A 72,089-nucleotide genomic window follows, 5' to 3' on the forward strand; every position below is an offset into this window, starting at 1 on the left:
GTGAGTTGCTAAAATCTATGATGGATACAGTTACTGAGATTGGGAGAGAGTCTAAGAATTTGATTGGTAAGAGGAGTAAAAGACTGTGCTCTAAGCAAAATCAATAGCATATTTTAAGATGTGGAAACAAGGAGAAATGATGTTTGCCCCGGGGAATTGCCAGCAGTCACTGGGATTTCTACAGAAAGTTTGCAGGAAGTGTTAAGAGATGAGGCAGGTCTGGTCAGGGCAGGCTGAGAAAGACCAATGCATGTTTACCAGGTTCACTTTGAAGGCAGTGAAGAGACTGAAAAGACTTTGAAGACTTTTAAAGGACAGAGAAATGATCAGATGTACTTGGAGAAACACACACACACACACACACACACACACACACACCTCTAAGAAGAACAACGAAAAGCTAAAGGTAGGTCTCTTGTCCAGCAGTAGATGACTAACAAGAAACAAATTCAATGGTATTTTTGTAGAGTTTTTGTCTCATATTGATTTGTTTCGGTATTTTGTATCTTACTCGTCTTTTGTGGTATATTATGGTTTCTGGTTTGTGTTTTTATAGGTTTTGTTCTTCTTTGTGTGTGTGTGTGTGTCTTTCTGTGTTTTTTGGTTTTTTTTCTTTTAAAATTCTGGATTCGTGGGGCCTAGAGAGATGGCTTAGCTGTTAAGAGCACTAGTTGCACTTTTAAAGAACTCAGGCTCGTTTCCCAGCGCCTACATGGCAGCTCACAACTGTCTGTAACTTCAGTTCCAGGGGATCTGACACTCTCATAGAGACATACATGCTGGCAAAACACCTATATACATAAAATAAACATAAATTACTAAAAATTCTGGATTTTATTGTTATTTTATCTTTAGTTGCCTGTTAGTTTTCTAAAAAGACAGAAAGAAAGCATGGAGTTAGATGGATGGGTGTGTAGAGGATCTAGGAGGAGATGAAGGAGACAAAACCATGATCAGAATATATTTTATTAAAAATTTCAATGAAAACATACTGAAATGTTTTAGGTTTTTGTCTGTTTGCTTTTTTTTTAAGGTTGAAAATATAATGAGAATGGATCCCAAGGGGACTTTTTCATTCATAGGGGAAGTAGATACAAGAGAGGAGCAGGCGCTTTAGCCAAGGAATTTGGAGGAAATCAGAGACAACAGCTGAAGGCTGGGAGAATGGAGATAGGACTGTTCAAAGCCATGCCAGCGAGTTGAATCAGGGGTAAAGGTACTTGTTGTCAAGGCTGATGACCTGAGTTCAATCCTCAGGATCCACTTGGTGGAAAAGATAGAACTGTCTCTCAAAAGCTGTTCTCTGACCTTGACTCGAGTGCCATGCTCACACCCCCTTCCCTAATAAATAAATAAAGGTAATAAAAGCATGAAAAAATAGTGCCCAACACAATGGAACATTCAAAAAAAGACCAACACAGAAGTATACACATTGGGTGGGCAACTAAGAAATTCACAGTGACAAAAATTTCTATAAAGATGGGGAAGTGAAAATGAGCAAGAGGAGATAGCAAATGCCACTTTTTCTAAACTACTGCTGTGGGGACTTGGGAGATAGCTCAGCCAATTACGTGCTTATGTTGCAAGCATGAGGACCTGAGTTCAATCCTGGAACCCATATGAAATATACCTGGAGTGCTGCTGAGTGCTTGTAGCCCCAACACCAGTGAGATGAACACAGGAGGATGCCTGGGGTTCACTGCCAGCCCAATGTGCAAGTTCCAGGCCGAGAAGTAATTCTGCATAATAAAACAAGGTGGCGCACACTCGAAGAATGGGACCTGAGGTTATACTCTCGCCTCCACACATGGGCACCACACACATTCACATGCAAACACATGTAACACACGCTGTCTCTGAACAAATGAAGATACCTCTTTAAAGACAAGTGGGCATCTTGGGGTGTATGTGGTTTTGGTTTGTAAAGGTAGGAGAAGTCTGAGGACATTTCTTTGTAAGTAGAGGATACAGTGAAAAAATAAAGGTCATGAAAGGATCAACTTCCTAGAGACAGGGGGAAGGATAGAATATTTGCCAGGGTTCCCTAGAGTAACAGAACTTATAGAATGAATCTCTCCCTCCTCCCTCTCTTTATGTGTGTGTGTGGGGAGGGATTTATTAGAATAATTTACATACTGTGGTCTATTGCCAATCCAACAATGGCTGCCTGAGTACAGAAGGTCCAAGAATCCAGTAATTGTTCAGTCCATAAGGCTGGATGTCTCAGCTGGTCTTCAGTCAGAATCCCAAAACAGGCTCAAACGTCAGTGAAGACATTTTTGCTACCATGTGTGTCATTTATGGAAATTGATGGCCACGGTCATGGCACAAGTCTTAAAGTTTCAATTTTGATCATTCTTCCTTTTAGAATTCTTTAAGACTTAAAGAAATATGAGATCCCAGCCATCCTGTGCAGACATGGCTCACTCTGTCCAGTGACCACACGAACGAATGGCCATTCCCCTTGAGAGTTGTGGACCACATCCACCATCTCTTTTGCTATCTCCCCAGGGAAGTAGAGCAGATCCTACGGTCTGTGGGAGTTGGTGGGCTGGGCTGAGCACCCTCAGTCCCAAAGGCAGTCATGGTCCCTCCTTCCAACTGAGGGCAGGTTAGAGAGTGGAGCCTTGTGCTCGCTCTTCGTAGTGACTGGATTCTACCATCTAGGCCAGCATTCTTTTTATTTTCAAACTGTCTTGTTACATGCCACACTACTTTCCCCAGAGTCACTGTCGAGGCCTCGATTTCTGCCTACTGACGCGTTTGGTTCTGATGATAAGATACAGTGCTCAGTCCCTTCAGACTCCTCAACGAAGACACAACCTTGTCACTGCCCCTGCTGCCACATTCAACCAGGCTGTAGCAAGATGCAAGTGTTTGCTTTGGGTGATGTGAGGGATGACACAGAATCATACATTCGAAACCCCAAACATCACATACCCAGGTCACTTTTCCCAATAACAGAGTCTTCAGATCGTTCGTGGGTACGTGAGTGTGTGTGTGTGTGTGTGTGTGTGTGTGTGTGTGTGTGTAAGCAGTTTAGGAGGAGAGGGAGGTGGCTCAGTAGGTAAAGCACTTACTGTGGAAGCGTGAGGATCTGAGTTTAGACCCCAGCACCTACCAACATAAAAGCCAATGTGACATCACACTCCTGTGAGGGGGACTCACCAGCCAGCCATTTAGCTGAAAGAGTGAGCTATTGGTTCACTGAGAGACCCTTTTTCAAACACTCATACAGGATGACACCCCACCTTGACCTCCAGTTTTCATGTGCGCGTGTGCAGGTGACCCCCTCCTGAACATGCCTGTGTACATGCATATGCGTACACCTCACACAAACAGCGTATGAGTTTTTAAAATTAGTTTAACTTATGGCTTCATTTAAATTAAACCCAGATCATGGGGTTTCTCATTCTGACAGCTACAGACCCCACTTTCTTTTTTATTTTAATTTTTAAAAATCTTTATTAATTATACTTTATTCACTTTGTATCCTCCCTGTGGTTCCCTCCCTCCTGCTCCCAATTCCTCCCTCCCTCCCTCCCTCTTTTGCACGCATGCCCCTCCCCAAGGTCACTGATAGGGGAGGTCTTCTTTTCCTTCCTTCTGAACCTAGTCAATTAGGTTTCATCAGGAGTGGCTGCATTGTCTTCTTCTGTGGCCTGGTAAGGCTGCTCCCCCCTCAGGGGGATGTGATCAAAGAGCAGGCCAATCAGATTATGTCAGACCCCACTTTCCATGTGAGATATTCAGCCATCTAAAGCAGGGGCTATTAACAATCACACGAGACAAAAAACAAAACAAAACAAAACAAAACAAAAAACAAACAAACAAACAAAAAAAAACCCACACACTGGAATTCTCATCGAAGAAGCAAGGTGACTATACAGTGACTCAAATAGATATTGTTTTCAAGACTGTAAAGAACGTGAGAGCTGTAAAAAGAAAAAGAATTCTGAGGGATTGTCCTTCCTTTACTGTCGGACACAGCTTCTCCTAAAAGATCTGTGGCTAAGGGTAACAATTCACAGCCACTGTGGGAATCTACTTTGATTTTTGAAGGTTATTAATACGCACGCTCGCCTTCTGCACGCATTGGTCCAGGTGCGTTCGAAGACTTACTGATGCAGCAGCTGTCAACGCACAACATTTATTTCTCGCTAATGTGAAGAATTCCAGGGCTTTTTTTTTTTTTTAAAGCCAACTCTTTTTTCAGTCAGATCATTTTGACCTGATGGGGTCCTTTGAGCATTGATGTCATTCCCAGAGTTGTTCCCAGTGGAGGAAAAGATCTGGCTGAAAAGACAGTTGCACAAGAATGTATGCAGTCCTTGCATTGCAAGCCAGCAGCGCACACAGCATGTGATCACGAACATTGTGCATGCATGTGTGTGTGTGTGTGTGTGTGTGTGTGTGTGTGTGAGAGAGACAGAACCTAAAACACATTAGGATCTACCTTAAAAACCTTTAGTTTGCTGTCACCTTCCAGAAACAACTGATTATTCTTAAATATTTTTTAGTCAGTGCTGGGGCTATAGTTCAGAGGCAAAACACTCGCCTTGCACGTGCAAGGACCTGGGTTCGATGTTCAGTCCTTTGCCTGAAAACAATTTAGGCACTAGCTGAAAAGGAAAATGAAACGAAGTCTTCAATAATCTTTTAGCCAAGGTCTCTGGCTTATCTTGACTAAACACTGGAAATAAAGGAAATTTCCGATTTTGCAATTCTGACGTACTCCTTCCAAATGCATTTTGGAAAGAAAGTAGTTAGCAGGCATTCAAAAGCCGTGATACCAGGAATGTGGAAGTTGCTTTATGCCGGGGTACTTGACAAGAAGAATATACTTGCTCTATAGTAGTCCTTGATTCCTGCTTGGCTGATCTGGGTTACACAGGTCCAAGACAGGCCATAAAAGTTTCCAGAAGATGCAGCCCCCCTTCGTCCAGAAGACAGAGACCTCTTGCATTCAAGTTCCCCTGAAGCTGAAGCAGAGGGCTACTCTCTGTCTTTGCCTTAAGTCATACCTGTCCCTCCCATCTGAGGAGATTCCTTCCCCACAGCAAGCACTACTCACAGCTCACGGATCTTTCAGTACAGTGGTTTGAACAAGGCACTACAGAGAGGTGTGCTTCAGAGCTCTTCACAGTAAAGTGTTCTTCTGAGCAGGTGAAGCAAGCACAGGGCACTCTTTTATTTTCTCTGCAATGACTGAAAGACAGGACCATTAAAGGTGAGCAAACAATGCAAGCTACCCCAAGAAGAATGACCCTGAGGATTGGGGCGAGGATTGGGGAGCGTGTGACACTGTCTTTAATCCAGATGTAGATAAAGGTGGACATATTAACCCTGGAGTTGCCAGCTGCCATCTTGTAGCCGGAAAAAAAAAATCACAAAATAAGCCAATTTCATACATAATAAAGCAGAGAGACAGAAGAAATGTATTAAATGTTTTTTAATGAAATGTATTAAAAAATTGTCTTATTATTTGGGAGGTGAGTCTGGATAAACCACAGCATCTATGGAGGTCCAAGGACAACTTGTGAGTCACTTCTCCCCTTCCACCTTGTGTGTTTTGGGCTCCAACTCTGGTCATTAGGCTTAACAACGACACCTTTACGCACTGAGCTATCCTGTCCATCTTGGCATCTCACTTTAACTCAGACCTACAACTAGAACTTTTGGTTATATTGGGTCATTAAATTCCTCTAGTGTGTAGGCTGAGCTGTGTTGGAGTTTCTCACATGAGCAAAGATTACTCATTTTGATTAATGAATGTATGATCAGGGCCAGGGGACACACACAGCAGCTAATTGATACATAATGCACTATTATAATTCTCTTTGAAAGACATTCAGTATGTAAGACATACCCTTACCTTGGCCTCTTAATTATGAAATATAATAAGTATGCATGAAATTATTAGAAATTAGCATGCAAATGGCGTTCGGCCGCATAAATGACAAGGTTTGCAGAGTGGTGGGACCAATGAAGTACGGTCGTGCTTCGTGGAGGAGGTGAGATTTAGATAAGAACACCTAGGAGGCAGTGGACAGAAGTGAGAAAAGTAAGGGGAGCTTCTTGAGGCAAGAGGCTCTGGTACCCAGGTATCTTTAAGATGTTGTGCTCCTCAGAGCCACAAGCCCTTCCTATGGGACTCTGCAATGTCTAGCATTGGATGATAATAAGCCAAGCTGGGCTTCATTGTTAAGAGAGCCCATCTCAGCCCCCTTCGCCTGCTGCACCCCTCCTCTGTGTGCAAAGACTACTGCAGTTCAGCTGGCTAATCTCGCTTCACTCGAGGTTCCCTGCATAATTTCTGCCTCTGAGTTACAGGAAATTTCTGAAAAGCCATTTCGAGACAGATTGTAATATAATGCTCTTCAACATTCCACTCTAACAATCGATAAAGGCAGCACTCACTGCAGAAATAATCAAGCACAGGATGGAATCTAATATGCACAAAGCTGATATTTTAACTGAGCCGGAGAAGCCCAACGAGTCTTTGCTTGAAGCTGTAGCCCAGTTCGCTTTCCTGTCTTTGTCTTACATTTTTACAGACTTTTAAGGCCGGGTTTTTTGAAGTAGCTTATAGTGACTTCATTCTATTTTAGTTGTTCAAGGCTGGAACTAAGGTCAAGCCTGCATCAAAATAAGCACTGTGCCAACCAGCCAAGAATACATTATTCCAGGGAGAAATAAAATGGCCATTGTGACCCCAAAGCAGATGCCACACCCTCTCCACGGTCTCATTTTAGTTCCTTAAGGAAGAGAGCTGAATGTTCATGAGCAGCCTGGGACAGGCCAACCAGCACTGCCTCCTTGAATGAAAAGCTTTTTAGTGATGAGATGCCCCTCGCCCTACGGAACTGCCATATTCCCATGCGGGAGGGGGATGAGGCATTGACTCCATCCCATCTTCTGGATTAGGAGTAAAATGAAAATAGTGCATTTCCTTTCTCTTCTCTTCCTGGAATTCTTCTCTGTGGCTATGGGCCACAGATAACATTTCCAAAGTCTGCTTATGAGCTATCCTTCTGGGGAGTCTTGCTGCTGCTTACTAGCACCCTCTGCATGAAAACTGCTCTCGGAATCTGGATCCTGCTTGGGGTGTGTGAGTTGAGGTGTGTGCAAAGTTTCACAAGATGAGGTGAGGGCCAGATGGGGGATCCCAGACCGGGCCCTTCCCTTGGATGATGGCGGCTGGGTGGGCAGTGAGGAAGGCCAAGAAGAGGGTAGCGGAGGCAGTGAGGGTGTTGCAGAGGGTGTGTGTAGCCCTGACATCAGGGAGAGTTTTCCAAAGGCCCTGGCCATCTACCCTCCCTGTAGCCGACACAAGATTATCCTGTAAGATAAGGGCAAGACGTATGGCCGGAATGAGCTCATTGCCCTGCACATCAGGTTAAGGACAGGGAAGATGAGACCTGGCAAGCAGGCCTCTAGTCACTTTCAGGTTTCGGCTCAAAGGAAATCGAGAGAAATTCAGTCCAAGCTGAAGGACCAAGTCTCCAAGGACAAGGCGTTCCAGAAGACGGCTACCATGTCTTCAGCACAGCTCATCTCTGCACGGTCTCTACAGGCCAAGCTAGGTCCTTCTGGCTCTCAGGCCACTGAGCTTTTCCAGTTCTGCCCAGGAAGCTCTGGGCCACAACGGAAGGTTCCAGACGTGAAGCCAATCTCACAGACACCGTTCTCCATGTCACTGACGCTGCGATCCACTGACCTACCAGGGTAGGAGCCGCCCACCCTCTCGCCCCTGCCCCCACCTGCTCTGCCTCCTCCATCCTGGCAGACTCAGGCCCTGGGCACTGCACGCCTGCAGCTGGTAGAGTTCTCAGCATCTGTGGAACCGCCTGATGCAGTTGGCTGGTTCCAGGCGCACCGGTCTGTCCACAACAGTCAGCAGTGTCCCAGTCCCGGAGCGCCGCCACTAGGGAGCGTGGACGGGTGTAGATCTACAACGAATTCCCTGAGAAAAAGGGCAGCCGCCGGGACCTGCATGATGGAGAGCCGCCGCCCTGTGCCTCCTTTCTGGAAGCAAGGGTGGAGAAAGTGGGGACAGAGCAGGCCCAGCTGGAGGATGGGCGCTCTGTGTACCGCCACCACCTGGTGGCCTGGTGCGCTCCCCCTTGAGTGTACTTGGCTGACTTCCTGCAGAAGCTGCGGTATCTGCCTGAAGGCTACACGACCAACAGTGTCTTGGAGAACTTCACCATCCTCCAGGTGGGGACAAACAGGGACATGCAGGAACTGCTGTGGTGTACTGCCTACGTCTTTCAAGCCTCCACCAGTGAACGCGGAGGGATACCACCAGAGAAGCCCAACACCACATCTACTGCCTGGTCGGGGACTGATGGGGCCCCATTGCTGTTTTTTGTTTGTTTGTTTTTGCTTTTGTTTTTTTGTTTGTTTGTTTGTTTGTTTTTTTGCTTTGGCTTTCTTGTTTTCAGAACACTCCCTTCCCAGGAAGGACGGTTTGGCTCTCCTTGTAAGCCTCGTTTGGAGAAGGGGCCATGATTTAAACAACAACAAACACCTGGTCTCAGAAGCATGAACAATGGGGTCTAGCTTCTGTTGGACGGGAACTCCAAAACTCGGTTTTTGAGCTGAGTTTGAGGTTGGATCCCCAATATGAGGGCCGCACAGGGAGCATTTGACAGGGTACATTACTCCTGCGTGTCAGGGATCGGGGACAGGACTGCACGCCCACAAGTACAGCCCTGGCCCCTCAGTTCTACCACGGCCCTCCTTGCTCTTCTGGAAAAGGGAGCTGGGCTGTGTTGGGGATATTGCTCATTGCCTTGCACTCTTTCTCTTGTCCTGTCGGCCCACGTGCCTACCTCTCCCCACACCCTTTCTGTGGGTTCTGTGATGTCACAAATTGAGGATAATGGTTTCCCAGCCGAGGGCAGAGTGAAGTGGGACCTGAAAAAATTTTTTTAACATAAGGAGATATGTATACACAATGCTAAGGATATAATCCTATCTCAGCCAGGCAGGCAGTAGTTTAATCTCATTCCTATTTTACGTGAGCCTCAGGCCACCCTGCCACCTTCCTTTCCACAAGAGTGATGGCTTATGTTTGTAGGAGAATAAAGCTTTATTTTTCTTTTCTTTTCTTTTCTTTTCTTTTCTTTTCTTTTCTTTTCTTTTCTTTTCTTTTCTTTTCTTTTCTTTTCTTTCTTTCTCTTTCTCTTTCTCTCTCTTTCTTCTTTCTTTCTTTCTTTCTTTCTTTCTTTCTTTCTTTCTTTCTTTCTTTCTTTCTTTCTTTCTTTCTTTCCAAAACCAAGCAACCAAACAAAAACTGCTCTCTCCAGCACAGTGAGTCCAACCTCCAGCAAACTTGAAGGAGATTGTATGATGGTAGCTAAAGCAGTAGAATTCTCCAACTCTTCCAGAGCTCCAGCTACCAGTCACAAGACTGGCAGGTCCGAGTGTTGGGAGCTGCCTTTTATAGAAAATTGCTGTCACTATGACTGATGAGATGGACCTTCTTCTTCTCCTGCCCCAGCCTGTGTTCACCAGGACCAACACCAGTACTACCTGAATACTCATGGAACGAAAGAGCTGGAAGATGCCGACGTCAGACCTCCATGTCTCAGGACTGGGTTAAGGAAGCATAGAGTGTAGAGGTGTACATCTTGGGATTTGCTCCGGAGCTACTGAAAGGGCAGTGTCTCAGCAGAAATATTGACCGCGTTAAAGCCCCCAAAGCGAGCGGTCCATTTAGGAGACCCCTTATAAGTCCTTACCAGAGCAAATCAAGAATTTATGTTCATTCTCTCCTTCTTAAAAAACAAAAACAAAGTCTTTCTTAAGTCTTAGGATTCTTTCTCAGTTGTTAAGTGAGTTTTCATGTAAAAGTTTTCCAACCCTTAGTTTTCAAATAATACATGTAGCCATGGGGAAACAAAAGGGTGTATGAACATTTGACTGGTATTCTCCAATAAAGTATGACATGGAGAAAAAGAGAGAAACAGGTTTAAGGTACATAAAAACCAAAGGAAGTGAGAGGTGCTTCACAGGACTCATGCTCAATCAAATCGATGGTGGATTGAGGGAAGTCTGCAAAGATGATCTCAGGAGAGATGGAACAGCTGGGTCAAAACTTGCCAATTGTTGGATCTGGGTGATGGCAGAGGGACCTCAGTAAACGACCCTGTTATTGGAGCTTTTCCAAATTTAAAATAATTAAAATATTTTATTACACTATTATATTTATCATCTTATAAAGGGGAACATGTACAATACTAATCAGTTCAATGTTTTACAATCAAAGATGAAAGAGGAGGGCAGATGGGATGGCTAAGCGGATAGACATGCTTGCTGTCATGCCCAACAACCTAAATTCAATCTCTGGGAACCACATGGTACAGCGACAGATGCAGTCCCCACAGGCTGTCCAGTGGCCTCTACATTTGCACTCCTGCATGTGTGCACACACATCTTCAGAGAGGAGTAAACAAAACAAGTAAAAAGTGACATAAAATAAAAAGAGGGAAATGTATGTAAGATGGTGGATATTTTAATTTGCTTGTTTCTTTCATTGCTTGACTGATTTTCATTTGTTTGAGACAGATCTCATGTGTCCCAGACTGGCCTAGAATTCCTAATGCCTTCACATTCTCTTCAGGGGTGCTGTGGTTATAGCTTTGTACCCCACCATCCTACAACTTGCTTGATTTAATTAGTCTGTAAGGCATACACACACACACACACACACACACACACATATCAAAACATCACATCAATGCCTGTACAGTTTTTATTTTTCAATCAAGCCGTAACAAAGTTGGGAAATTTTCCTAAATTATTTCAATTTGAATGTTGGAAAGAAGGAACTGGATGTAGTGTCCACACATATAATCCTAGCACTGGGGAGGCTGAAACAGGGGGATTTCTGTAAGTTACAGACCAGTATAAGACCCTCATTTGGTAGAGTGTTTACCATGCATGAAAGAAGCCCTGGGTTCAGACCCCAGAATCTCATAAAGCTGAGCATGTTGCTACATGCCTTTAACTCCAACAGAAGGCAGAAAGATCAGAAGTCTAAGGTCATTTTTGGTTTCGTAGGGGTTCCTGGACAGCTTGGGGTACATGAGAGCCTATCAAAAGAAGGAGAAGGAGCGAGAAATAAGTCCCAGTAAGCATGGAAAAAGAAAGGAGTAATGATTATGAGGAAGAGAGGGAATGGCCGTGGGGAAGGTAAGGATGTGCTTGAAAATGTCTCAGCTCTACTTCTGGAACTGACCTAGCCTGGCCCAATGACCTGGGAAGGCCTGTCCTTCCATATGTACAACTGCTTTCCTTGACTCTCTTTTCTGCAGTCCGCCACTGATGGGTGAGGCCATTCAAGGGTCCCCAGTCTTCAGGAACTATGGTGCTATTTTGTTCTACCCTAAAACAAAACAAAGCAACAAACTAAAACTGCTTATTTAGTGTGGAGGGGAGACAGAAGTGGGAGCATGCCGTGAGACATATGTGGAGATCTGAGGATGGCTTTTGGAAGTTGCTTATCTGCTTCCACCATGTGGACCCCAGGGATTGAACTCAGGTCGCCAGGCTTGACTTGTCACAAGCCTCTACCCACTGAGCCATCTCGGTAGGCCAGGAACCACAGTCTTCCCTTGTCACTGGGGAGGTTTACTGGAAGCCACTTAGTTTCAGGACAATGCAGTCTTCCCTGATGCTTTTGACATTACAGGTCTCTCTCTCTCTCTGTTCCAGGTCTATATGTCTTGTGGTTCTTCTCCCTATAGCACCAAGATGAGAATCAGGAGACAAGAGAAAGTGAGATGACCCCAAGCCGGCTTGTCCTCTGCACTTATGGGGCAAACTGTGACTTTTCTTAAGACCCACAAATTATAGGGAAGGATTGGGTGGAAATTTTCTGAAAAAAAAATTATACCACCTATAAAAACATGCCAGATGGGAAGAAAGATGCCTATAATTCTAGTGGTTTCCAATTATATTTATTTAGTTCAGCCATTTATGAAACAAACTCTAGACCTTCCAGGTATCTTTTACAAACAAAAGCAGCTCTAATGTTTGCTTTTTGCCCAAAGTAGAGCTTGGTTAAAACTTAAGTATTGAAAGTGGGCTCAGAGGAAAGGTCTCTGTAGGTCTGACACCAAATCTAGAGTACAGTGACTAGAAAACATTCAGAAAATGCTTGTCCTACTTTGGTCAAGGCAGACTCCTCCACAACATGAATGTCAGACAGACACATGGACTAAAAGATAACTCTTCAAGTTATGACACCACCAATACTTTCTACCCATCCTGAGTACCCCAAAGAACCTCTAACTATCTGCATTTCACAATGTTATCAGTTGTCCACAGACTTTGCCTTCCTTGAAAGTGCTTCCAATTGTTTCAGTGGCAAAAGCAACCTAAATCAACACTGGATATAGCAAAGAAAACAAACCACTTATAAACATTCTCATACCTGCCAAAACTGGAAAGCTATAAATAGAGGTAGAAAAAAAAAACCCACTGTTCCAAAGTATTTCTCAAGGAGAAAACAGGCGGAAAAGGGTGAATAATTTTCAAATAAGTAAAGGGTTTAAAAAAAAAAACAGTTCATTTGCAACTTGGAATTTCTGGGGTCATAAAGAAGTGAGGAAGCATAAGTCAGGCACGATAATATGATTCCTATGCTCCTAAAAGAGCTGAAATGTGGTCAGGTGACTGCTGGGTATAGTGGTCCATGCCTGTAATTCTAGTCTTTGGGAGCCTGAGGTAAAAAGATTATGGGTTCAAGGTCAACTTGTGATGCATAATGAGACACTGTCTTGGACGAAAGAAAGAAAGAAAGAAAGAAAGAAAGAAAGAAAGAAAGAAAGAAAGAAAGGAAGGAAGGAAGGAAGGAAGGAAGGAAGGAAGGAAGGAAGAAAGAAAGAAAGAAAGAAAGACTCAGAAGGCCAGGGTCAGCGGGTTCTCACAAATTTGAGGCCAATCTGATCTGCGTAAGGAGTTCTAGACTACTCAGGGCTGCATAATGAGACCCTGTCTCAAAAGGGAAAGAACATTAGGTAATACATAGTCTGGGTTTTATTTGATATCTTTAACTCCCTGTGCCTTCTAGAAGGTTAGCTCTTTCCTTGGTTTATCAGGGTTATTCAACAGCCCAATCACACTGTTATTTCTGCTATCAGATTTCATATCTATCATTTTAATGAAGCATGTGGTTGATTTTTAAACAGTTAAGCCTACAGTTGATGTCCATTGTTCTGAGGAACAGAAGTCTTTGCAGCTGTGTAACCTTGACCAGAATCTTGTCTCTGCCATTATGCACTGTGTAACCCAGAGCCAATTCTTTCTAATTACCGCCTTTATTTTTTGAGATTATAATGACATCATTTCCCACTTTCCTTTCCTCCCTTCAAACCTCCCACAGACCCCTCCTTGCTCTCTTTCACATTCATGGCCTTTTTCTCCATCAATTTTTGTTACGGTGTCTCCTAGGAGCTACAGCTATAAAGTCTCACCAACATGCCTGCATACACATGAGCTGAATAAGGACAAGAGCAACAGACACACTTCAGTAAATAGGAAAAGCCCAGGAAGCTGCAACCCTACACAGAGAACTACAGGCAACTACGGAATGCCAAAACCTCCCCCAGGGAAGAGCACATGGGAGCCAATTCCTTAGCCTTCCATCCTTAGTTTAGGTGAGATGTGTTCATGTGCGCTGCTTCTTAGAATCGCATCACTAGCTGATCAGGCAATGGATTCAGTGATTTAAAAAAAATCTGAACATATAAACTCATTGTGTGTACAGAATTTTATCCCATGACATGATTTTGTCTTTTGTAATATAAAAATTAAATGACGTAAACATGGTTAATATGATGTTTAGCAACAGCAATGATTCTATAAAGGTGGCATTCTAAAAAATAACAACAAACTATCTGATTAGAAGAATTGGTCACTCGTTTCCTGGAATAAAAAAAATTCATTTACAAAAATGACAGCAATTGGGAAGTGGGGCTTAAGCAGAGGTGACAGAGCTGACTCAGGGCTGCGCCCTCTTGTGTGGATCAATCTCATCATCACAAGAATGCGTTGGTTATTGAGAGAAGGGGTTGATTATAAAGCAGGCACCTTCTTGCTCCTGGTTGTGCGCTCTTTCCCTTCTGCCTCCTGCCGCAGGACAATGCAGTGGGGGCTGGACAGACGCCAAGCAGACGCCACTTTTATACCTATGGACCTCCCAGTCTTCAGAATGGTGGGGAATAGGTTTCTTCCCGTTATTAATTACTGGGTCTAAGGTACTCTGTTATGAGGTGGAATGAAAGCCATGACAACATGTCCTTCTGATTGCAACGTGATAATCCCACAGGTATTATCACCACAAAGTCATGAGTATGATGAGCTGGGATTAAATGCTGAGGGAGTCCTCCTCTTCCTTCCCTCTTCCATCCCTTCTCCCTTCCCTTCTCTTTTCTCCCCTCATACAAGCAAAGCCTGGGCCTTGCTGAAGCTGCTGAACAATCTTTTTCATAAGGTACTTTTCAAACTGAAAAGAAATTCAGCAGGATCAAGGTCTAATGACCTGTGCTTTAGAGGTGGTTAAATTCTTTCATTACTCTAGAGGATTGTTTTTAGTAACATTTTATTTAATGTATGCAAAAAGTATATCACATGTGGCCCACTGATACCCATATATGCTGGATACACGCAGCTTCAAATGTTTCCATCCTTTCTTGTCTCAATGTCAGTAACTCTAAAGAAGCAAGGCCAGAAGGCTTCTCTAGTACTAAACCCCACTGCTGTTCCAGAGGACATCACTTTGAAAATATATCACTCTGGCCTCTAAGGAGCTAGTGTTAACAAGCAGAGATTGGGGTAGGGGAAAAGCATGCTGGGTGAGCTGCCAGCCAGCAACGTAAGCCCCACCTTGGGCAAAGAGAGAGGAAAGAAGATAAGGCGAAAGGGCCCAGGTAGCTAGTTCTACAGTCTGAAAAGTTTCACCCAGACCAAGAAATCATCCTCAAATGTGAATTGGCTATCAAAAAGTCCCCATGCCATGTGGCAGCAGGTTCACACCATCCCTGATGTATAGTCACTAGCTGCAAACAGCTTGTCACACTGTGAGTTTGGTCCAAACAAACCTTCGATTCCTGGCAGCTATGGTTCGTTTTGTTCCCGGACGATGGATGCCTGTGCGATGCTTCCTCAAGACTGCTTCAGGATCTCCTTGGAAACCTCTACGAGCTGCCTGTGGAAGCGAGGGAAGCTGCTGCAGAGTAGCCCCACCCTGCCCCACATCCAGTACTTTAGAGTATAGGAAACAGATATGCACACACCCCTCATGGACACATACACACATATGCACATGTTCACTCGCTGTGAGCAGACATATGGGTGTGATTCATACTGTCAGCACACACACTTGCATTCACACTGTGAGTGCATGCAAATTCACACCTCAGGGCATGTGTGAATTCACACCTCATGCCTGTGCGTACTTACTCACGTACGTGCTTTCATGTTTACACCCAAGCATGCACTCCTACTGTACGCACGCATACATGTGTGCACGTATACATGTATGCATTCACATCTGTTCGTGCATGAGCATGTGTATTCCTGCTGTGGACACATGCACACATACGTGCATTCTCACTTTGGACACATTGCGCGAGTTTTTGTACAATTCTGGAGAGCACAGACATTATTGAGAAGAGCAGTGTGCATCGGAGAAAGGCCACACACCAATCTTTGAATGCTCGGAGTGAGACTGCGTCATCATGATGACCTGGTCCCTCACAGCCAGCTCTGCAGCAGGGAGGTTGGATTTTCAGTTCCACTGGAACAAGAAAATATTTGGTTGGGAGATGCAGCAAGAAAGCCAAGACTACAGCCCTGAGTTCTCCCCTCTAGAGCAGAAAGAGCAAACAGAGTTCTAGTTGGCACAAACTCCCCAACCAGAGGGCAGAATTTGGCAGGTTGGCATAGGAAAGTTCCTCCAATGATTAAAGTAATTAACTCCAGGAAGTAACTCTGGGTGCAGAGAGAGTTTGGCTGAGTCTCAGAGGGGCAGTTTCTATGTTAGATCCTTTTGGTCTTCAGGTCCACTCGTGGCCTTCCCTTCCAAGTGAGGGTGCCGAGAATAGCTGAAGGACAGGTCTCCCACAGGTGGAAGCTCGATTCATGAGGAGCCAAGCTGATCTGGAGGAAAAGAGCTGAGCAGTAGCCCAGGGAAGATGTCCTGCTTCAGTGGATGTCTGAAGCAATTGATTACACATTTACAGACACACTGCCGAACTGTAAGGCTGGCACTGCAAATACTGTTCACTCTGAGTAAAATAAAGACTATGCTTGCCCGTGTGGAATGCGTTTGAATGGAGGAGGTAGCAAATAATAAACACTCCACCTACGTTCAAATGGTGACCACAGAAAATGCTCTGAGGTCAGGATGCCCAGGAGTGCTGTGAAACAACATCAGAGGGAGTCTGGATCTTGAACAGAAAGCCAGGAAGGGTAGGTACCCTAAGGAAGTGCCTGCTAGCTTCAAGCTTAAGTATCAATCTGTACAGAGGGGAAGAAAGAGTGACAGACCAAACAGGCTCTTGTCCACACTGACACTGGGTGAAAAGGAGGCAGGAATGCAAAGGGTGGGAGACCAATGGCCAACAAGACAACAATAGCCTAGCAGGAGGGTGGGGTGGGGGCGGGTAGGAAGGACTAGCAGAGGGCCTAGGGAGCCATTTTGTATACTTCTTTTTTTTTCCTTCCAGGAGTAGCAGGAGGCTACTGAATAATTTGAAGAGAAGGGCAGCAAAGAGATTTGCATTCTGAAAAGAGGTCATTCTTGCTGCAGAGGGGACTTTACTAGGAGAAGTGTTGGGAATGAAAGCAGAGAGTATAGTCAGGGCAAACAATGCTGGTAGGGCTGGGCAGTGGGAGAATGGAGAATAATGAGAGGGCAAAATGAAATGGCTCGGTGACGACTTGGAGGTGGATAGGATGGGCCTGATCCTGGGTTTCTAGCGTGGCTGCCTGGTTGGGTGAGATTCATTGTTGGTAGCAGGAACCTGCAAAGAACCAGACTTAAGATGAAGGTAGGGGAAAGGCTTCAGTCCTCCAGGGAGAAGGGTCAAGCCAGCAATTGCAGGTCTGTCGGTTGTTCCTGACGCTGAGTCTAAGCAGGCCATATTCTGCCACAGCCTAAAACCTTGTGTGGTAGGGCAGAAAGCCTGAAGGAGAATTGGTGGGACTGAGCCTAATTGTGTCTGTGACTCCTGCCTGCTTCCTCTCCAGGGAGACTAGAGTAGCTTTCTATCACGAGTACTTGGGCTAGGCCAACTAAGAAAGCCTAGCACTGAATAAATAGAGTTTAAAGAAACCAATTAACAATGAATTAGAGGGGGGCCCAAGAGACAGCTCAAGAGCCCTTGGCCAGAGGAAGTTCCAATCTTTGTCCTTCGTACCCAAATTTGGGTTACACACAGCATGTCAAGCCTATGAAACCTTGACCTTCACTAAGATTTCGTTTCCTGGGAATCAAGAAAAGCACACAGTGTTCCTGTTCGTGTACACAGGCTTGTGTTTGGCTTGGCCCAAGCCTCTCCCAGGCTGTAGAACAGTCCGGAAGGTACTCCTGCCACCTGGAGGACAGAAGCAGATCCAGAGGCCCTGGTTCTCCCCAGAACTTGTACTGACCAGCATCACCAGGTCCAATAAGTGTTCTAGGAAGTTAAAAAAAAATTAAAGGTGGTGATAGATTTCCTAAGCCTGAAAGACAATGGCTCACCTTCTCCCTATAAATCCCAGGAAAGGAAAGGAAAGGAATGAGGGTTGGACCATGGGTTTGTCTGATTTGTTTTCAAATGCCCAAAAAATGTTTTAGATAACTTATTCTTCCACCAGGAGACAAAGTAAGTTGTAACTTGGATGAGGTAAGGAGCTAAGAATGGAGACTCACTGTTTCTTCCTTTTGCTTTAAGAGACAGGCTCTCATCAGTCCAGTCTGCCCTTGTACTAACTATATGGTCAAGGATGGCTTTGAACTCTGGTTCCTCCTGACTCCACCTCCTGAATTCTGGGATCACAAGCATAAGCCACAACCCATGGGTTTATGCAGTGACACTGGGAGTGAAATATAGAATTTTGTGCATTCTGGGCTAGCACTCTGTCAGCTCAAATACATATCCCATCTTCCTGCTTCTCCTTTTTAGGGACCTGAACACTTGGGTGAAGCCCGTATTTTCAACTGCTTGAGAGGTAAGCAGCACAAACCCCACCCCTCTGCCAAGATCTGTAAACTCCCTGCTTTGTTTCTGTCTGCATGGGTGTCATTCTGCAAAAACTCAGCTTCACCAAACTAATTTGTCTTGCCTACTTGCTTCCTAATATCAGTGCATCATTAGCAAGAGATTCATTTATAATGTGTGTGTGTATATAATATGCAGCAAACCAACTTCTGTCAATGTTGGCAAGGTGCAAAAATACTCTTTATTGAACCCCCTAAATCTCCAACATATAAAGATCATAATTTTGGGGGATTTCTCTACAGCTTAAAAATGTGCTCTGTCCTCCTGGCCAGCTATGAGAACTGAGCTGCCAGAGAGGATGAAACGTGACCTTTCCATGGCCATTTCTGATCTGATCCAGTACAAGAATGTGGCAGATACATTTCTCCTGAGTAACTGTGAATTAGTCACATATTCAGTACAATTCAGGGAATACTGGGGCAAAACAAAGGAAGAAAACACAACTTACGTCTTGCCCTGCACTTATACACTGGCCATACTGGGTGAGTTTCCCTTTGTTTCCCTAAGTCTGTTTTTGTCTTCCTTTGCCATGCCTTGGGCTCTGAGACACAGTTTGTAGAGCAAAGGACTTCTTTAGTTGTGACCAATGATGGGCAGTAGGGGAGAGCAAGAGGTGAGAGGGTGACAAAAAGAGACGCCAGGGTATTTTTGACTCCCATTTTTAGTGGGCTCTTCTACATCTAAAGCAGAAGCCTTCTCTCACGTGGCAGCTACTGCTGTTTCCAGCAACTCTCATTTTTCTTCTTGTCCCCTCAAGCCCTGAAAAATGGTAATGGCTATTCACTGTCACAAGGTGTGACTCACTGAGTCCTGTGATGACTCACTATCTCTTCCAATCCTATACCTGTACAGACAGTTCCTTTTAAAATAATGTTTGGTTGCTATGTGGAATGTGCTGTATTCTGTCCGGGCCTGAGTCAGAAATACTATCAGTGATATTTCTGTCAAAAAGACATCTGAATTTCTTTGTGCATTCACACATTTCCTTACATGGTAACTTGTGCACAGCAACAGTTTCCTTCTCCAAAGATGTTCCTTTGTGAAGTACTGCTTGCCTCCAAGAAGAATCTTGGATTATGAACTGGCTCCATCATTCAATGAGCAGGAAGTGTACTGGGGCACTGTGTATATCTGGACATCAGAAGTATTTACAGCTAAATACAACATGGACCTTTGCATTGAAGACAAAGCTTTAATTCTTATTAAAGCTTAGATGCAGTTATAAATTTTGCAATACTTTTCCCTCAATAGTAAATGCAAATGAATAAAAACCCTATTAGCCCATGAATATTTGAACAATAAAGATTTTTTAATTATTCCATATTTTCTCATATAGGAAATTGGAATGATGAAGGATAGAATTGAGTATGTTGAATTTCTTTTTGGAATAAGGGATTGAAAAAAAAGCTTTCATGAACTTAGTACTATATGCTTTTGACTTTTTATTAGATCAGAAACTCTGCAGCTCTTTTCTGTGCATAACAATAGTGGGACTGGGATTTTGGCTCTGGGATTGCTTTTAAGTCTTAATCAATGGACACCTGACTTGCTTTTGTGTGCTTATTCAGTGTCTCAGAGGTAGGTAAGAGTGAGTGCCAAAGGATTAGTGTCTTTACTGGTCCCAAAAGTTATGGACTGGACTAACTGATTCTGTAAGTAAAGACTAATGCATTTAACTACCATTTATAGAGCATGTATGAAGTAGATTATGCACTAAGTATGTTATGTACATGACCTACTAGTTCCATGGTGGCATGAAGGATCATTGTCATTCTCACTCTGTAAATGAAGAAATTGCAGTTCAGAAAGGTATGAAGTGATGTCTGAGGTGATGGTGACAGAGTATGTTGTTCAGGTATTGGGTTAAGAGCTGTATTTTCCTAAACATTCATCTCTTGGTCTATGTTTTTATGTCATTTGTTTCACAAACTAGCTACATGATTCTGAACAATTTTCTTTACCTTTCCAAGCTATAGTTTTCTCATTTATGAAAGGAAGAGGCAAAGTGAAAAGCTTTGAGATTGTTGAATGTCAGTGTCATATAAACAAACACCTATCATAGGCTATGTCAAGTTTCAGAAGTTATTCACATTATATATGCAGAAATAAAGTCAATACTAGTATATGATTGCTTACCAAGGTGATAGGAAGGCTTGAGGAACAGATGTGGGATTAGTCTGCTAAAAATGACTCTCAGAATACTCTTGTTGGTGAGCACACTGGGGTGTAGGACTTGTAGATTGAATGAGTGTGTGTAAAATGATTAATAATAATAATGTATTCAGGAGGTTAATACTGTAACAGTTTTCTTCAAACAACTTGTTTCCCAATGTTGGCACAGAGAGATTTATTATTAAGGTATAGGCAGGATGCTGGGCAGGTTTTGAGCTTTTCTACTCCTACTACCCATAAAGTCCACATAAAAGCTCATCAGTTGCCAATCTAATGACTCCCAGGCAGCTTCTGCTCCATCAGTCTGTCTTCATGGTGTAGTTCCCTTGGCCTGGTGCTCCTAGTCCATGCTGTCCAGTCACCAAGCTCCTTCTTTCTCCCAGCCTCTTCCTCCTTCTTCTTGATTTGTGCTCCCTCTGAGGCATGGAGACCTAAGCCCTGCCTACCTCTCTTCTGCCCAGTCACAGGCTTCAGCAAATTTATTAACTAATTAACTTTGAATTAAGAGTTAGTTTATACAGCAAAGACAAGTGTATGTGAGAATGTGCTCAGTTGGGCAGCAACTAGATCTCAGAGGCCAGTAATTAGCATTAGAATACATAGCACTAGACCACCAAACGTGTTCAGTGAAAACAATGATGGATTTATAGACCAATAAACCTTAGAACAACTCCAGCTTTCCTATCATGACTTGGGAAGTATCATAAGCTCTCTGAATTTTGATTTCTTCAGCTATAAAATCAGGTATCAAGTGTGAAAATATCTTAGTTGATACTTACTATTTTGTGAGTAATGAATTAAAATTTAGTCTGTTCTCTCCCTCAAAGAGAGAAATGTTTATTAAAGAATAGGAAAAACTTGTACAGAAAAGGAAGCTGAAATAAGGATAAAAAAAAAGATAAGGCCAGAGAACAGAAAATCTTCATTGAAAAAATAAAAAGAAGTAGGTCAACAAACTAGAATTCTACAGATCAATGGTGGTTGATAGCAGGGAATGATAGGAGAGATCTGAAGTTTTGGCAAGGTAAATGCTTCAGTCATAAATAAGAATCAGGCCATTCTCACAAAGGTTAATAAGAGAAAAATGCCTCTAGTGGTGTTTTTTAATGAAATGTTCCATCTAAATTTATGCCCTTTGGGAAGCCACTGCAGTAGACCCAAGTCCTTACTTAGATAGAAGTACTTAATTAAAACAATGTCTCTCACTGTTAAGCTCTGAAGTGGACTGAAGCCTCCCTCCTAATAGGTACAGAACAGTAGGCCTGGGGCACACAGCCCTGAGTCACAGCCATGGGATAGAAAAGTAGGTACAGTAAGACAGAGCTGACCTAATTCCAATAAGATTGTGCTCCCCAAATCACATGCCTGGGAAGCTAGCCAGGAGAAGGAAGGCACATCAAATGAGAAGACTCAGAGCACATCCCATCCCACAACTATGCGGTAATTGCAGAGATGAAAAAACAGAGCTCCTCCTATCTGCTCAGGAATCAACTCAAGACTGATAAATGCAGCCTGTGGGTAACATGGCAGACATACAATAACACTGGATGTCAAGGGATTACATTTCAAGTGCCACAGAAAAAGCGGAGAACTAAAATTTACCTGTCAACAAAGTGGAGAACTAAAATCTACCTGGGAATGTGTCTTCTAGATGTTTAAAGTGGATCTTCATCCACCCTCAAAATTCATTTTGTAATGAAATCTCTGAAGTAGGGAGGATTAGGTCAGTGTCCTAAGATCATTAAGCATATAATGGCAGGGCTATGCTCACTCTCTTCTGTTGCAATTTGATATTTTGTTCCTTATTCCAAATTTCCTTGACCTCTGTGTTGGAGGAAATTTGGCCTACAATATTTGGCTCCATATTTTTGAAAAATGTTAAGCCAATCTGTTTATAGACTCAAAACCAGACCACGACACTACCTTTCAGTCTTTATGAGGGTCCTGTGACCCAGATGATAACATTGCAGAAAGGAACTATTATTCCTACAATGTACCCAGGCATCCACATCGAGAACATGATATGTATAGCCAAGCCAAAAGCCAAGATCAAGGGCAAGAGCTAGTTTAGCATGCATAGATTTTTTTCTGTGTTCTAATGTTTACTGGAAGCACTGAACATTTTCTGTCTTCTTGAGCTTTCAAAACATGAACACTCAAAGTGGGGTCATGAAATCCTATTGATAAATCTGACACATATTCACAGGATCAAGGAAGAAAAAAAGAGAAAGAAAATGAGAGAAAGGGGATGAGAGAAAATACAGAACAAGCCCAAGAGATGGATAAACAAATAGACATGCTAATGAAGCCATCTTTCACTGGACCACACCCCACACTGAGACTCTGAAAGCTGGGCTTTATTAATTCAGGAGCTCCAAAGCTGTTTTGAGTTTTTTTTCCACCGTTTCTAGGGCCAAAGTCTTACCAAAAATTCTCATTGGAAGTTGTTACTCTCCCAACACTTCGAGGGCTTTCGACAAAGACCAGTTTTTCTCTCTTCCCTGTAGGTAAAAAGTGACTCATGGAAGGCCAGGGAAGAAACCCTTAATCTAAGGATTAAGATTCTCCAGACTAGCCATCTGTCACAGCTGCTCCTTGTCCTCAGTGACAGACACGTCAGAGAGGGTGGCCTGTGGCAGTGTTCAGAGTTGACTCCCATATAGTAGAAGTTCCTCTAGGGAACCATGAAGACAACTGTTCACACTTGACTTTGTTAATGCCTTTTTTTTTTGGTTTCAGGGTCTCTTGTTCTTCCAGTAGTTTGTGCACTCTACTGCAGCAAGAAGTCTGTGTACAACTTTCAGTACTACCTCTGGAGATCAGCTCCCCTCTGATCCCTGTTATCCTTTGACCACAGATTATACATTTTAGATAAATCATATGGTAAGATCTTATCTTCTTACAAGCAGACCTCGCAAAGCTATTCTGGACATTGAAGCATTGTTTATAATTGAGAAAAATGTGGAAACGAATGTACTATGAAAGATGAGATGAACAAAATGTTGCTGCATTCACAGAATGGAAAACATTTAGTGGAAACAGGCTAACTGCAGCAATCTAGATACACACTAAAAATACAATAAAGGGAAACAATGCATAGCACAATAGCTCTCAGGGAAAGTTTGAAAACATGTGAAACTATATTGGAGAAGTGAGATAAGGAGAAAATAAGCTATGAAGGATTTTGGAAGAAGAGTTCCTGGGTCCCGAAACATGCTCAGTCACCAGCCCAGAGCCACACGCCTGTGTGCTCTCACTGAACTGTTGTGGGCCTCACAACACCCGAGACTGGGATTTCCAGTCGAGAGAAAACCCCACGGTGAAGGAAGCAATAGGGACCAACCTCAGGTCACCCAGACAATCCCTGGAAAAGGTCCCTGGGGGGTCCTAACACAAACCATTCAAGAAAATCCAAGACAACATGAAAAGACAAAACCTAAAAATATTAAGGATAGAGGAAAAAGAAGATTCATGTCTCCAAGGCCCAGAAAATAGTTTCAACAAATCATAGAAGAAAATTTCTCCAACTCAAAGGAGAGGCCTATAAGCATACAAGAGGCCTACAGAACACTTAATATATTAGACCAGAAAAGAAAATACTCTCACCACATAATAATCAAAACAGTAAGTATACATAACAAAGAAAAAATACTAAAAGCTACAAGGGAAAAAGGCCAAATAAATATAATGGCAAACCAATCAGAATCATACCTGACTTCTCAACAGAGACTATGAAAGCCAGAAGGGCCTGGACAGATATCATACAGATCCTAAAAGAACACAAATATCAGCCAGCCCAGGCTACTATACCCAGAAAAACTCTCAGTCATCATAGATGGAGAAAACAAGATATTCAACAACAAAAACAAATTTCAACAATACCTACCCACAAATCCAGCATTACAGAAGATATTAGAAGGAAAAATACAACCCAGGAAAACTAACTGCAGTCAGGTTAACACAGGAAATAAATAACCTCACTACAGAAAAACCAAAAGTAGCCAAGCACACAAACACACTAGCACAACCAATATAAAAATCAAAGGATCTAGCAGCCACTGGTCATTAATCTCTCTCAACATCAAAAAACTCAACTCTCCAATAAAAAGACACAGACTAACAGAATGGATGAGTAAATGAGACCCAGCAATCTGTTGCATACAAGAAATACACTTAAGTCACAAAGATAGACATTACCTGAGAGCAAAGGGCTGGAAGACGGTTTTCCAAGCAAAAGGACTCAAGAAGCAAGGAGGAGCAGCCATTCTAATATCTAATAAAATAGATTTTCAGTCAAAATTAATAAAAAAGGATGGGGAAGTTCACTTCATACTCATCAAGGGAAACTTGCACCAAGAAGACATCACAATTCTAAATATCTATGCCCAAATACAAGGACACCCACATTTGTAAAAGAAACATTAATAAAACGTAAGCAAAACATAGATCCCCACATATTAATAGTGGGAGACCTCAACACCCCACTCTCAACAAAGGACAGGTCAACAAAACAGAAATTAAACGAAGAAACAACAACTCTAACAGAGGTCATGAATCAAATGGACCTAACAGATATCTACAGAAACTTTAACCCAAACACCTTCTTCTCAGCACCACATGGAACCTTCTCCAAAACAGACCATATAGTTGGTCACAAAGCAAGCCTCAACAGATACAAGAAGATTGAAATAATCCCTTGTAACTTATCTGAACACCATGGACTAAAGTTGGACCTCAACAACAACAGAAACAGCAAAAAGCCTACACACACATGGAAACTGAATGACAGCTGGGTCAGGGAAGAAATAAAAAAAATCAAAGATTTCCTAGAATTCAATGAAAATGAAGGCACAACATATCCAGACTTATGGGACACAATGAAAGCAGTGTTAAGAGAAAAGTTCATAGCACTATGTGCCTTCAAGAAGAAGTTTGAAATATATCATACAAGTAACTTAACAGCTCACCTGAAAGCCCTAGATAAAAAAAAAAGAAGCAGACACACCCAAGAGAACTAGATGGCTGGAAATAATCAATCTAAGGGCTGAAATCAATAAACTAGAAATAAATAAAATAATTCAAAGAATCAATGAAACTAAGAGTTGGTTCTTTGAGAAAATGAACAAGATAGACAAACCCTTAGCAAAACCAACTAAAAGGCAGATCAACAAAATCAGAAATGAAAAGGGGGACAGACACTGAGGAAATCCAAACAATCATTAGGTCTTACTTCAAAAGTCTATATGCCACAAAATTTGAAAATCTAAATGAAATGGACAATTTTCTTGATTGATTCCACTTACCAATGCTGAATCAAGACCAGGTAAATCAATTAAATAGTCCTATATCTCCAAAGGAAATAGAAGCAGTCATCGAAAGTCTCCCATCCAAAAAAAGCCCAGGACCAGATGGTTTCAGAGCAGAATTCTATCAGACCTTCAAAGAAAAGCTAATACCAATACTCTTCAAACTATTCCACAAAGTAGAATCAGAAGGAACATTACCAAACTCATTCTATGAAGCCATAGTCACTTTGGTACCTAAACCTCACAAAGACCCAAAAAAGAAAGAGAATTTCAGGCCAATCTCTCTTATGAGCATTGCTGCAAAAATACTTACAAACTGAATCCAAGAACACATCAAAGAGATCATCTGTTATGACCAAGTAGGCTTCATCCCAGGTATGTAAGAGTGGTTCAATATATGGAAATCCATCAATGTAATCCACCATATAAACAAATTGAAAGAAAAAAACCCCACACGATAATTTCCTTAGATGCTGAAAAAGCATTTGAAAAAAACCCAACACCCTTTCATGTTTAAAGTCCTGGAGAGATCAGGGATACAAGGCACATACCTAAACATAGTAAAGGCAATATACAGCAAGCCTACAGCCAACATCAAACTAAATGGAGAGAAACTTAAATCAATCCCACTGAAATCAGGGACAAGGCAAGGCTGCCCACTCTCTCCATATCTCTACAACATAGTTCTTGAAGTCCTTGTTGGAGCACTAAACAAATAAAGACGATCAAGGGGAATCAGTTTGGAAAAGAAGTCAAAGTATCACTATTTGCAGATGATATGATAGTATATATGAGTGACCCCAAAACTTCTACCATGGAACTCCTACAGCTGATAAACACCTTCAGCAATGTGGCTGGATACAAAATTAACTAAAAAAATCAGTAGCCCTCCTGTATACAGAAGACAAATGGGCTGAGAAAGACAGTAGGGAAACAACACCCTTCACAATAGCCACAAAAGACATAAAGTACATTGGTGTAACTCTGGCCAAGCAAGTCAAAGACTTGTATGAAAAAAACGTCAAGTCTCTGAAGAAAGAAATAGAAGTTATCAGAAGATGGAAAGATCTCCCATGCTCATGGCTTGGCAGGACTAACATAGTAAAAATGGCCATCTTACCAAAAGCAATCTACAGATTCAATGCAATTCCCATCAAAATACCAACACAATTCTTTATAGACCTTGAAAAAAAATTCTCAACTTCATATGGAATAACAAGAAACCCAGAATTTCTAAAAACGATCGTCTACAATAAAAGATCTTCTGGAGGTATCTCCATCCCTAATCTCAAGCTGTACTATAGAGCAACAGTAATAAAAACTGCATGTACTGGCAAAACAAACAAACAAACAAACAAAACCCACAAAAACAGACTGGTGGATCAATGGAATTGTATAGAAGATCCAGAAATAAACCCACACACTTATGGACACCTGATTTTTGACAAAGATGCCAAAACCATACAATGGAAAAAAAGATAGCATCTTCAACAAATGGTGTTGGTCTAACTAGGTATCTACATGTAGAGAAATGCAAAGAGATCCAAAAGTATCACCCTGCACAAAACTAAAGTCCAAGTGGATCAAAGACCTCAACATAAAACCAGAAACATTAAACCTGTTAGAAGAAAAAGTGGGGAAGATCCTTGAATTCATTGGCACAGGAGCCAACTTTCTGAACAGAACACCAATAGCACAGGCTCTAAGAGTAACAATCAATAAATGGGACCTCACGAAACTGAAAACCTGTAAAGCAAAGGACACTTGTCAGAACAACATGACAGCCTGTGGATTGGGAAAGGATCTTTACCAACCCTACATATGATAGAGGGCTAATATCCAGAATATATAAAGAGCTCAAGAAGTTAAACAGCAACAAATCAAGTAATCCAATTAAAAGATGGGTACAGAGGTAAACAGAGAATTCTCAATAGAGTAATGTCAAATGGCAGAGAAACACTTAAAGAAATGCTTAACATCCTTACTTATCAGGGAAATGCAAATCAAAATGACTCTGAGATTTCACCTTACACCCATCAGAATGGCTAAGATCAAGAACTCAAGTGACAACACATGCTGGAGAGGATGTGGAGAAAGGGGAACCCTCCTCCATTGCTGGTGGGAATGTAAACTGGTACAACCACCAGGATGTTGGGTCTTAAAGTTATAGACAGTTGTGAGCTGCCATATGGGTGGTGGGAATTGACCTCGGGTCCTCTGGAAGAACAGTCAGTGCTATTTACTGCTGAGCCATTTATCCAGCCCCTACAACCACTTTGGAAATCAATCTGGCGATGCTTTCTCAGACAATTAGGAATAGTGCTACCTCAAGATCCAGCTATACCACTCATAGGCATAATCCAAGATGCTCAAGTATACAACAAGGATATTTGCTCAACCATGTTCATAGAAGCTTTATTCATATAGCCAGAATCTGGAAACAACCCAGATGTCCCTCAACTGAGGAATGGATACCGAAATTGTAGTACATTTACACAATGGAACACTACTCAGCAATTAAAAGAAGAAAATCAGGAAATTTGCAGGCAAGTGGTGGGAACTAGAAAAGATCATCCTGAGTGAGATATCCCAGAAGCAGAAAGACACACATGGAATATATTCACTTAGAAGTGGATGTTAGATCCTATATTATATGTACAGCTAAAGTAGCTAAGCAAGAAGGAGGACCCTGGGTAAGATGCTCAGTCTTCGTTCAGAAAGGCAAATGAGATAGGGGTATTAAAGCAGATGCTGAGAAGCATAGCCAAATTTTGGGCAGAGTGCAGGGAATGTTATGAATGAAGAGGGAGATAGAAAGATCTGAAAGTGTCTGGAGCTCCACAAGAAGAACAACAGAACCAAAAAAAAAATAATTGTGCTAAGGGGTCTTTTCTGAGACCTGATACTCCAACCAAGGAGCATGCATGGAGATAACCTAGAACCCCTGCACAGATGTAGCCCATGGCAGCTCAGTCTCCAAGTGGGTTCCCTACTTAGGAGAATAAGGACTGTCTCTGACATGAACTCAGTGGCTGGCTCTTTGAACACCTCCCCCTGAGGTGAGGGTCACAGAAGAAGACAATGCAGCCAGTCCTGATGAGACCTGATAGGCTAAGGTCAGATGGAAGGGAAAAAGGACCTCCCTTATCACTGGACTTGGAGAGGGTCATGAGAGGAGATGAGGGAGGGAGGGTGGGATTGGGAGGGATGAGGGTGGGGCTACAGCTGGGATACAAAGTGAATAAATTGTAACTAATAAAAAAATTATATTAAATATGTGGAGTTGTTCAGACTTCTTATGGGAGCAGAAGGAACATAGTATCTCCATAGATACTATAAATACTACCTTCCATTACATTAGATGCTTCAACTGTTACCAAGAGTATGCATGTATGGGACACATATGGTGCGTGTATGCTACATCTTGGCTATGAGTATCATTAGTTTTGCTCATGGTATTTATTAGGTAATCTCTTTCTCATCAGTGGATTGAACAGGGAACAATGTAAGCTGTGTTTGTCTTGGGCTGTAAAAGTTGCTTTTATTTGCCTGATGTAATTGTCATCTCTGAGGCTTACTGCCTCCATCTGCTAACCTAAACCTGATCCTGGAAGCTTCTCGTCTCCATACAATCTTATCTAGCCCTAGAATGTTTTTAGCCTCTGAGACTTACTGCTTAATATGTTCACCATTTCTAGTTCTTTCTGGCTGGTTCAACTCAGCTGTTCTGCCTCAAACTCCTCTCCACGCTCACTGATTCGAACTGGCTTCTCTGAGCTTCTGAGTGAATTGCTCTGCTTGGCCTCAAACCACCTCTAGCAATCTGTTCTAATCTTCTGGCTCCTTTTCATTCTCTGGCTCATTTTTTCTTCACCTGTGTCCAGCTTGTTCTCCCTTCTGCCTGTCTTCTAAAATTCTTTCTATAAAACTGTCTCCTTCTCATTTTGCCCCTTGCTCTCCCTTAAGCTGCCTGTCTTTTCTCTGTGTTTGTGTAAGAGTTGGGCATAATCTATTTCCTTAAAATTTTCTCTGTTTTGTCGCTTTGTCTGCCTCTCAATTAGATATCGCTTTCAAACATCGGTGCTTCCTTCTACAAACTAACTTTACCTTCATTGTTTGGAATTAAAGATCTAAAAGGTCTTTGGATATGATCAAAGTAGCCATGTTGCTGGATTATAATCCCTTTACATTAGGTAACTCTATCATTTGATGAAAATGAGTTATAACAAGGAAAACGAGAACAAGAAATCCAGGGATGCAGTTGTGTTATCATTGAAAGGTGATGATGGCTTGAATGAAAGTGGGGTCGGTGTTGGAGGGATGTATTTAACTAGATTTGAGATACACTGTGAAGGTAGAACTGATAGGGTTTCCTCAGAAATACAATGCAGGTGTGAAATAAAGACAGGAGTCAATTCTTTGGTTCTGATAACCAGCCATCTCTTATTCCTGTGTGGTTGTCTAGAGGAGTAGTGCTCTACAGTTAACCTCTGTCTTATAGAAGTCAAATTTCAAGATGGGAGAATGTACCTCATTTTATGAGGCTTTATTGCGATTTGCTACTAAACCCAGTATAAGAAAACAAAACTGCCTGTCAACTAATCTTACTTTCAACATTAAGGTGAAAATCCTAAGTGGTAAAAATGACATTACTGCAGTCATCAAATTTCATCTTAGATCTTCAGATGCAATTTCCTTTAAATTTAGAAAAAGGCATGTACACCCAGGTGCTGCTTATACTCATCAACAAATCATAGGAAGCCCTGGTCAGTGTGTTACTACTGAGATAGAGAAGACCAAACTGCTATGAGTTGCATTCAAAATGCCATGACTGAATGCATAAAAAACCTAAGAAAATCAGAAAACATTTACAACTAATAAAGTTAGCAAATTTGTTGACTATGAGCTTAATATATATAGAACCCAACAGTGTTCTTGTAAGTAAGAAATAACTTAGTAGAAAATATGATGGGAGATAACTTACATAGTTACAACAAAAACTACAATGAAAGTAAACATTAATAAAGACCTTATAGAGAGAAAAGAAAACTATTAAAGTGCAAACCAGCAAAAATAAAAATCAAACAAACAAAAAAACAACAGATACTATGTGAAAAGCCTGACTTTACTTTGTATGGTTACTTTGCGGCTTAATCTCTAGAGTCAATACAATAATATTAAAGACCTACCCATAATTTCTACCTTTCATCTTGAAATTTTTGCTTTAAAATTTATGTGCAAAACTATTCACAAAGAAATTTTTAAGATGTTTAAAAGGAAAATAAGTCTGTCTGATATCAAAGCATTTTGTAAGTGAAGGAAACCTTTGTTGATAAGACTAAAGAAGTGGCAGTCTGAGAGGAAATACTAGCAGGCACTGAAACACAAATAACTAAGCTTCGAGAAATACAAAGTAATGTTTGCAATTCAGTAAAGTCAGTTCTGAAAATGAAGTACAAAGCCAAAAAAAAAAATGCAGAGAATAACTTCTATGAAGTATTAAGGTAAAATTGAATGTCTTAATTAGGAAAACCAGTAAAGCAGAGACTATAGTAAGAAATAAATGTGCAATGGTGTGATTAAAAACATCACAAGAAGAAAATTCAAGGGACTAGAAATTTAAGTATGCCCTAGTTCATTGGCAAGCAAATGAATATATGTTAAAAAGAAAATTAAACCAGTCACGGTGGTGTATGCCTGTTAATTCCAGCAGTCAGGAACCTGAGGCAGGAGGATTTCCTGGAGTTTGAGACCAGCTTGGGTGGCAAAGTCAGACTCAGTTTTAAAAGTATAAAATAATGATAACAATGCAAATAAACAAAAGGATATGCTACTGAACACATGGAACTTGTTAAAAATTAAAACATCATGAAATAACAGCTACTAGTGCAAACCTGGGGGATCTTGACCTTCCCATAAAGCGTGACCTCTCTGGAAAGCTCCCCGGCCATGCTTAGACCAGCTAAGGGTGCAGGCATGTGCGGCTGGGGAGATGGCTCAGCAGTTCAGCGCATGCACTTCTCCTGCAGGGGAGCTGAGCTCAGTCGCCCGTAACTACCTGCAACTGCAGCTCTAGGGGATCCAGTGCCTTCTTCTGACTCCAGTAGTCACCTGCAAAGACACACACACACACACACACACACATATCTCATAGCACATATACATTCCTTTTTCAGATTTCAGTCTTCAGTGGAGTGTTTGTGTGTGTGTGTGTGTGTGTGTGTGTGTGTGTGTGTAATAAAGAAATTTGGCATTCCTGGATGCAAAGACAAAGGGAAAGAGTCTCACCAGGTTGTTTGTGCATTTGGAGGGAATTTCCACGTTTGCTGATAAGGAAGGTCAATAAAGAAAAGATATGATATGATTTGGGAAAATTCTATGAGAGTATCTCATTTAATGAACAAGATTTCTCAGAGCAATATGGCCAAATTTTAGGATAGACTGGAGAGGAATAAAAGAAGAAGATGGATGAGAGGATGTCATTCATTTAAATAAACAGTACTGACATAGAAATGGCATTACTTTTCAAGAGTACAAACAGTCCTGAGTCCTGACTTGTTACTACAATGGCTGACACCGGGTTTTTAGATTTTACAAAGGTGTAGGAAAAGTGGTAAATAGTGAGTGGACACTATACTTGAAGGCTTGAATCTGGGGCTTAGTTGGGGCTGGTGATATGTGGATGATCATCTTTCAGGACGATGGGGTGTATGTGGCAATTGACAGCCTGATGTGCTCTGTGGCTCAGCCACAAAGGCCAGCGGATTAGCTGTGCCAAATGCTTTTTTGACTGGCGGTGTTGGCTTGGGATGGGCTTCTCTGTACATGCCCATATCCTGTCGCAGTCCGGAAGCAGCTACACATTCTCAAACATAAGGAAGATGGATTACACAGAGGAAAGACACTCTGGTGAGCTAGGAGCTGGGGAATAACGCAGGGCAAGCAGGAGACAACATAAAAATAAGTCTCGGTGAACTAGCATCCACAATTAGTCACAGAGAGTTTCATTTTCCATTTTTCCCCTCCAGTGTGTGTCTCTGTATACTGTCTGTGCCTGTTTGTACATATGTGGGCGCATATTATTCGTCTGTGTTACTCACTAAGGCAGCTTCTCTTGACCTAACTCAGACACTGTTAACTTGCCCACCTCACTATCCAGTTTCCGCCAGGGGTCCTCAGCTTTACCTTCCTCAGCTCCTATCGCAGGCAGCTGCGGTGTCCATCCCACAGTTTATGTGGGTTCTGGGGATCTGAATTCCGGTCTTCACACTCTCATGACAAGTGCTTTAACCGTCAAGCTATGTCCCCAGACCCTGAAAAGTTTTAATAACTCAAGTTTATGAACTTGAAGACAGAAACGAAAGGAGGTCAGACGACGAAGGAAGAAGAACTGGAGTTTTGCAAAGCTCTCGTAGGTGGCTCTGTCCCTTGGTGTCCTGGAACCTCTGTCTTACTTCCTTAGAAGGAGATCATTCCATTAATTAGAACCTAATCAAGAGAAGAGGCGTTGCATGCTTGGGTATTGGCTAACTGGCTGGTAACACGCCCTACCTTCTGTGTTTGATGAGCCATTTGCTAGAGTTTCCCATCCCCATTGCCACACAGCATGGCTCACTCTGTTACGTGGAAATGGAACATGCTCCAGCCTGACCACCCCAGAGGCAAATGAGTCAACTCTTGTTTCATGTAGACAGGACAGGTTGACAAGAGAGATGTGCGATTAGCCCACAGTCCAGAGAGGAAGAAATAATGAGTCCACAGTTCGACTCTATCTGTCTGCTACTGTTCATATCCTCCTTTAGCGCACACACACACACACACACACACACACACACACACATATATATGAGAACAAAAGGAATATTTTTGTAAATTCACTGTTAACCGAAAATATCTTTAAAAGCTATTTAGTGTGTGTGTGTGTCTGTGTGTGTGTGTGCGCGTGTATGTGTGCACACCTGAGTGTGTGATATGCACCACACCTGTTCAGGAGTCTGCAGCGGTCAGAAGAGGCATTGGTTCCTCTGGAACTGCGGTTACAGGCAGTGGTGAGCTACAGTGTGGGTGCTGGGAACCAAACCGGGTTTCTGTTCATGAGTAATAAATATTCTTAACCTCTGAGCCACGCCCCCAGCCAAAAGAAAAGTTTACATAAGACATGTTTAAATCCATGAGGCCACTAATATTTCTTACAATAGTGAGAGAGAGAGAATGAGAGAGAGGTTTATCCACATCAGTTCTTTTGAAAGGATGTAGTACCATGCCTAAACCATGCCACTGTTGTCTGAAATGCTGAGAGAATATGCTTATAGAGCTAGGAAGAAACCTCAGGCTGGATTATTACATGTCAGGGTCTATGCGATGGTTAGTTTTCTGTGCCAGGTTTGGTGGGTTATGGATGCCCAGAACTGTGGTTAAATGTGGTTTCTGGGTGTTTATGTGTGTGAAGGTGTTTCCAGAAGAGGTCAGCATTTGAGTTGGTGGGCTGAGTACCGCAGACCTGGGTAGGCAGCAAGTCTTCATTTTAGAGTCTGGGTGGAGCAGGAAGGCAGGGCGAGGTTGAATTTGCTCTTCGCTTGACTGTGTGATTCATTGGGACACCAATTTCCTATACTCGTTCTGGCTTCTCAGGCCTCAGATATGAACCAGAATCCTTCCTCTTCAAGCCTGCTCCCCCACCTACACTCCTGCCTGTTTGGTCTGCGGACAGCAGATTGTAGATCTGCTCAGGCTGCACAGCTTTGTGCCAACACCTTATAAATCTCTTTCTGCAGACCTCTAATTCTAAGCCGGTAGCAGGCTGCGGGTAATTACCTTGAAGGCTATTATTCCTGTAAAACAAAAACAGGGGGAAAACTGAAAACTGGGGCTCTCCACCCAGCCCCCAGAAAAACTCCCTCATTACTTTATCTCTAAACTCAAAATGCAGAGGCCAGCATTTGGCTGTCAACAGGGGGAAGCAGTCTGAAGGCTGCTGTCTCTTTGAGGGAGTCAACCCCAGAGATTATTCTAAACACCTAAGAATAATCACCCATCCAGAACCAAAACACTGGACTCAGTGACAGTAACAAACAACAGTGAACGTTTAGGTGGGGGTTAGCATCAAACGAGATGCCAGAACTTGGAAGCCAAACGCCTTTTGAACACATAAAGCCAAGGTGCTTATGATGCCCTGGTAGAAAGTGGTAGCACTGTTTATCTAAATGGATTCCCGCCCTTCTGGCTGACCTCTCTAGTCACTGTGTCCTTCAGCTAGTTTCCGTCCTTTGGATTTTGTTTCACAAACACTAATACAGAGCTTTTTAATACTGGCTTTGTAACCCAGTGTGTGCGTTCCTTTCTCTAGGGGCAAACAATTGTGCTGTGTTTTGTTTTTCTCTACTATGTGCCAAAAGAAAATCAAGCATACTCTCTTCTCTGTCCCTTCCGTGCCTCTCTATTGAATTTCTCCCCCTGGACTCTGACTTCTGCGGGGGGTCAAAACTCTTTCAGTAGAAATGAAAACACAAAATGCTCCTCAGTTTTATGGAGTGACAGGCAAATCACTCCCTCTGTGTATAGTTAATTGCTAGGTGTTCTGGCATGTTTTCTGTCGCCATCATAAGCCCTGCGACTACCAGACCACAGTCCATGGCTGAATGAAGTCAGGGCAGAACCTCGAGCAGGAACTGCAACAGAAACCATGGAGGAATGGTGCTTCCTGGCCTGCTCTCTGCCTTATACTTACACTGTGTATTTCTTATACAGTCCAGTACTACCTGCCTAGAAATGTTACTGCCTACTGGCTGAGCCCTCCTACATCAAATAACAGTCAAGACGATGTCCTTCCCACACACCCACAGGGCAATCTGAGTGAGACAAATCTTCATTTGAGATTGCTGCTTCTCTAGGGTCTCTATGTCCTAGCAAGCACCAACACGCCAGGCTAGATAGCCGTAGAGATACCAAATGCTTGGAGGAATAAGGACTCAGATGCATATTTTCAAAAACAATTTTAAGGCACCAGTTCTGGAGATTCACTTCAAAATAGTCAGGCATGCTTGAAATTTAAGTATTCCCCCCCAATTCTCTAACCTATTTTAACAACATTAAGCTTTGAGAACCTTATTAACGCATATAGTGACCAAAGCCTTCTCATTTTAATCTCCTTTTTCTATGTCATAGAGAGGATACTATAAATACGAGGCTTTCAGATACTCAGCAGTTACATCTGAAATCAATAATTCAGATCATCAAGATATTTAAATACATATTGTTCATTGATTTAAAATCTAGCTATATAAATGAATATGGCTTGCGTAAGTGAATATATATGTATCAATGTGGAGGTACCGTTCATTATGTCAGAATGATGAATAGAAAATGAAGTGTATTTGTAAAGAAAATAAATACTAGGTTAGATTGTCCCCCCAAAATCACTCTTTGGAAAGGCAATTGTTTTGTTTTTATCATTTCTTAGCATGGAATGCTTTGATTGCTGTTTAATTTTGAGCAAGAAAGCTCTACAAGGGGATGTCAACCTGAAATAACCACAATGGGGCTTGCTTCTGATGCTTCCAAGCAGAACTGATGAACTTTAATAAATATTTAATTATTCTTTCATTGGGTGAATGGCCTCGCATTCAAGATGGGTTATGTTATGAAGGAGCCCTTTAAAGATTGCTTCTTTGAGTATTACAGTAAGTGGTTTCATAGTGTACACTCAGAACACGCAAGTTTAGAAAGGGAATGAAAACAACTTAATGCTGTGGCTTGGGATAAGACTGATTATGATAGTGGAAAAGTATGTAATACAGGATTAGATACTTATATGAACTATAACACAATATACTTATTCAAACTGATACTGCTGTACGCTATAGATACAGAAAATGATTTAAGTATACATATAACTATATTAACTAATAAATCATTATAAGGGGATGAACTATGAGCTTTAGGCATATTCCTGAACTTCCTGGTGAGGGGAAGAGAGTGTTTATTTGAAAGAATGACTGCCTATATTTGACATTGCCTTATGCTAGTGGATTTATGGTAGAGCATCAACAATGGTTGGGTCCTAAGTGAGTCTTTACATAGAGAAAAAGAGACCTGTGCACAGTGAAATCTTTTTTTCCTAAATGATATCAAGAAAGCATGTTTATCCTGCAGTCTTCATTTTGATTCCACATCCTTTGTAAGTAGTTTTCATTCTTCTCCAGATTTTCATGCACATGTGTGAACCCAGTATTTCCCATCTTTTTAGGAACCTGAGGTGTTATATCCAAAGTAGCCCCTTTGGAAGGTTCTGGAAGATTCTCTGCAAAGAATGCCGGTCATGGGCCAGTACTGCTTGGAGGAGTGCCCATAAGGAGTCCATTCACAGGACAAATGTCAGGCTCTACACTTGATATACAGATATTTTCCTCCTCTTCCCCCTCCCCCGAGGCTATACTCATGTTATTTACCAGATTAACCTCTGGATGACTTATGGCTCTTTCCAGAAATCATTAAATTCACTCCCTTATACTGTCCATCCAACTCCACCCCAAAGGATGAAGACTTGGCACAAAATAGGATCTGCAGGCTCTGAAGACAGTTCCAAAAGAGGAGTCCCAAATGTTTAGAAGAAAAACAGCCTAGTTAGAGTAAGTGAGTGACCTCTCACTGTGGACGTGCTGGAAAGAGAGGGTGTGTTCTGTGCTCTTAGTTCTGAGAGATTTGTCTTCTAAATTTTATATTACTATGTCTTGTTTGGCAATGCATTTCATACCAGGTCACCAGCTTTAGCAAATACTTTCTACATTAATCAAAATAGAAACTCATAAGCTTTTGCTTTTTTGTTTATGTTGAGACCAATGAACAAAAATACAACTTATAAACCCTTCTAGGGACTTGAGTGGAGTAGTAAAATGTGCTTACCTAGGAACAGTGAAAGAAGCTCAATACCCTTTTATTTTATTTTTTAGCTAAACTATACCATCATCCCATGCCATGATGTCAACTACCAGAACATGGCAGTGCAGGAGTTAGTGGGCTGTAATTTCTGGTTATTCACTGTCAATTCTGATTATTTTCAGAGCGTCTGAAAGGTAAAGTTCCACGGACTTGTCTCATTCCCAGGCCTGGTTAACAAATCTTCCCTCTCACAGCTTGGCCCTATACCTGTATTTTCCTTCCATGTACCGCACTTTAATTCTACCCTTTGCTCAATGGCTATTTCGTTACAAACCTAGGATCCAACAGTCTCCCGACACACAGATCATCCCATGATTAAATGTGATCCTGTCTCATAAGTTTCTCTTAACTCTCTCTCCATCAGGGTGTTATCTGCTAAGCTCACAGAGGCAGTAGTTTCCTAGGTAGGATATCGGGCCTTTCAAGTGTTGGTGGGTAGCCAGTCTGTGGGTTGACGGGAGGAAGCCGATTCATGCAGGGAGAAAGGCCACTGAAGCAAGTTAAAAAATAAGTGACCTCAGGGATTTTAAAAGAGAGCAAGCCCAAGAAAATTTGCTAAAATGTTTTTGGCTAGATCTTCAAAATTAAGGAATGAAGGGGAACAAATCGGAATCTACATATTTGGATTTCAGAAGAGTATTTGTCTTACAAGAATGCTTTTGCGGCTAGGTTAATTCAAGCTGAGTGGAGTATGTGGTGCCTGTAATGCATGGCCACAACGTGATACTTGTCAGAATCACTCTGCACAATGTTCTCCTCCACATTAGGTATCTGGGAGAAGCCCTTTCACTGTGCAAGAGTTGAGCAAGTGATCTTCAGATAGTTCCCCCAGAGGAAAATCTAACAGAAACAAAACAATCTGCACTTGCCAGCATTGTACACTTCCCTGCGTTGTGCAAGGTATTTTTTAAAAAATTGTTTTCATTCATTTCGTCTTTTAAAATAAGTCCCCCAGAGAACTTAATACACATGTACAATGAAACCTGATTATATCCATGATCACTTTCTCTGTGTAACTTCCTATAGAACTATCCTCCCATGTCCACCTCCCAACTTCAGCTACTCCTCTGCCTCTCTCTCCTCCTCCTTCTTCATCACAAAGTCTGTTTAGTGTTGCCCATAGGTCAGCAGCTATCAATTGCTAATGGCTCCTCATTTGGGTGGCAAAACATCATAAGATTCTTCCCATCTTGTATTTTGGCTGACTTGGTCTTGTGGAGATCTTATGTAAGTAACTAGAACTGCTATGAGTTCATGAGTGCAACAACCATGTCACGTCTAGAAGACATTTCACAGCACTCCTTCCCATCCTCTGGTGTTTGCATTCTCTTCTGTTTAGTATTCCTTGAGCCTTGGAGGGAGGTTGATAAAGATGTACCACTTGAAGCCAAGCACTTGTAAGCATTTATCTCAGCATCTTGACCAGCTATGAATCTTTGTATTGACTTCTGACCACTGCAAAATGGAGTTTCTCTAACAAAGGTTGAGAGCAGCCTAAGGCTAGCAGTATAAATACAAATATAAATATTTAGAGGGCAGTATGATACAATGAGTATTTAACAAAATAATGAAAGTAGGTTTCAATCTAGAGCCTGTGACCTAGGGACTCTTGACCCTATTTGACTCAGAAAGTGATTGGTTACCCCATGGACAATCATGCTATTTGTACCAGTGGGTACATGTTGCCTGGCAGGTTGCTATTGTAGCATGAAGGGTGTAATGCTGTGCAAGATCGATACATTTTCTTCCTCAGTGCCTTGCATGGCATCTTCTGGTACTGTGAAAGCTAACCAGGAGAGAGGAAGCTTCCTGCTACATTTGAGGTCAATTTATCAATGCGTTGTAGGCAAAATATGTGGTGTCTTCAGCAACAGGGACTGACCATATAGTTATGGTGGGTAACCAAGAGCAAAGGCAATAGCTGGTGTTGTTTTGAAGACCTTTGTGGCCTCCCTGACCAAAAGTGCTTAGGGAAGTAGTCCGTGATTCCAGGCATTTTTCAGATAGTCTCCAATCAAGCCCTCATTCTTGTCTCTGGCATCTCACTTGAACAATACCAGACATTGTTAGAGGGTTTACAGACTCTTAAAGCTTTCTCTGGACACTATCCCATCAAACCTTTCCAGCTGTTTTGTGGGTTTATGTTTGCTCCTCCATCTGAATGTGGACCCAAGAGGAAGGACTTTCTTTTGTTTGTTGCTATATCGTTACATCCTAGAGCAGCAGCCTTTTACACACGCTGTAGCTAAGGGTACTTGGGAGTCCAGAGAGGAGTAATAACAATACTTTTGTTCAACTTCCAGAAAGTCTTCACACGATTCATTTCTCCTGTCATTGCTGTAGCTAAGGGTACTTGGGAGTCCAGAGAGGAGTAATAACAATACTTTTGTTCAACTTCCAGAAAATCTTCACATGATTCATTTCTCCTGTCATTGCAGAGTCCCATAAACTCTGAGGACACTGCCTGTCTTACCTATCATAATTACATCTCTCTCTCTCTGTCACACACACACACACACACACACACACACACACACACACACACACACACACTTTTTATGGTTCTTGTATGCTTCTTAATTTAAAAAATATTTTATAATTTTAGTGATTTATATATGAGTGTGTTTGTGTGTGGTTATGTGCACCTGAGTTATGTAAGTGCAGTGCCAAGAGAGTTCAGAAGAGGTTTTCAGATACCCTGGAGCTAGAGTAACAGATGACTGTAAATTCCTGATGTGGGTCCTGGGACCTGAACTCCAATCCTCTGCAAGAATGGTGTGCAATTGTAAGTCTTGAGCCCTCTTTCTCGCCTTTGCTTCTTAATTTTTTATTTGAGCCTTTTCTAAGCAATTGTATCAGTGAAATCATGAGTTTGGAATGCTAGTTGTAACTGTAACCATATGATTGCTGGTAATAATGTACATAAAATAGGTTAAAAGTTTTAAACATAATTTTAAAGTAGGAGTGAAAATTTTGACTATCTGTTGCTAAAAGTCATCCTGCATAATATATTGTGTCATACTATTGTGTTAGAACTTCCTAATAATTTGGCAGTGTGGGCTCCCACCCAAACTAGTGCAAGCATTATAAGTACTAACATACCTAAATACACTGAGAAGAATAGACACAGGATTACATTATAAGCAGTACATTAAGGACCCTAATGCTGAAAACTTCTGGTGATCACTCTCATTCTAGCATCCTGGGGGAAGTACACAGGTAATCTGGTGTTTGACCTTACTTTGGATGCCCGCCTGTACTGAATGCCTAGATTAAAGCCAGAAAATAGGGAGTGAAAGGTCATCTGAGGTAAGCCTTCATTTGTTGTTGTATTCAAGAAAGCAAAGACTTGCTAGAAAAAATATGTTGGTGAAAACTGTGTCTAATTGGTGACAGTGAGCAAAGGACAAAAAAGAATAGAGAGCTGGATGGGGAAAGAGAAAAATAGAAACAGCTCCAGAAACAAGTATGTTCCCTGGGAGCCTATTTCTATAGACCAGAAGACCATTTAGGACTTGTTTCGCACTGTGGCTTTAACAGCTGTTAAAGAAAATCCGTTTACCCAGGGAGAGGGTGAAGCATCAGCAGAGCTAGCCTGTCTCCTTCCTTAGCAGGTATCTTTTTCTGTTTGAAGCTGCTGAGTATCCCATTCCTGAGGGGGTAGAATAAGGCTGAATAGATTCTCTCTACTTCCCAGAGTGTATATCAGTTCCTCTACCTTTCCATGGGTCTGCAGGTCTTAGCTCAATGATGAGAAAGGACTCACTTTCAATTTATGTGTACATTTCGGTGAAGTAGCAAGACCACACATTGCCATACGGCAGCAGAAAAACAAAACAAAACAAAACAAAAAAACCTAAACATTATCTAAGATGGTCAATCTGAGAAGTGATCGTGGCCTTCTTGTCCATATTCAGTGGCAGTGGAGATTGTGTCTAAAGTCTGGATGACTGTGATCAGCTATAAGATATGTATTTTGCATCATCCTATCTTGAGTGGCTCTAGTGTCTAGTATGAGCCATGAGCCATGCTATAACTAAAGTTGCCTGTGTTAACCATTACATCTTTAAGACTGGTCTGGATAAACAGATCATCCAAGATTACATGGTTAAAGTCCAAAATAAGGTTCTCCCAAGCTGCTGTAACCTTTAACTTATTTTTGTTTTAATATAATGTTTTATTAATTCTCTGAGAATTTCTTACAATGTTTTTCATATACACTTAGTCCTCTCAGACCCACCTCTGACCTCTCCTCCTCCTCCCAACTTCATGTCCTCTGATTTTTTCTGCTTGTTTTGTTTTATGTTATAGTTGTTTTGTGTTGTTGTTGTTGTTTTAGTAACCCACTCAGTCTAACTTGTGCTGCCCACACAGTCATGAAAATGGGGCCATCCACTAGAACATAGTTGACTTGCTAGTGACCATGACCTTAAATATAACTGACTCTTCCTCCCACAGGAGCCATCAACTGGCATTAAATTCTCCCTGTTGAAATGTTGACTGGATTGGCCTGATGTTTTAAAGTGACTTGGGATCATCTGGCCGCTGGGTTCAAGAAAGGATGACAAGAAACAGAAGAGCTGTCCTTGCAGCTGTTATACTGCTAGCCGACAGTGTGCCCTTTCCACAGCTCTCCAAATCCGAACTCTCATAGGCCAGATGACATTGCATTCTGATAGACTGTAGATGTCAGAAAACAGACAGTCTGTGGAACAAGAGAGAAATCCTTTCCCAAATCATCTTGTCTTTAGTCTGCCAGTAGGATATGCATGACAAAATACCATAAGTCGGCACTTTCAGAAACATTTATTATATTAAAACAAAGAGGGCAATAAAAACTCTTGGACTCATTGCTATCACCTGACATGTAGGGTCAGAAAGTATTGACAAAGGTCTAGACAAACCTTCAATAATTACACTCCCGGACTCATTAACAGAAAGCAAAGAGAAAGCTCCTACAGCAGGGAATGATCCCATATTTCGCAAGGCTGAGGGAGTGAAAAAAATGGAGCAATGTCAGGACTTCCAGGATTCACATGAGTCTGGTAATCTTTTGCAGCATGGAAGAACATAGCACAAGGTTTATGACATGCAGAGCTAAAGACAAATGGATTCTGTATATATTGTGGTCTGTATGGAAGGGACCTAGGCTGTCTGTGTAGACAAAATCTCCTTAGAAATGCTGGTCTTATAATTCTCTTAAAATTGTGTACTCCCCATGTTTTCTCTCTCTCTCTCTCTCTCTCTCTCTCTCTCTGTTTTTGTTGTAGTTAGTGGTGTGTGTATGTGTGCTGTTTTGAGACAGAGCCTTGCTATGTAACCATGGCTGCCTTGGCACATTCTATATAATCCAGTTTGTCCTAGAACATGGCCAAGATTTACAGTGGATCTTCTTTCTTCAGATAATCTGATGTAGAAAATCCATCACAGCAGTGCCCAATGTCTTCAAATTTAATTTAGTTGACCCCAAAGGCAGCCAAGCTGCCAACCAAGATTAGCCATCACATCTGCATACTCATATTTGCCCACACACATATGACAACATCACACACACACACATACACAAACATACACACCCCACATGAAAATTTAAAAGAAGAATTTTAAATGTTCATTGGGAACATTTAAAGCCAGAAGAATTTCAATATAAAAAGGAAATTATAATTTTGATATAATATGTAAAATGTATATGAATCTTCATATAGTTCTGAAACAACTTCATGGTATATTCATATTTATTCTTTGATATTTTTAACTCTTCAATATGATAAATTTCAAGCATATGCGAAATAGCTAGAACAAGGTGCTGACTCTTCACGAGGCAAACATCCAGCCTCAGTCATCTCCAGCCAGTGCTTTCATCCACGTATATTCCAGCTTGTAAAGGATGATGATTTTTTTAATGATATCTTAAAGTATCCAAAGTGATTCCTTAGTGTCACAAAATATCCAGTTACTGCTCAAGGCCCCTAAAATGTCTCCTGAAATTGTTTGCATAGCTGCTTTAGTGAAATCAGGGCCCCAAACTACACTGCTGTGGGTGTGTCTCAAGCCTGGCAACTGCCCTTCTCACCCTCTGTGTCCCATCTTGGCAGTGTGTGGAAGACCCATGATGTTTTCCTGCAGGTTCCTTCTGTCTGGATTCAGTCAGTGTCACCTTCCAGCTTTGGCCTCTTATCTCATGTCAGCTGCAGGTTAGATCTAGAGGTCTGATTTAATTCGGGCTCCTTCTGCTGTTGTTGCTTACATGCTCCACAGACAGCACTACATGCGTGTGGCATATCATAATTGTGTGGTTTTGTCATCTTAGCAGTCATAGCTTATTCTAAATACTACGTTACTCCACTTTTTCTGAGATAGCATTAAACATATTTCAAAATGTCTACAAAAACATTTCCAGGACTGGAGAATGTAGCTCATTTGTTACAGTGCTAGAGTGTTCGCCGGCTACACTTGAGGCCCTGTTTTTGATCCCAAGTACTTTAAAAACCAGGCATGGCCATACACATGACCATAACCCTATCAATCATGTGAGGGGTGGAGGCAAGAGATTCGGTAGTTCAAAATCATCCTTGACTATATAGAGAGTTTGAAGCAAACCTGAGATACATGAGATTCTGTCTCAAACAAGCAAACAGCAAAAACAAAAAACAGTCTTAAGTTTTAATGTTTCTTTTAACTGAAGGATATTTTTTCTCCACTATTTTTTTTTTATTTATTATTCACTCTACATCCGGATCAGGATCAAAACATCCCTTTCCTCCCAGTCCCCTCTCACGTGCCCCTCCCCCCATTCTCTCCTATTCTCTTCTCGGAGAAGGGGGGAGGTCCCCCATGGGTACCACCCCTCCTTGGCACCTTAAGTCTAGGCACATCCTCTCCCACTGAGACCAGACAAGGCAGCCCAATTAGGGGAACAGGAAACAAAGGCAGGCCTCAGAGTTAGAGAGGGCTCCCATTCCAGGTGTTGGGGGGCCCACATGAAGACCAAGCTGTGTATCTGCTACATAGGTGCAGGGGGCCTAGGACCAGTCCATGTATGCTCTTTAGTTGGTGGTTCAGTCTCTGTGAGGCCCCATGAGCCCAGGTTAGTTGACTCTGTAGGTCTTCTTGTGGAGTCCTTGACCCGGTCAGCTCTCTCATTTGTTCCCCCAACTCTTATAGGACACCCTGAGCTCTGTCTAATGTTTGGCTGCAGCTGTTTCCCTCAGCTGCTGGGTGAAGTCTCTCAGAGCAGCGATGCTGGGCTTCTGTCTGCAAGCATAGCAGAGTAACATTAATAGTGTCAGGGACTATTTCTCTTTCATGAGATGGGCCTCAAGTATGGCCAGTCTTTGGTTGGCCATTCCCTCAATCTTCACGCCATCTTTGTCCCTGCACATCTTGTAGGAAAGACAAATTTTGGTTGGAAGGGTTTGACAGTGAGTTGGTGTCCCTATCCCTCCACTGGAAGTCAGGCCTGGCTATAGGAGCTGGCCACTTCAGGCTCAATTTCACCCTGTTTCCCACCCCTCTGCTGCTAGGAGCCTCAGCAAGGGTGATCTCCCCACAGACTTCCTGGGGCCTCCCCTATTCCAGGTCTCTATAAGCTCCCAGAGATGGCCCCCGCCTCTGATTTCCATTTTCAACCCCTGCCCTCTCTCCCTCCCTTCTAGTCCCCACCCCTGTTCTCCTTCCCACCTCCTCTTCTACCCAGTTCCCTCCCTCCCTCCACCTCCAGCGCCTATTTGATTTCCTTTTTTGAATGATATTCAAGCACCCTCCCTTGGGTCCTCCTTGTTACTTAGCTACTTTGGGTCTGTGGATTTTAGCATGGTTATCCTGTACTTTACGGCTAATATACACTTATAAGTGAGTATATATCATGCTTACCTTTCTGGTTCTGGGTCCCCTCACTCAGGATGATATTTTCTAGACCCATCCATTTGCCTGCAAATTTCATGCTGTCCTTGTTTTTTAATAACTGAGTAGTATTCCATTGTGTAAATGTATCACATTTTCTTTATCCAATTTTTCGGTGTCCTGTGGTATGGTAGAGCATCTTTTGGGTTTATGCCCAGGAGTGGTATAGCTGGGTCTTAAGACAGAACTATCCCCAATTTTCTGAGATACTGCCAGATTGATTTCCAACAATAACAAACCCAATTTTTTTTTAAGTTTTAATGTTTTTATGTTCGTTAGTTGTATAAAATTCCTTCATTTATGTAGTGGCTAATTATGCTAGAATGTCAGTTTTTTCAGAAATGAATGATTATTCTTGCTCTTACTATTTCTTCTTCTATCTCCCACCAACCTGCTTCCCCAAGAGGGGGAAGGATGAATCTCTTGATGATGCAATTGGAATTTTATTGCCTTGCTTTTAAGAACGTTTCTAGCTGTCCCATAGTGCTTTGTTTCCTGTACCATTAAGCATGCCTTCCTCTATTTTTTTTCTTTCGCCTTTTTGTGGGAGCTGAAGCTGGAAGTAAGAGTCTCTCCAACACTGGGCAACTCTTCTAACACAGAGACGTACTCTAATTGTTTTCTTTATTATTTAAAAAAATGTGTCTGGCTCCATGATGTACAAGGCATGCATATGTTTCATTTCTTACGCTACAGACATCCGCTACCCCATAACTTAGCATTACTGAGCTAGCTTCCTCTTTTGTTTGCCTCTAACCTGCAACACTGACTGCTTTCTCTTCACCCAAAACTCAGTGTTTTCTCAGACACCTCTCTCTTGGTTTATCTCACCTGTCTCAAATTATTCCTGCTGGAATCCTGCACACTTGCCTCTTCCTCGGCCCATCCCTGTAATGTGATTGCTGCCCCTGTCTAACTATCAACTCTTTTCACCTGATAGTTAATAATCTCACCCACCCCTTGGCAGCAGCCATCAACTCGGGATGCCTCCCAATTCCAGACCTGTAGCCAAAGCTTCTAGGATTTCATTCAACTTTCTACTAGAAAGCTCTTCAGGACAACTCTCTCCTTACTCCTTCCTGCCCCACCAGTTCTTGCTCTTTTTTATTGTTGTTTTATTTTGTCATCGCCCAAATATTTTAATCTCTAAAGACAGAATGTTTATTTTAACCTTTTTTTTTTTGTTATTGTACTTTTTGAAGAGGATACTCCATTTGTAAACTTAGGTTTGGCTGGCCCTTTTTGGTCTTTTTTGCTCAGTATTTCGAATGATTTCGGTTTTTTTGTTTTGTTTTGTTTCTTTTTGTAGAACCTATAGCTTCTTTTTCTTGCTTTCTCTTTTCAAGTTCACATTTCATAGCAGCACCCTTGCTTTGCTTGTACCTGTTCACACTCTTCTTGTGTATTTCCCGAGTTTTGTTGTTGTTGTTTGTTTTTCTTCAGAAAGATCGCAGAGTTTATAGGTACACAGTTTTTCTGGCTCAGGCTGGCAAACACGGTTCTTCAAACTGTCTGCTCAGAGTTTACACCGTTCTCTAGCATCCATCCAGTGTCATGCTGTTCTTCAGTCAGCTCAGGGTAGCAGTTCTTCAAACAGTATGCTCTGAAGAAACGCTGCACTGTTCTTCAGAGACAGGGTCTTCAGCTTGCCCTGGCAAAGGCAGGCCAGCTTTTCTACCTTCTTTCCCCAGTCTTCTTCAGCTGGATAGAGGTGTTTCAAGAAGTTCTGGGTCATGACCCTGGAATTCCTTTCTTTCTCACAAGGATTCTCAGCCTTCTAAATCCCTCGAAGTTCACCTTATCTCGGGAACCTTCCTTGAATCCCTCCATGTTCCCATAGGGTCAAATCTCATCACTTGGAGTCCACAATGACATTAAAGTGACTACATTTTATACTCCCACGACTGAGCACCAGATAATGTGGGAACTGGTGTTCCTGCTCTCCCACTAAGATGGGAGTCCGTAATGGAGGCATTTATAAGATCTGTCTTTGTAGCCTTATTATTCTGTCCACTCCTCCTCCAGCCTGCAGCCCAGCACAGCTCTTAACTGTGAGTGTTGGCAGCTGCGATTTTTCAATTTCCCTAGTAAAAGTGGCCCTTCCGCTGTCGTCCCCAGCTGCTGGAATTGACCATCCCCTCTGATGGTAAGACTAATTCCCATACTCTCCTGTTTCTTTCTCCCACGTTCTTGCAGGCTTTGCCTGGAGCACCTAGTGCTTTGGAATCTTCTCATGAGAATGCTCCTCTGCTGGTGAGGAAGCACCGTTCCCTAATCGTTTTGGAAGCATCACCTATCTTAAGGTGCTCAAGATATCTTTCATCCCATCCTCTGTTTCAGCTCCTGCATCTCTCCCTGCGTTAAGAGGACAGACCTATTCTGTGTTTTCAGCTATTACTGAACTATTAATACCTCTCCGTTTTTACTTCTGATGCTCACGAAACACCTTTCTCATCTCTTTCTTAGGTTGTGACTCTAAACATTCTTCATCCATTCCTGCTTCCTCTTCCCAGCCTAAGTGTAGAAAAAAAAAAGTCCTGTTCTCTGATTAAAATTCCTGGCTCCAAAAAAAGGCCTGGAGCCGACACAAGTATCACCACTGCCTTTAATCACATTAGTTTTATTGCATCCATAAAGCAATAAACTGTTCAGTCTACACACTGTGCAAACAGTTGGCTGCAGCCAGCTATAACTTGTAAAGATAAAGGCTGGTTCCAGAGCTATTTCAAAGGTGGTTTGGACGGCAGAGGACAGGCCTCCCATGCCCCTCTCCTGCTGTGAGGGGGTTATTTGTTCTTTCCTCTTTCCTCTTCCCTCAGAGTCCCTTGGTGGTTTTGTTTTTTCTTTTTTTTTTTTTCCAGTTTGGCATTGTGCTTCCTCAAAACTTAGCTTCTAATGGGGTCTTCCTTTCTCTTTGCTGCCCCGCCTTTCTCCTCTCGGTTCACCCTAGTGCTGCTTTCCCAGGTCCCTGTGCTGTCACTGCAGATCTGAGGTAACTGCTGGACTCTCATGCTCTCTGTGGTGGAGGGTAACATGAAGGTAAACATGAAAGTCCTTGCTCAGGTCTACTACCAGTGGTATATGTAACCTTTTCTGGAGCAATGTGAACACATGTCTATATACGCCAGAGAAGGCACTGATAACAACCCAAAGATTCCACCCAAGTCTAGGTCCCTGAATCAATGAGTTTATTCTAGTTGCTTACAGAGGTATGCATGAATCAGAGGCAGCTGCAGCACCACCATCCCATGAAAGTTGCATTCCTGGAGCTCCCTGCTTGACTTATAGGAAACTCGGCTTGTGGGGGAAATCCTTCCTCCCAGAAATTATTACTAAATATATTAACTAGGGAAAGGACCTTGTGGATTTTGCAATTTCAGGAACTTCCTAGGACTTGTGGGTTTCATTCATTTCCTGAGTTTGATCAGTTTCATTTGCTTCCTAGTCTTACAGAGTAAATATTTCAGTTGAGAGGAAATAGCTCCATGACATCCTATATGCCCGAACTCTGCCTCTTGCTGTTTGTATTATCGAGAGAATGTCCTTCACCATCTCGGAGACCCAATTTTCTGTGAGGCAGGATTAGTAGGAACATTTCACTCACAACAGACATCAAGGGCAGGTGTCACTCTTAAGATCATGAAACACAGCATTCTCCCTGGGATTTGAATAAGTCCACAAGTGCTTAGAGACAAATATGAGCCTGTAGTGTGTGTGTGTGTGTGTGTGTGTGTGTGTGTGTGTGTGTATGTATGTACAGTGGGTGGGTGGGGGTGTATTAGGAACGGTCCTGCTGAATAAGAATATAGCGTAGTTTATTGCTTGTCAGCCCCTGCCTTGAGCCCACTGAGTCAAAGACCACGTGTTGTGAGGTTCATGGTCTGTCTGAATTCTCAAGATACCTGGGATGTTTTGAAATTCGTGCTGGGTTAGTAAGACCCTATGAGACTGTGACACACCTCCTGTAGTACCCAGGAGAGACAGGATTGTGGTGAGGGTGAGGAGATGAGCACCCAGATACCTCTGTTCTCTGTGAGATGCCGTTAGTGCTCCAGACAAAAAGAGACCTAACTTCCTAGGATACCAGAACCCACTCAAGTCTTTAGAGCTGGCTCTGAAGCAGGCCAAAGTTGGGAGAAAACACAGCCAGTCTCTAAAAGTCAGGATGGTGGGGGACAGGATACAGTAATCCTGAAGGCTGGTAACACGAGTTTATTAGCTAGTGCCTTCCCCCTCTAAACACTGGTTTCCTCATCTGAGGAGGACAGGGAGGGTGGATGAGTTGGTTATTAACATCTTCTATACCAGAGGTACTGTGTGATCTATAAGTCATGCTTCCTGGGCCAAACCAGCCATGTGTCCCCAGGCCCAGGCCTCTTTCCTTGCTCATTTGATTTTTCAGTACAACAAAAAATTTTAGATACTTTCTCTGATTCCTAAAGTGTGTGAACAAGTCTGACAGCATGACACAGCCAATTCCAGCACATCTGAGCATGATCAGGACAAGGCTACTCACCTCTGCCTGCCTGATTTTGATGGTCACCTTCTGAGTCTGTGCCTGATAGAACTGCTAATGGCCTCACCACATCCTCATCCCCTGAAGTTGTCCGAGCCCAGCATGGGAGCAAAGATTTGTAATTATTTAGACAGAACTTATACCATCTGTCATACAGTAGACTACGCAAATATCAACTCACTAAATGTTCATGACTGTCTGTGTCTAGAATTTTTATTAGGCCTGTGCCTACTTTACAGTTGGGAAAGCACACAGAGGTAAGTAGCTCAACTTACATCGCCAGGATCTGAGTCAGAATCATGCATCTAACAGTTGCCAGCCACCTCTAGGCAGATGGTAGGGTTAAGGTTTAAGGGTAAGGTAAGTGTGGATGGCCTTAAAGCCCTACCTCTGACGCGTGGTCTGCACATGCCTTCTCAGCCCTACACTCTGATACTTCAGAGCTGGTAGCATGCACAAGGGCTCTCTTGGGCAGGTCAGCAAACCTGGGCTTTGATGTGGACAAGATACAGTAAGTCAATCTTTTCTACAGACCTTCCTTCCCCCCAGGGTCATAGCTTTCCTTTACTTTTTACTACTTCTGTGACATCAGATACCCATTGCCTGTCTCCTATAGCTCATTTAACAGTGAAGCCATTGTCACCTACCTGTTTAGCAAGCCTAAAAGTCAATGGCAAACATAGATGGTGAGGCACCTTGAAAAGCAGACGGTGAAAATGCAAAACACAGGATTATATCAGCATTCGGTACTTTTCCTGATACAGTCAGTCGTTACACATTTGTGCACTGACCTTAGACAAGAAGCACAGTAAGAATTAGGGGGCATCATGACAGCTGGGCCTGTCTCACCGGCAACACAATGACCCAGTTAGGTTAGCAATAGGGAAGGCTCAGACCTTTATGCACTGGAGCCGATGTTCTGTGGCCAACAGATCCTGTATGTTCCCAAGAGCTACCGGCTCGGAAGCTCTGGAGTCTGCAAGCAAATCATAGGAAGTCAGGTTATGTGTTCCCAACCACTGGTTCTAGTAATTTCCTGGGAGAGAGCGCTGGCCACAGTGTGCGGTGCCAAGAGTGGACGATGCCTACTGATGGCTACCATACCCCAAGCTGGCCCGTGAGCTTGGTGACAACATACACACTGGAGCCAACCAGAACCACATCTTTGCTTAATATAAATAGCAGATGTGAGACTCTTCCCTTTCTTATGCGCGAGAATAGGAAGGCACAAGATATTTCTGATTCCACACCTAGCCAGAGGGTAACTCCTGTCTGAATTGTGTCTAACTGCAGTGTAAGTTGACTCTCCAGCTTCAGTCTAGAGGCTGGTGGTCTGCTTCCACCAAGTTCTATCCTCCTGACCTCCACTGGCCTGGGAGAAACGAGTGGGACTCTGTGTATGAGCAGTATCCTTATTTCTACGAAAATATTTAAAAAATGAAATTAAATAAACAGATCCCACCGCCTGAGAGGACTCCCTGTGTGCTGCCAGGAACCAACATTCTCCAGTCCCAGTTCCCCTTAGAGCGGGAAGCTCAGCCTGTGTGAGAAAGAGGCCACTTGTTCAGATATGGACACCATCTGGTTTGTGTCCTGCTAGCAGGAGTGGGCCCACCGGGTCTGTGAGGGCTACTGAAAAACTGTCTGTGGCCAGTGAGATACAAATGCCACCCCACATATGCTCAAGGAAAAGAAAATGTAGCCTTGTGGTAAGGAATGCTGAGGCAGCAACATAGAATCCCCAAATATTTTTATAGGGGGCTTTAAAGAAAAAAAATTGAACCCACAGTCCCTAACAAAGCCACAGTGTGTCCCATTTATGGCAAGCCTGATAATCACACCCTTCAGGGCTTTTACAGTCAGGCTGTGAACTCAGGGAGTAGAAGGCACTTCCTATAAGCCAAAGCCAACTGAGATTCCATTACCTCCCTCCTCTTGTCTGCAGAACCAGGTCAAACAATGGCTTGACCTCCTGTGCTCATTACATGTTGGCTCCCTTCTGCTAGCTAAGAGCCAGAGATAAGAAAATTGGTAATTGGAAGCCATGAAGGAAGTTTGCAAGCCAGCATCACGCTGCTGTGTCAGACCCAGCCTCTCCAAAGCTGTCTGTCAACTGATTCTGGGTGCTAAAAGGCAGCCATGCACTCTCCCTATACACTAACCAGTGTTGGTCAGTGTACCAAGACCCAAACAGGGTGGCTACAGTTCTTGGAAGATGAAATTCTGTGGGCAAGATGACGGTAACTCAGAATTCTAACCCAGATCTAAGCTTCGGAAGAGAATGGCGGGCTGCCAGCACTCTCTTTGCTTGGCCTTTGAGAAATCGTTCCTTCAGAATATTCTCCTTCCTGGTGACTTCTCTGTGCCTTCCTCCTAACCTTCAATCTTTAGCTCAGCTTCCCTCACCTCTCTCATTTTCTCACTGTGATGGCTGTTAGGTTTTAGGTTTAAAGTGCCGTTCTTAAGAAATCTATAAAACAAAAATGCCTCTAACCTGTAACCTCTGCTTGTCCAAGGACAGATAACTTCTTGGAACACTGGGGCTATAACAAGCCGTGTGTGTTTTCACTTCTGTAAACAAGCTTGGTTGCCCCAAATGCACAGGCTATGTACTTGAAAACATGTAGTCAGGATGTATGTTTACCCCTGATTGGATGAAGGCAGAAGTGTGTAGCCTTGTGGATTTTGCCTTTATAGGCCCCGACTACTGTAATTCAGAATTATACTCAGAGCAGGAGCCTGATAGCACTCCCCAGGCTGATAACACTCATAACACCCAATACATTTCCGTCCCTCTCATTTACCGCAGACCTTGAAGCCCCGAATGTCCTTTCTTTTGGGGTCTTTTCACAGGCTACTAATTTACTTCTTATCAAGAGAAAAGAAAATTATTTGCTTCCAAACAGTTACTGTCTATGTCTCCTTCCCTCTGTGGTCCATGAAAGCAGCTACTTAATGAAATGTCTCACTAACACATCAACTGCAGCCTGAAAGACACCAAATATAAAGGCTGAATATATATGCAGAATGTTAGCTGTTTCCATCTTCCCACACTCAAGGTCAAGTTGGGATCCTGCTACATTCATGACTTTCTCCATTGCTACCCAAACAGCACCATTCTCTCATTTTCCTGTCGACCCTCCCCTTATCTCTTTGATGCATATGATTCCCTTGGTTCTAGCAGGTGTCAGGTCCCAAGAGGACTTCTCTTCCTTCCTCTCCAGCAACTCCATGGAAGCCAGTCACCTGACCACTCCTTTTCCATGTGTGACTCTAGAAGATGCACGGTTCTGTTGTGATAGCTGTTCTCTCTGGGAGTATAAATTTTATTTTCATCAAAAGATTATGTAGCAGGGGCTGGCAGGCTACTCTTTGTATAAAGATCACCCCAGGCTATTAAAACAGATCCCCTTCACCACCTACAGAAATATTAAGAAGTGACCATGAGTGCTGAGCCTGAGAATCTAAGTGGCCTGCTCACTAAGGAAGTTACCCTCCAGTAGCCGGGACAAGCCACTTGTATTTCACCTCCAGTGTCACATAGAACTAAGCCTGGGGAAAGTGATTGCTCTGTAAAGATACATCAGGGATGGATTAGAATAAGGGAGGCTGTCAATCCAAGCTGGAACTCTGGGCTAGCCTACCTTCCAGGGAAGGGTTAACCATTTCCACCTGTGCCTCCAGCCTTTAGATGGTTGCCATGAGGTTCAGCAGGAAAATCCCTCAAATTCCAGGCTAATTGGCAGATTCCAGGGATACTCAGTAAACACTTCTCCTTTCTTTGTTGAGACACAGCAAGAACAATAGTTTGGCTCTCAGCCCACCCAGAAAATGTCGCTCTGCTAGGCCTCGCTAAGCTTCCCAACCACCAATGACAACATCTAAAAGAGTTTCTTCACAAGACAAAGCCTAGCAGAAACTTTTCTAACTTGGAGGCAGAGCACTCAGATGTTTTGAGTTATTTTGGCACAGCTGAAAGATTTTTCACACTTGCAAAAATATCAAAGTTCTCTCTTGGCCTCGGAAAAGCTAAACTATAGCTCTTTTTCAAATTCTAATGAATTTGGCATGAACGCCATTCATAATAGTCACTGCCACTTTTTGGAGTACTTGAAAAAATGCAGTATGAACTAATGTAATAGCAGTTTTCAGAATTACAGAATGTTGGGATTAAAGCAATGCTGGTCAATTCTCAGCTTTTCAAGTTGAGGAAAGCAAGGTTTTGTTTTATGACTAACTGAACAAGAATGAAAACCCATCTCCAGAGGTGCCTTGACTCCTGGCATGAAGCTGAAGCAGCAACAATGGATTGACTATAGGAACATGTAACATAAACTTAAATGGCTGACGCTCTGTGAATAGAAGATATTTACAGATACGTCATGAAAAGAACCTGCACCTTGCCTACGAAGAGACCTTAAGACTTTGGGCCAGTTGTAGCTCTGGGTTTTGGTGTCTTTATCTCCACGATGCAGCTGATGAACAGATTACTTTATGGAGGCAAAACAATGAGATGAACGCTTGTGATAAACTCTCAAATTCCGCTTTTGCTAACGTGCCATTGTGCTTGGGAATTGCAGCCATGCATCCTGCCTAGACTTAATTCTTCCTGCTCCTTGTTTTAGTTTCTTCTGGCTAATCAACAAAGCAAAAATACACGTCTTTCTGCTCTTGCTTCCTTACACCTCTTTTGGCATTTCTGGCCTCTCTTTACCCCTCGGAACTCCCTCTGGCTGAGGGGTGCCCATTTTCATCAAACATGCAGAAGAACAGAAATGCTCTGTCTCCCAGTAATGACTGAGTTCCCCAGCCACCTTTCCTTTGATTACCTTGTGTCCCTCTCACTTTACTGAGAGCGATAGACAGGAATGGAGAGGGACTGAGTTGAATCCAGGGGCATGAATTTAGTCCCACTCCTATACAGGGACTGATGAATTAGAAGGTCTCCAGCCTGACTGGAAGAAGATGACAGATGTGAGTTCTACATATTGCTTCAGCAAAGTGGGAAAATTTGCTTTTTTTTTCTTTAAAAAAAGAAAGGAAGAAAGAAAAGAAAAAGAAAATGTGGAGTTTTTTCCAGGTCTATTTTCCAGAGAGAATATTGTCATTTTTGTTTTTTCCAGGAAGGAAACGAATAGGTCTTTCACATGGCTGGATGATGTTTACTGATTGATTGGTTGATTTTGAATTCCCTCCACAGGCAAATGAACTATTTCTCTCAGAGAGACCTGAGTGAGATGCCCAGAAGAAGAGCACAGTAACTTGGAGTAAATGTCTGCCTGGTTTGCTTTGCTGTTTAGTGTAAACTAGGGCTTCTCATTGAGCTCCTACCCGTGGGTCTGCATGACTCTCCTTCAAAACATGTTCTCCATTAAGCATCATATGGTAGAAGCAGAGATTGAGAAAATGTCCGTTATCTGGTACAAAACATCCAACATGTGGGAATTAAAGATGTTAGAGATCATGTAAGCTACAGGCGACCGGTTTTGAGGCTGGGTAAGTTTACTGCAGCAAGGGTCAGGTATCTGGATGTGGATGCTCTTCTGAAATCTCAAATACTGACCACACATACTTGCTAAAGGAAGCCCCTCACTTTCTGGACTATATGGAATATTCTGGAATGTCACTCAACACCTCACATGCTCCCAAGCTTTCTGACCTCTTGGGATAACATCTTATTTTGTTCCTAAGGAGCAGCCTCAGCACTTTCACCAAATAACTCAACTTTTCGAGCCATAAGAGAAGAAAGATCCATTCGGAAAGTAGAACTAAGCCACTCTTTGAAAATCAAATAGCATACATTTTCATTTGTCCTGACGTAATTGTGAATCAGGAAAGGAAAGGAGAATTGTATCCAGAGAAGGGAGTCTCAGCAATTCCATGTCATGACTTGAGCCTTAGGTCTTGAAACTAGTGATGATCATTTATATAGAACTTAGCATTTCAAAATACTATTCATAAGCATTGTCTCCTTAGAATACCATACACTCTGATATCAGGATATTGCTGACTTTATTTTAAAAGTAAGGAAACTGAGGCAAAGAGTGGTGTGTTCTGATCAAATGTTCTTAGATTTTTGTGTCACCATTCTGGCCTTCCAGCAATTACAGTACAATCTACTGGAGCAGGCAGCTGACATCACAGGCCAGCACCCGGTCCTGTCTCAGCGAGACTCTGAAGGAAGGACACAGACCCTGAGGCCCTCCATATAGGCAAAAATTAAATAGTTCCTGTGTTCTTCCTTGCTGAATTCCCCTAACCTTACAAGTTTAGATTCCTGAGTTCAAATCCCAGCTCCAACACCAATTAGCAGTGTGGCCTTTTAGATAATCTATATGTTCAGGCTGTGCCTCAGTTTCCTCATATGTCAAATAAGGATTATACAACTTCCTTACAGAGGTATTATAAGTTTCCAAGCCTTGTTCTAAACAGGAACTCATTGTATAGTTCCTACTATTAACTTTGTAATTTGAAGAAAGAATACTCACAAAGATTAAGTAGGAATGTTGCCAAGACTGAACTCTAAATTTGACTTCTATTTTTTTTTTTTTAATTCTTATTTACTCCTCCTGAACACAGCCTTCCTGAAAACTAGCCCATTGTTCTTGTGTTTCTGGACCTAGCATTTCTGCACCAAATTATCTGAGACCAACTCTGTATAGACCAATGCAGAATTCTGGAGGTGTGGCCAAGAAGCCTGTATTTTCATTTGCTTTCTGACTGCTCTGTTGTCAAGAACAAACGACTCAGACAAATCTCTGCAGTACCCCTGACTGTTCACACTGATCTAGTTTTCTCTGCTTGCTCCTCATTCCAGAAATGCCCCAAATCCATCTTGTTGCATACTTGCGCTCCCTCTGCTTGCACACTCCTCAATGTGCTATCTCACGATGTAGGAAGACACAGAGGACGACTGCTCACAGTTGTGGCTGCCCTACTCCATGGCCGATTTTGCTTCAGGCAGGCAGGGGAGTGGTGGAGGGGGAGGGGAGACAGAGGGCTGAGAACATCTACTCCAGACACAAGATCCACGGCATACAGAGATGCACCGCTGTCCCCCGAGAGAATCTCAGGCTGTACTGGGGTCAGCTCTACAACATCGAGATAACCCGGAGCAGAGAAGATGAGCACAGAGTGGCAAAAATCCAAGGAAGCGTTCGGGGTAGAGTGTTGTGCACAATGGATTCCTTCTAGAGAAGAGTCCAGCATTGTTTTCAATTTGCTTTCATTTTATTCAGCTTTACAAATATTCCCTAACCACCCTGACTTTCATGAGTCCACCAAAAAACTTTTAACAGATGCTCTTGAGACTGCTAAGATCAAACTTAGTACGCTACCCCCAGGCAAGTAACTTTTCTGCTTTTCTTATCATGATTATTTTTTTTTGACCTAACTTTCTCCTTAAACTAGACTTAAATCTCTGATTGTGTAAACAGTGGAAGATTGTCTAATTCCCTAAAGGGTGTCAAAGATCTGTATGGAATGGAGAGAGGAGATGAGGGAGTGGAAAAGAATGGAAGGAAAATAAGTATCAATTATTAAACACTGAGAAGGGTTTAAGAATCACATACAACTTGGTACTTCTGCACAAAGCTCTAAATCCATTACAGGCTAGGAAAGTGAGACTTCTCACCAGAGCAAATTTGCTTAATTGTGTTTTCTCTCTCCTAATGGGGAAAGGATTTCAAAACGTACTTCCTGTGTGTGTGGCCCACCTTTGCTCTGACTGGGAATGCACCCTGAACTGAGAGAGTATCTTATTTCAAAGAGGATTCGGTTCAGCTTAACAAAAGGCGGTAAGCAAATGTTTGTAATATGCAAATCAGATATCCCGCCACCCCAAATCCTGTGCATATTTTAATAGTAAGACAAAGACACCATTCTCCCATTTATTTTGCTTACTGGGCTTAGCACAAAGAAGTCCAGGAAGTGGGTAAAAAAAAAAAAGCCCCAGTAATACAAATAAAGTTTTGCTGCGCCCTGCCCTACGTCTGAGTTTATTTTGTATTGCTACAAGAAAATAGTTGAGACTGATCTCTTAGAAAGAAAAGATGCTTTTCTTTATGGATGGAGGCTGAAAGTCCAACATCAGACACCTGAGGACCTCTGGAGTAGAGCATGATTGTATGAATGTGTATGGGACAGATGAGCAGTGTGTATATGAGGATTCCTGTGGTCAGGGAGGAGGCAGGGGACCACAGGCTTGCTTTCTTAGAACAAGCTCCTTAGAACCTAGCCCTCTGAGAACATACTGCTCCCTCTCAAGGATAGTGACCTATTACCTAAGCATCTCGTAAGTGTCCTGCCATCTCAGCATTGTCACAACCGGGCTTCTGGTTTCATGATCATTGACAGGAAACATTTAAATCATACCAGACACAGCACCATCCACCAGAGAGTGGGCAAGCCTGGCAGCTTACCATACCTATCAGAGCATTGAATTCTGGAGCAGGCTCAGTGTTACAACATATTACACCACCACTGACTGGGATAGTTGGTATTTCAAGTCACTGCCATCAATAGGTGCCACTTTTATGCCACTCAGATCCCAAACAGGCACAGTCCAGGTGAGCTGTGTTGCATGGTCCCTCTTAGATGCTGAGAAGGCCCCCAAATCCAGAGGTCCAATAGTCCATTTAGTCCTTCATTTTATAGACGAGAAAGCAGGCCCAGTGGTCCAGTGGTCCGGTGGTCCAATGTGTTGGTGACCACAAAGTAAGAATCAGGGACCCATGAGGAGCCGTGGCAAAAACTACTACTTTGCTCTGTAATATTTTACAAAGCATATAGAGAAGATGGTTACAAAGAATAAACAAGATGGTTTCTGAAGTCTTGAAGTACCTTCAGAGGGAGACACAGAGGAGATAGAAGCAAATAGGAAGCTGCAGCTCATCGAGCTTATGTAGAAGTCAGTGAGGTCTGAGGTGGAACTCTGACATGAGACAGAACTTGGATCAGTTACTTGTCTGACATACAGATGTGAGAATACAAGCTATGTGGGAGTGGGACTATTAACCCCCTCCCCCAGTAAAACAGAGATGGTGATGGTGCCCGTTTCTCAGATCGTGCAAGGACTAAAGGAGATAATACAGAGATCCGACACAGATGAGATGCTTAATAGATTCTGACTGTTATTACAACTCTAGTGCAGACATCCAAGGATAGATGAGTGGATAGACTGCCAAGAAGTCAGTCCTGAGGGGGCCTGTCCTCAAGCCAGGCTTCCTCCCTGCCAGCTCCTTGCTTCCAAAACAAGGCCCTTTGCTGCCCAACTCTAGTCCTCCTCCCTCCCAAATAAAAGACAGATATAATGGTGTTAGTGCCCAGCTTCCAGCCCAAATCTATAATAGAGTAATAGGGTATAGATAAAAAATGAAATTGCAAAAAGACATGGATATTGATAATGAAACTACGAAAGGAAGGATAGCTAATCGCAAGTTTTTTTTTTTCCTTCTGTTACTACAATGCTAGATTATGTTGAGTTTTTTTTTTTTTTTTTTAAAGTCTTAGTTAAGTACAGGGAGTATTAAATACAATCACCAGTTTGCATTCTTTCATGAAAGTTCCCAGAGCAGCGAATGAGGGACAGGAGTGATACTTTAGTCAGCAAAGTGCTTGTCCCACAAGCATGAGGAGCTGAGTTCCATCCCTGGAATCCAGGTAAAAAACCTGGATTCAGCAATGGGAGTTTGTAATCCTAGGGTTGGGGCAGGGGATACTGGCAGATTTGTGGGGCTTTCTGGGAAGCCAGACTAACAGAACAGCCAAGCTCTGGGGGGAAATGTCAGAGACGTTATCTCACAAAACTAGAGTGGAGAGTAACTGAGAAAGTGCTGACTGAGGACGACAGAGCCTAGCGACGCAGACGTGCAGGAAGGCGCACGTGTGCTCAGACTCACGTGCATCTGCACACATGTGTGCCCGAGGAAGGAAGAGTGCAAACGAGAGAGAAGAGCGATCACTCCTTCCTCCCTCCCCTTCCCTGGGAGTCCATGGGCTACTGCACAAATTTCGGGTTTTCCACCCTATTAAAACTGTTCTGCAGCAGCTGGTATAAATGGCATTGTAATCACCAACTCTCCTCTAATGTGATTTGTGGCATGACCCCGAGTTGACAACAAACAAACAAACAACAACAACAGAAAATCAAGTCACATTCAATGTCATGCTCAGGAGAAACACATCACCTCACATTTTCAGTCTCTGAAAGCCAGCCATAAATCTTCACTGCATATTAACCAGAACATCCTATTTTTTGGCTAAATCTGAAGACAATTTGCTCTCGTTTCAAACTCCAGAGTTTCAGTTTTCCTTTGAGGGCTCTGTTTATCTCCTTGTAAAACATGGCCAAAAGACACTTCAGGAAATCTTGAAGTTTTCTCCAGACAATGTTTGTTTTGCAGACTGTTTCCCTGACACCGGGTGCCAGTTGGCAGCTGGAACCCCGGAAATCAGCATCCTGGGGTCTTGACACTGCATTTCAAACCCCTTGTATTGATTACAGAAAAATCATGGTCTTTACTTTTCCTTCCTGAACACTGGAAATGACCCTCCAGGCATGAAAACAACAGTGTGTTCTGTCTTTCCCAACACAGCTGGATCAGCATGCATCTCCCACTTAAAGCTTTTAAATACTTGACATACACATTTCTGAACACCCCCAATGGACTGTCACGGTCTGATTTAATCCTGAAGAAAACTGACGTTAAAATAGAGCTTTTCCCAGCAATAATAATCTCATTTTTGATAAATGATTCTCTTCTCACCACCTTTGAGACGTAGGAGAGCTTTTATGTAATAAAGAAGCCATTTGCTGCCGAATATTTTAATGCCTGTTTCCATATTTCCCTTGTTTTTAATGCAAGGGCAATGCACAGCATTACAGGAGAATGTCTTTTAAAAGCAGATTTACAGCAAGGGCTGTGAGGGAAATGGATGGCCAGCCGCATCCGTGCAGAGCTGAGCTGCCGAAGGGAATGGGGCACAGAGATGCTCTTATTCTCACGTACATGCACGAAAGCATAACCTCTGCAGAGAGTGACAGTGTTACTGTGTAACCTGATGTGATGTAACCTGCCTTCAATGTGAACTCCCTCTTCTGACTTCCTATGTTTACTTAGTTATCACTGGTTCTCACATGCTTCATCTGAGATCCAGGAGATGGAGGGACAGACATTCCTGAAGTCATTATGACTACCGAGGAAAAGACAGGCATGCCAATTCACCAAAAAGAAGCTGTTCTGGGAGCATCTTACGTTAGGGCTCAATCAGAATGGCTTTCACTGGAAGCGTGACTCGTTGGGGCTCCTAAACTTCCATTTTCAGAAGCACTCATCCGGATGGATGCCTTTCAGCAGAGAAGCCACTGCGATGGTTTTGTTCTTTACTGCAGCTGAACCTTCAAGGGGTGAAGGTCTCAGATTCAAACTCCCCATCCATACCCTCAGTCCTGTGATTTTTAATTCACATCGGGCTGTTGATGTAGAAAGCTGTCTTGGGAAGCCTCCACAGAGAGGCAATTCTGAAATGCTTCCTAGAAAGAGTCACTGTCTCACTGGAAGTGTGGGATTTAACCTCAGTCATATGCACGTCTGAGGAACAAAAACTCTGTGAGCCACATGCACTCGAGGTACTTCTGGGAAGGGAAGCCAGCTCTTCAGGGATGTTCTACTGATTTTTTATTATTATTAAGTGCTTCGTGCCCTTGGTGGACATCAATAGTCTCCATCTGGGGTAGAAGTCCTTATCTGAGAGTCTGGCTGGCTCGCAGCTCACTCCGCATGGAATAAGCAGTCGAAGGGCTAACTGCAGAGGATCAGAAACAGGTGTCTGTCTGCTTTGCATGCTGGAAAGGTGAGCTCTTTTGACCTCAGGATGTTGTCTATCCAGTTGTACATGGGGCCTTTAAACCACTCAGTTCCCTTCCAAAACCTGAGAAGCAAAACAAAGGTCAGAAAGAAAGGGCAAGCCAGTGTGAGGATGAATTAGTGGAGGCCCAGGCTGGGAGGGAAGACCGTCATGCCTCACCCTCCCACTTACCCATACTGTGGGCTCTATGTGTACTCGCTGACAATGGCAGGTCTTACAGGGAGTGGAGTAGAGAGAAGGAAGCAAGGACTTGGAGAAGACAAAAGAGAATCTGTTTTGTGTGTTCTAGCTTCCAGGTTTGAAAAGTCAAAGTATCTATAGCCATTAAAAGCCACCTAGCACATATTATCATTATTCCCTGCTTTACATTTTACTAGCTTATCTAATCCTATAAGAACTATAGGATTCTTATATGGAGCTGGATCAAGGCTGAAAAGCAGAGGTGCCTATGTGGACTATGGCACCATACTAGCTGACAGCTCAGAATGCTCCCAGGCATCTGCATTCCTCGGAGGCTCTGGGCAGATAGAGGGTCTGGATGGAGGCATGCCACATTCCTCAGTGTCACACTCAAGACAGTGTGGGAGCTAGAACCACAAAGAAAGCAGATAAAGGTATGCTTCTGGGAAACGAGAGCCTACATTTGGGTGGCTGAGTAGGCATGGGATCCTGATAACTACAGCTCTTCCCAAGAGGTTGGCCTCCAGAAGCCAACTGACTATGTTTGGATCTCATCTCAATCATGTTCGAATCCTGGGTTCAACGACACAGGTGTCAACAAAGCCAAGTCTTGGAGCCACTTCAAATAGATAAACGGATTACATGAGCAATCTGGAGCATGCTCAGCTAGCCTGCATGGCAGGCACAGCAGTCAACACCGGCCGTTCTTACAGAAGGAGTGTTTTCGGATAAATCTGCCATCCAGCTCCCACCCTCATCGCTGCTTGTCCCCCACAAGTACAGTGAGTTGACTGGTTTGGAATAGGACTTAGACCTTCTTCCTCAGGAGAAGAAAGGTGTTGAGACACCAAGGGAGAACAGCTCTAATGCTTATCGACGCAAGATGGGGCATCATTTGATCTCCCTGTGCCCATAGTTAAAAGGAACACTGTCTGGGAGAGAGTATGTGCCCCTGACCCACTCCCAGGAATCACACAGAGGGCTCAAACACTGATGGCCTAGCTAAAAAATTAGATGGGCTGGGTAGGCCAATAGTTAGACAGGAACTGCCTGGCTCAGCTATCAGGTGAGCTGGAGTATCACAAAATATAGGGCCAAGACTGGAGAAACCCCACTTCTAGTAGGTGAGGAGTGGGATGGCCACTGAAGGCCATGAAGCAAGAAGAACCTTGGGAGTTACCACAGGCTTCTGGAGTAGAAATTCCTTCTATTAGTCATTCTTCTGGCTCTGCTGACTTGCCTTTGGGACAGATGGTTAGAAGCCGTAGATGCTTGAGCAAGGTTTTCTTGATGTGAGGTATCTCCTAAGAGGCATTTCTTGAACATCAGTCCAAGATAACCAATAGCAAACCAACAGCAAGCAAGTTTTCACTTGGCAATGGTAGCAAGAGGATTTCTGAAGGGAGCACTGGGCTGTTCTGAGGTATCACAGCGGAGGCAGGTGGGGTTCATTTGGGGATAGGACTAAAGAAAGAGAAATTTGGAGGGACAGTCCTTGAAAAGATATCTCACCTTTCTTCCTGTGCCTCTAGCAGAGGTTACATGCTACAGACAGCCTGGACTTTGAGGCTTTGGGCAGAGCAAAGGAAAGCAGATCCCTGGACATTACTGCAGGAAAGATTATATTCCACACAGGAAGAGATTCTGTGCCACAACAGCGAGTCAAGTGAGTCAAAAACTTGGAATGATTGCCTGATGAATGACATGTCATTAATAAAGGAACCTCTTTTTACTCTCTTGTTTCTTTCTCTCTGTTTTCTTTGGATTGCCGCTTGGGTCAAGTGTGAAGTTGTTGTTCTCACCCCCAGAGCCCAGAATCCAAGAACGCATCTGTGGCTGGAACACAGTAATCAAATGACCAGATGTGCAATGTGGGGCTAAGTGAACCCAACAGCTAAAGACACACAGTCTGGCAACAATCTTCTGCCATTTGAAACTTTTTTTTTTAACCAGGAAAGCTTTTGCATTTAATTTGTCTGATACATATTTTGGGAATTTTTAAAAGTCTAATTTGAAAAAGGTATTTGACAACATCAACTGCAACTTTCTTATGAATCTGATGTAAACGCAGATAAATTACAATGACTTTAGGAAACTATTTGACAGTATCTTTTAAGGATGAATATGTGAATACCTTATAGGATTCTGATTCAATCCCTTAACTACAGCCAACAGAAATATATAGACATATACATCAAGAGATGTGTTCACAAATATTAATTATTGCACTACTCAAAACAGGCAGTACATTGGTGTTTCTCTATAGAGCTTTGAAATCCTTTGGGCTCACCTTTGCTGTAGCAGTTTGCTTCCTGCAACAGTTTCTTGGGCTTAGAATTCCTCAGGAACACTCAAGCACCCCAGAGAGTTTATGGTTTGGGCGCTGTCCTGGGCCACTGAGAGACAGGAACTGACAGACAACGAATAAGTGTTTCCACCTCTTGCTCTCTCTGATGGACCATTCTGAAAAGCATCCTCTAAGCCCCTCAGAAAATACTGGTGCACCCATGTCTTATTTTTGCTTCTCTTCCCATGTCACTCTCTCTGCTCTGCTGTGCTGGCGCCTGGGAAAACATTCCCGCATACACCATTAGCAAGCAAAATTTTCTCTCAAACTCTCCTATGGGGAAAGTCCCAAAGAAAGAAAACTCAGATTTGGAAACATAGCAACAACATGAGCTGATAAATTGTGGAGTATTCATAGAAGGAAATGTTGCATTCAACTGTTCTAAATTTGGATGAATCTATAAATATATAAAGTTAAATCAAAGAAGCGAAGCTAGTAGATGAGGAGGAGATCCATGAAATTCTCTGCATGTAATGTGGCTGCTGAACACATCAGCTCCCAGTTGTGGTTACCTGCTTAAGGTCAACCCAGGCAAACTTCCAGCATGAAGGGGGAAGAGGACTCCTTGGCAAAGGAGCTCTTGGCAGTTGATGGTTTCTGAATAAGGGAGTGTCATTCTCTTTAGAGACACGGACAGTGGTAGGTATCTCTTGCCCCAGTATCCATGCACATATGGGAAATACTAATTAGACTTATGGGGTTAGGTATGGAAAGGAAAGAAGAAGACATAGAATTTGAAAGGAAATGAGCTGGGAGCACCAGAGAGATTTGGAAGGATATAAATGTATGCAATTTTCAACAAATAAAAGCATTACTTTTTAAAAAGCCAGACATTAAAGATTATGTACTTGGGCCTGGAAATACGGCTTAGCAGGTAAGAATGCTTCCTGCTCATGCAGACAACACAGGTTCAGTTTTCAGGACACACATGGTGACTCACAACCATCTGTAAGGGGATCCAAACCCTCCTCTGATCTCTGCATGCTCTACATGGACACACACACACACACACACACACACACACACACAGGAGCACTTGCATAAAATTTAATAGATAACAAAATAAAGGTTATACAGCCCACATTCTATTAGGAGAAGTTCATAAAAGTTCGTAGAACTAACCATGAAAGTGGTTATCTTTGGGAAGAGGAAGAAGGCGGTGATTGCTAGGATGAACACTACAGAGGAATTTTAGGCATATTGTCAATAATCCAATATATTCAATAATTTGTTGAACTGGATATTGCTAAATTATGTTCACTTTTTAACAATTCCTTGAGCTAACCCTTTCAATTTGATCAGTTGTGTTGTGCTTGGAATAAGCATGTGTTTAAATGAATTTTTTGTCTTAAAATGTATGATCACTGATTCTTTTGCCTTGTTCAATAACAATATATGACTTTTTTTTTCAGGGATACTACCATTTATATCTATGGTCCATAACAGGAAACACCAACTTCAGCTTCCTTTCTAGACAGGAAGTTAAAGGAGTAAAGATGGCCCCGAGGACAGTGTGTTTCTAAACAGGGTTGATGGTTCACACTCCAGACAAGTGGCATACCAGGATAGTAGTAGCCCCACAGAAAATTAAGACAAAGGAGGAAATGTGAGAACGAAAGAACAAAGGAGAAAGGAAGACTGGTGGAGAGAATGAAAATGGGGAAGAGATGAAAAGAAGATAAATAAAAGGCAGACTTATGATGTTTGCCATTGGCAGTGGTGTATGTAGAGCCACAATGGATGCTATTAAGGTCCCAAATGGCACCAAGTAGTTGACAACACATTGTTAGGAGGCAGTTTGCTGGATCCAGCCATCTCAGGAACAAGTTCCATCTTGCTGGCAGAGTCAAAACTGAGTTCATATTCTCAGGCCCCAGAACCCAGCTCCTATCATTCATCTTCAGGTGTTTTCATGTTTGTCTGTTAACCAGTAAAGGGTGGAAAAAGGGAAGTCGCCATTATCCCCTGTTTAAGCTAAGGCATACAAGTGTTAATGTGTGGCCTGTCTTGGCGTAAAGCTTGCCCACTCCTTTGTTCCCTTATAATTCTAAATTCCAGACCAAAGTCTAAAAGAGGACATGACTGCAAAGAGCTGAGTCAAGAGTTCTGAAACCAGGACTTGGAAAGACTCAGTCACCCTTTGCTTAACCCCTAGTGTCAAACTATGATTGGTCAATGCAACAGAACTCACTGATCCCCCTTGCATTGTGTTCCCATCCTTTAAAACTGTTGTACAATCTCCCTTCTCCCTTCGGGGTCTCCGTTCAGACCTTGAAATGGCCATCTCCCTGCACAGACAGAAAATAAAGCTTGCATTTTCAGCTTCTGTCTCTGAAGTGAGCTTTCTCGGCTTCCACTCTGAACCCAGCAAGATCTGTGTATTTTATCATAGTCTTGCAAGAGCCCCCAGCATGTTACCTGCTCTAGCCAATCATTGCCATGTACAAAAGTGGCTACAGTGTATCCTCATCTTGGATTATTTTCCCCCTTAAAAGCCAGAAATCTGGATTTTGCCAGTGAAAATTCCTGTCTTAAAACATGTTGAGAAGCTCAAATTTTTCAAACACTTGAAAGATTGGGAGTGGAGAAAAACATTTCCGAAAACTAGATCAGGCTCTCAAAGGGCTGCTTTCTGCCCTCTGGTCTTCACATTAAACCAGAAGGTCTTTCACAGGACAGCCTTGCAGTCTGAAAAAAACAAAAATGAAGCTAACTTTTAGCACATGTCCTGTGGAGCGTCACATCCTCATTGCATGACTATAAGACAAAGAAATGAGCCTTACCTGAGCATTGGAGAACCTGTGTCCAGTCCAGTTTTACTGTTGAAATTATTTAGCTGGGCCTCAGTTTCCCCATCTGCATTGGGAAACTTTGCAAAAGAGTTCTTATGGCAGAACTTCTGGGATGATGTAATGAACATGGGTGAGACTAATTCTTGGGGACTGAACAAACTTCACAACATGGCCTATAATGGTCGGTGGCTCTGGGTCACTGCACAGAGTCTGTAGTCTTGGAATTCATTCCCTTCTCTCTCCCCCTCTCAGTTCATCAAACAAAAGCAAAATCCTTCCTCCAGCCTGGCCCAGGTGAGAAGGCCTGCCTTTAGGCTTCATGCTCTTTAGATGTTCTGATTTCCTCTGAACGTTGAGTAGCCAAAGGCCCCCAGTCCTGGTGCTGGTGAGACCTGGGCTTGTGCCATGGGTCTCTCTCATTGGTAACAAGGAATGCCATTCAATGTCACTTCCTCCTGTGAGTTCCTACCTCGTAGGAATTCTGACAAGAGATGTCAACTGTTTCAAAAGCTAAGCATGCCTCTGGCACAAAAGTGTCAGATGAAGTTAATTACACTCTCCTGTGACTTACCAAGGCATCTGCTCACAGGCGCTGGATGGCCATCTGCCCAGAGGTTTGTGAAAATTTGATCTTATGTCTCTTTGTATTTAAGTTGGCCTTCTTCCCTCTGTTATTTTAGAGATTCAGCCAGAGTTAATATTTCTACAAAATTCAGACAGGTTTGGACATGGAGATTCTGATCTAATCCAAATTTGTGGGCTCAGGAATGCTCCCAGGAAGCTGTTATGCATTTTGCTACAGAAGGTTCATACCAGGAGGAAGAGAAAGTCAGCTTTGAACACCAGAGAGGGCAGTCAGGTAGCTTAATCTGTGCTATTAGTTTATTTAAAAAATATTATTCACATTTTCCCTGAAGAGAGAGAGGGTATGAAACTAGGTATCAGAGTCTAAGGCAAAAGGAAAAAAAAATCATTAATATTAATCTTGATTTTTAAAAATGTTGCCTTTTTCTTCATCATGAATCTTGTATTAATTTTGATTATGGATTAAAATATATAAAATTTTAGACTGAACTCTTTTAGTTTATTTGTTTGTTTGTGGCAGGATCTGACTCTATAACCCAGGATAATCTAGAACTTGTTTTTAGCCTAGGCAGACCTTGACTACATGACAGTTTTTCTGCTGCAGACTCCCAAGTGGCGGGATGATAGGCATGAGTCCCCACTTATCTTGATTGCTGCATGTTTTTCAGAGACCTTCAATTCTTGCCCTGGAAGCCAGTGTGCCTTCCTTGTCCTGCCTACAGCTGCTGCACTCAGTACCTTAATGACAGCCACTGAATGCACTTAAAAATTGTTTTGATCATTCCCACTCGAATCTAAAACATTACTCTTTTCTCAAAGCTCTGGTTTTGTGGCAGAAAACAAACAAACAAAAACCACCAACAAACAAACAAAACCACTGACCTAGGGGTCCAAAACCCAGTGCTGGCTTTAATCTGCGCCCTCAGGTAGAAGGCTCCATGCATTATTATGCCCCTCACAGTCTATGTATCTTTGGTTTAAAAATAAGGATAAGCACATGTTATAATAAGCATTTATTTTAATTACTGAGTTCTTGGTGACAAATAATAAAATCGACTGAAGAAAACCTGACTGTATTCACTGTCTGGGTTATTAGCTAGAGTAGTTGCGAGTCAGCTCGGCTAGATCAAGATACCCCAGTCATAGTCACAGGAGACCGCCTGCTGTTACACCCCAGCAATGGGACAATTGCTAGGATCCCCCATTTCTTTTGCCTTTCCAAAGTACTTTCTCTCTAATACCCACACCAGAATCTACTCAGTACTCATTTCATAGGCTTTCACCCAAATCAAAGTCTTGTTTTATGGACTGACCGATTGATTCCCTGAGAAGTGTCTCATGCAGCCCAGGCTGATCTCAAACTCATCATTTAGCCAGGGCTGGCCTTAAACTTCTGATATGCTTGCCTGCACTGCCCAAGTGCTGGCCTTGCAAGCAGAGACCACCACGCTTGACTCTTAAAGTCAACATCTTCCCCAGACTATTGGAAGAGGCTTGGCCAATGCCTGTGTCTAGCTACAAAGAGCTAGACACTTCTTCTTACTGGAGACACACAACCAGAATGCATAAATTTGAAGGCACTGGGAGGGCGCTGGGGCAACTCTGGGGAGCTACACAGTATGGCGAGCACCTGCTGTGACAGGTGGAGGGAGCAGGCGCAGACAGCAGTTGCCAACAAATGCCAGGACAGGAAGCTGAAGGCAAGCTTGGAGCATTCTCTCCTCCTTCCTGAAATCTCACAACTGCAGTCACTCTTTGGCCTGCCCCTGGTAGATGAAACATTCCAGGTAAGGAATGTGAGAATTCAAACGGAGGTTGCCCCTCAGCTGCCGCCATCATTTACCTAGACCCTCCTCATTTCCTTACTGGAGTTATTTAGAGCTAACAGGACAGCTCTGGGCGCGTGGGAGGCTCTGTGGACTCATTAAGTCTGGAAATGCTTGGGAAATGCATCTGCGAAGGCTCACAGCCAACTGTCATCATTATCATCAGCCTACAGACACTCTCCCAGAAGGCAAAATATTGCAAGGTCTGAAATCCTGGCCCTAGCCCAGCCCTTCATTTCGACCTACCTCAAAAATCAATGTCTTCTTAGTTTCTTTGTTCTGGATTCTTCGTGACCCAGGACAAGAGCACCAGCACAGGGCAGTGTGCTGCAGAAGGAAGCCATGCAAACCCTGGAGAGCCTCCTCCTGTAAACTGATCTTGGAGCCCTCTGAAGCTTTTCTCCCTCAGCTTCTGTGAAGGCTGCTCTAGGCTAAAAAACAGAAGCTTTTGTTTGTTATAGTTAATATAGGCTTCTCACGCTTTTGTATAGGTTTAGTTATACATACAGTTCTCTCTCTTTCTAGCTCTCTCTCATACACACACTCAACACATAGACACACACACACACACACATGAGCATGTATGTATCCATAAGCATAATTTCCATGCCTCCCCCTTTTTCAGGTATGAACTGATTAATCCAGGGCCCATGTATCTCTCTACTCCAATCCTCTAAAAATGTTGGAAACGGTTAGTGCAGTTTATTTTTTCTGAAACTACTTCTATTTTTATTTAATAATTTTTCTATTGTTCTTCATTCTTTCATCAATTCCTCTCTTCCCCCTCCTCTCTTCCCCTCTTCTCTCTTGTCAATCTCTCTTTTTCTTTCTCCGCCTTGTCCAATTTCATTTCTCTCTCTCCCATCTTTAGGGTTGTATGACTTTGCTCCCTGACTCCTAATCCCACTGTCTCTCAAGTTATAGTATGAATCCAGCTCTCCAGTATCTTCTTCTTATCTATGCAGATTCCACAGCTTGGGGTTCTGTCGACTCTTACCCGTGAGGCACCCTGTGAACCAGTTTTTCTGGATAACTTAGGAGGATTCCAAATACAACTCTCCAAGTGGAACACTGTACCCAAGATCCTGCCAAGAGAGTGAGTGGGGAGAGAGATGTAGTTTATGCTTCCCTCCCTGTGTGGTGTGCCCTGGGCCAGGGCTGGACTGTGTGAAGGAAAAGGCATGCTTCTGTTACTCAATGACTAACCAAAGCCCAGTGTGAGTGACCAATTAAGCAGGTGCCGGTGACTCCTGCATAGCTGCTTCCTGTACCACATCCACTCAGGCAAACTGTTTATTGTTTGTTTGTTTGTCACTTTAGTTTTGTAAAAAAGATCTTTCTGCGCATCCCAGGGTGGCTCTGAACCTGTATTTATCCTCCAACCTTGGCCACCTGAGAGCTGGAATTACAGGTGTGCACCACCATTCCCAGCTTGACACAGGCTTTTTAAACCTCCCATGCTATCCTCCCCAATTTTTTATGAAGGGCAAGTTGGTGGGCTGTCAGCATGCCACTGTGAATCCATCCCTCCCCAGCTCTTCACAAATTAGTTGGCTTCTGGACAGGAACAGCAGAATAAGCAATGGTTATAAGGGCAAAATTATAATTGCCTATTAGATCGACCACAATTGTAAAAGAATAAGTTATGGAAACTCTTCTCTCTGTCCTGCTACTCAGCATAAAAACAATAATCTCAAGTAAGAAATTTTTTGGAAGGCTCATCTAACTCGAAGGAGGCTGGTGTTCAAAGAATAACAGGTTTAATTAGGGGAGGAGGAGGAGGAAGTCATGGAAACTTCTCCAGGATGCTGAAAGGCCTGTTTACATGAAGTTCTCAGAAACTTCAGAAGGTGCCAACCTTACTTCTTTGTTTAATCTAGTTTCATTCCAAAGCCCTGGGCAGTTAAATCTCTAGAACTATTCTTAGTTTATGAGACTTAATGCAGCTTGTCTCCTGCCTCATTTGATGGGGCCAAGAAAAGAGAGGAAAAAAAACCCCACTATTTTCTAATGAAGTAAACAGGCAAGAGCTGGAGGGAGGTGGGAAGAGGGTTGGCACATGGACCATGTTAATGTGCTTCTACCCAGCAACCAAGTGACACGAACCCCTTTGTTTTCCGTGTCCACCTCTCAAAACCCTTTATTGAACTCCTTTCTTATAATGGTCATTTGCTAGGTAACACATGGCTGGCTAAACTGCCAATTCCTGAATGGTGCACCATGCTGCCCCTCTTTACTTGATTTTAGGACCTCTCCCCTAATTAACAATCAAAAATGATAACATGGAGGAAAAAACATTCTCCTAAAAGAGCAAGCATAAACATGGATGTGAGAGGCTAATGATGTAGCCAGTTTGGGTTGGGTTAGAAAAGAGAGAGAG

At 42.7% G+C, this 72,089-nt stretch overlaps 1 long non-coding RNA gene and 1 pseudogene across 1 annotated transcript; both read left to right on the forward strand.

Moving 5' to 3' along the window:
* The first annotated feature begins 5,937 nt into the window (after positions 1-5,937).
* Positions 5,938-11,166, forward strand: LOC110560833 (transcriptional enhancer factor TEF-4-like; annotated as a pseudogene).
* A 5,162-nt stretch (positions 11,167-16,328) lies between these two features.
* On the forward strand, positions 16,329-28,925 carry LOC132653131 (uncharacterized). The gene is made up of 3 exons (XR_009590850.1): positions 16,329-16,485; positions 18,183-18,228; positions 23,190-28,925. It is a non-coding gene; the product is annotated as an uncharacterized LOC132653131 (long non-coding RNA).
* Positions 28,926-72,089: the final 43,164 nt, after the last annotated feature.

Source organism: Meriones unguiculatus, chromosome 3 (assembly GCF_030254825.1).
Source record: "Meriones unguiculatus strain TT.TT164.6M chromosome 3, Bangor_MerUng_6.1, whole genome shotgun sequence".
Classification (NCBI taxonomy): domain Eukaryota; kingdom Metazoa; phylum Chordata; class Mammalia; order Rodentia; family Muridae; genus Meriones; species Meriones unguiculatus.